General features: G+C 40.2%; 1 protein-coding gene across 1 annotated transcript; it reads left to right on the top strand.

Annotated features, from left to right (window-relative positions):
• The first annotated feature begins 41,646 nt into the window (after positions 1-41,646).
• LOC147639641 (peroxidase 25-like) lies at positions 41,647-44,175 on the top strand. The gene is made up of 5 exons (XM_086822289.1): positions 41,647-41,767; positions 41,865-42,134; positions 42,234-42,413; positions 42,976-43,138; positions 43,549-44,175. Exons 2-5 carry the CDS (start codon positions 41,892-41,894, stop codon positions 44,019-44,021), a joined length of 1,059 nt encoding a protein of 352 aa, XP_086678415.1. The 5' UTR covers positions 41,647-41,767; positions 41,865-41,891; the 3' UTR covers positions 44,022-44,175.
• Positions 44,176-65,562: the final 21,387 nt, after the last annotated feature.

Consider the following 65,562-nt stretch of genomic DNA (forward strand, 5'->3'; position numbering starts at 1 on the left):
AACTTGAAGTTTTGTGGAAAAAGATATCCTTTTAACACATTCAAATCACGGGATTTTGGTCTATCTTCTGCTTGATTGAATTCTGGAAGCCATGAGCATGTTATGCTATATTTTGCTTGTGAGATGTTAGGAAGTTAAGGCAGGTTTTCAGGTGATAAAAATACATCTCGAAATAAAGGTTTTGAGGGCACTGGATGTAATGGATGTAACTGGCCACATGAATATTGGGAAAATTGGAAAGCTTTGCTATGCACACATGTGAATGGTTCAAAGGATTTCATGCAATTCTGTGCAATCATCTGGATGATTTCAAGGATGTATTGAGGCAAGTTGACACATGTATTTGTCATTGGAAATAATGATGTTCAATACTCCTTGGGAAAATTTGTGCGTGAAATTCCTTGTTGGATTTGACATTCACTCTCACAGCTAGAAGTTTCGTACTTTCCTGGCTGTACCGCACACATCACGACAGCGATAAATTACGGGCGCATGTATGGTCGCACATGTATTTGAATAGTATCGGGCACGTGTATTTTGACATTTAAATTCGCGTGTATATTGGCATCTACCAGTGCGTGTATAAGCGCATGTATATACACGCATTAATACACACATCAATACACGCACCAATACATGCTTTATTAAGAAAAACTAAATTCCTTTACAAAATTAAAAACTATTTTCTTTAAACCATCTCATAGTATATTACAGTATATATCATTACACAATCCCACTACATGCATTTACAACAATGAAATATATTCAAAAATAAATCCTGAGATGATAATTAAAAGACAACACATACAATAGAAATGTCATCAATTTAGAATGATACAGTGATGGATTGGTTAGGATTCGATCTCATCTTCAATAAGATCCATCCTTGCCAAACGATCAACATCAATATCCATTTCATTAATTTGTAAGGCTACGATTAAATTTATTCCACTATCGATATTCTGACATGATCATCCTCATCAACATCACCATCATCCTCAATATGGTAGGGTCATTCTCATGATCATGAGAAATGGCACGCTCATCCTCATTATCATGATCATCTCTTATTTCTTGATCATCGATCACAACATCTTCATTGGCATGTTCGACATCATCTTCATTGCGGCTTGTTACATCCTCCATATGCTCCATATCAGTGAATGTATTATACATCACTTTGGAACATGGTGCAATAGGGATGATGTACCACCATTTAATGTCATGCACCATTGGTAGATAGATAACCTACTCAAATACACATACTGCAGTAATTAATTAGCATATCAAAAGTCAAGGGGTACGCGAGCTTAGATATATATGTACATGAAACACATTAGTAAAAAAATGCGTACCTGCTCACATTGTTATGGCAATACGAGCCTATCTTTCTTTGTTTGCCAAAACTTTGTAGAGTCAATAGTTACATAGCCACTTGCATGGCGTTTTATCGTTGCATTAGGCCCTTTTTCCACCACGTTCATTTGCCATTTGACATCCAAAACATACACAAAGAAGCGACAAAAGTCAAGCCTAAATATGTCTTGGATTGTGCCACAATAATCATCCATTTTTCCATTAGCTCCCTCAAAGCTACTAATGACACCACAATCTTGTGTATTCCTCTTTTCATCAATTCTTTGTGTTCGAAAATGCTTGCCTTCACACCATATAGCATTGAACATAGTGCACTGGACCAAAATAGAAGCAATATTTGTGTAAGCAATGTGAATAAATATTAAAAGCAAATCACTTACAACTAATGCAAAACATTAGTTCTATGTACCTTTAACATGCATCCTCGTGCATACTCCCATTCTTCCGCCGTGATATGCAGCCCCTCGTCACTCTCTGCTCTCTCCATTTCCTCATGCAACCAATCAACATGGATATCATTCGGAAGTGTTGCTAGATGCTTAGGGTACGCCTAACGAGAGCCATGTTGTCTCCGAAAGAGAGCTCTTTTTGCTTGCCTTTTTTTCTTTGCATCCTCATATCTTGTAACCCATCTGCTCATCACATCACTATTAAGGATGCAAGTGAAATTGAGATCATCAATCAATGTTCTGTCAATTACTTTACTCTGTCCTTTTTCTTGAGGCACAATAGAGGTCATCCTCAAGTCCTCTTCATTACTCCATAGTCGTGGGCAAAGAGCTGTCCACCTGACCAAGAAATTCTGAAATATATACAAGAGACTCTTGTATCAACCAACCCTCGGCCATGCTTCCTTCAGGCCTTGCACTTTGCCTCACAAAGTCTTTTAAGGTCTTCATGAAGCGCTCTAGGAAGAACATCCAACGTGCATGCACAGTGCCACATAAAGCGATTTCATCTCCCCACTATGAGATGTAGTTGACTTGTGAGAATGGTTCGCGGAAAAGTCTCCTCTACCAAACAAACCACCTCCACTGCCATAACACGCGCATCATCCAACGTGGCTAGATCAATTGCTTTGGAACTAACATATCTGAAAAATAAATAAATAGTATGTTATACCTCATGCACGTTCATTTTGCAAGGTATAATGAAGGGTGATCTGACATGGGTTTTACATACCTCACAAGCTCGCCCATCTTATAAATACATTTTTTCAAACTCTTATTTGCACAATGGTCGATGCTAGTAGGTAGTATGAACTGCGCACATAAGAGCACATGTATGTATGGTTTATGGCATTACACACAAAATTTAATTTCAACGTACAAGACTTGGAAAACACTTACTTGGAACATCTTGTGCCAATCGTGGGACTTCAGCCCATATAGTTGCTCAGCGCCTCTTTTTTTAGTGGTTGTAAAGGCTCCCTTCAATGATCTCATGCATCCAGTGGGGGTACGCAAAGGGGTGATGGCCTGCTTTACCTGCTTCTCCTCTTTCTTTGATATAATACATGGTGCAGGCGGAAGACGAACGTGCCCACCCTCCTCGCGTGGCCAAGCTTGACGCATACGTCCTGCGACTCGCAAGTCCTCCCGTACGCTAACATTGTCTCGCATACGTCCTACGACCCGCAAGTCCTCCCGTATGCTAACATTGTCTCGTTTACCAATAACATGTTCCCAAATACCAGATCCCACATTCTTGAAGATGTGCATGGGATCAAGAAGATGGTTGATCTTAAGATGGGTCCAATATGGTAGCGGGAAAAAAATGGAGTACCTACACAAGGGATTGCTCTATGTGACCTTTAATCCAATTAGAGACTACACAAAATAAGATTGAAAAACATTACTATACCTGTTCATGCCATCCGGAGGAAGAATATTTGTAGACTCCCAAATACGCTTCCAATCTTTTGCACGAAGTGTTTGTGGAGGAATGTTACTCTTACTAGCAACATATTTAGGATGATCTGAGGGGAGAAATCGATGATGATTATCGAATATGGTCTTACACAAACCATCAGCATACTCATGTACTAATGAAGGGCCACAAACAGGACATGCATGTTTATCGAATATGGTCTTACACAAACCGTCAGCATACTCATGTACTAATAACGAAGGGCCACAAACAGGACATGCATGTTTACCCGATGTTTTCAAACCTGTTAAAATATAAATAAAAGTTAGAATAATAAAGTCAATATTTATAATTAATATAGCCAATAGTATTAGAGTAGGGAAGTAATTAGAATTCTTACCAGAACAATCGCTGTATCCTGGAAAGTCATGCATTGTCCACATCAACACTGCTTTTAAGTCGAAGTGTCGAGAGGAGGGAGGCCTACTAATGTCCACCACCGCAACACCTCTCCATAGTTCCTCCAACTCATCAATCAACGGTTCGAGATAAACATCCATATGCTTGACTTTATGTTTCCCTAGAATTAGAAGGGATAACATAAGATGTCCCTTCTTGATTGCCATTGATGGTGGAAGGTTGTAATTCACCAACACAACTGGCCACACGCTATATGCGGTGCTTTTGAAACCAAATGGATTCACTCCATCCATACCTAGGCCAAGTCTCAAGTTTCTAGGCTCTGTTTTAAAGCTGGACCACTCATCTTCAATATGCTTCCAAGTAGGAGTGTCTGCGGGAATTCTCCACATGCCATCATCTGATCGATGTGAGGAATGCCATGACATGAGCTCTGCTATGGATTTGCACTTGAACATGTGTTTGATGCGAGGAATTATAGGAAAGTGTCGCAAGACTTTACAAGGTACATCAAAACTCTTCACATCTGTTCTATACCTTACTTCACCACAAGTGGGACAATGTCGAGCCTCCTTATGCGTCCCACGAAAGAGAATGCAATCATTAACGCATGCATATATGCGATCATAATCCAATCCTCCAAGAGATGTCACATAGCGCCTCGCTATGTCTCTTGAGGTGGGTAGTCTATTTCCCTTTGGAAGCATGTTTGATAATAGCCTGCATCCAATATCATCAATTAGTCCTAAATCCTAAACCTTAAACCACTAATTCAAATTTGCAAGTTAGAATTCTTACTTCAATAATGCGTCAAGACTTGCATTGCTCCATCCATAAACTGTTTGTATATTGAGTAGTTCAAGTGAAGCACGTAAAATAGAGAATGTACACCCTTCAAAAACCGGTGTCGATGAAGCCTTGTAAAGATGCTCTTGTTCCATATCATCGTCGTCCATACCTTTGGGATCATCCTTAAAAAGATTCTGCACCATATCATCAAACACTTCCTCTTCCACAACTTCGTGGGGTGCAGGGCTATTGTCATCCCTTTCCCACTCATCTCTGACAATAGATCCCGAAGCTCCAGTAGCATCTCGTCGACGCTTTGCGTGCTCTCGCCGCACGTAGGGCACCATGTTAGGGTGTGGTACTGCATCCTGCTTCAATTAAAGTTTATATATTACAACTCCATTAATTTAATTTGGATACCATGAGTCATTTGAATACTATCAATTTACATCTACTCACCTCTAAACCTATTTGATTCCATTCTCCATATATGGAGATGTGATTCAAGGTAATTCGACGTGCTCGTACAATGCATCCTTGACATCGATCACACATATACTTGATCCTTTGTCCCAACCACACATCGCGATTACGATGACGCATTCTCTCATCCTCACCAGAACTGCTTGAGGAGGTTGATGACATCTTATGCACAAACCAGAAAACACAAAATCATAATCAGTTTTTAATGAAAGTATAAAAATCGCGTGTATTAACGTGGCTATATCCTAAAAATTGCGTGTATTAACGAGGCTACATCCTAAAAATTGCATGTATTAACGCGGCTACATCCTGAAAATCACGTGTATCCACACGGCTAGATCCTAAAAATCGTGTGTTGTATAAACGGGGTTGATTTATCATAAACGCAAAAATACACGCATTTCTACATGCGACGGCCTGTTCAAACTAAAAATAACCCGCCTTCCCCAAATAAACATTTTCAAAAAATAGATCTGCTCTCCTTCGTTGTCGCCTCTTCCAACAGAGCACTAAACCTAAGTGCAAGGAGCAGACAAGGAGCACACACGGGTGAAGGAAATCGACCAAAAAGAAGACTCACTTTTTCAGAGGTGAGTCAGTTTGTCCTTTGCCCTGTCTCTTTCCTCAGATTTGTTTATGCTATTGTCTCTTTCCTTTATGGGTTTGTCTCCGTCCTTCTCCTTCTCTGGTTGCCATCTGGTGAACGATTCTGACAAGGGCGACATTCTGGGCCTTTTATAAGGACAATTTGTCGGAGGTCGGTCGCTTTCAAAAAAAAAATTTACAGGTCGCGTGTAGAAATGCGTGTATGTTTGCGTGTATCCTGTCTGCACAGACAGTTCACGTGCATATACACACGTTTTTGGACGGGTGTATACACGCGTTTTTGGACGGGTGTATACACGCGTTTCTGGACAGGTGTATACACGAGACTGTGTTTTCCCATCTGCAGGCTGATAGGTGGCTTAGATGATGATATTTGTGTGAATCAAGAGACATCCCATGATGTACATGAAGATGGTGATAGTCATGCATGCAATAATGTGTGTGCAACCTTTGAAGATAACCACACAAGATGGATGTTGTGGTGATAGTGATGTAGTTTTTGAAGAGTTGTAGGAGGATAACTCTATAGTTCTGAGTGTTGTTGAAGATGTGAATTCTCTAGATAGTGATGTCAATTTGATGGTGGAAAATCATATGTGCGCCTAGCTTGCATTTGTGCTTTGATGCAATCATGTATTTACTTTTATTTTTGCAGATTCTTTATAGATATTCCAAGTTCTTCATCCGATCCATTTGCGTACAGCAATTGGCTGATGGAGATCTAAATCATTTTGGGTGCCATCCTGGTCTAGTTGAGCTTACAGAGTACATGTATGCCCATCCCCCTCCTTCCATGCCTGGTGTCTATACCCCTACCGCAAGTATCCAAGGTACTCCACTGCCGTCTATGCCTACGAGTCCGACGAGACGGCATGCAGCTTCTCCTCTTCCACACCCACCACTGAGGAGACATACCTCGTCCCAGACACACTCACGCACACCCTCCCAAGCACCGTCACGTCAGGGCTCACAGCCACCATCATGTACTCCCTCAGAGCCACTGTCACGTCAGGGCTCACAGCCACCATCACGTAGACAATCCCCCAGTCGTGACTCCACCCTCCGCGCAGAGAGTAGGAAGAGTGGGAGTGGAGGATGCGGCGGGTGCTTTGGTGGGGGAGGTAGTAGGGCACGCGGTGAGAAAGGAGATAGAGGGAGAAGAGTTAGAGGAGAAAGTTCGAAAGAGGAGGAGATGAGAGAGGTGGAGGGAGTGATCTGCTATGATGTGACGGATAGGGGCGAGATAGTGATGGATGCGAGGGGGAAAGAGGTAATGGAGTACATGCGTGGGGTAGTATCAAACTTGTATAGAAATTGTTTTATTAAATTTAAAGATCAAAATAGCCGATTAGTTGGGGAGGTGATAGAGGCTATACATAGTCGGTACCCCAATCCCCCACATGCTACATTCTTGGATGTATGGGAAAGGACGCGAATAAGGGAGATCTTAAGTAATAAAAGATCTCACCTTAAAAAACTCGCGTACGATGATGGGCTAAATGTAGCTGCGGGTGGCTATCCTACCGAGAAACCTGTCCTACGCACAAACGCGAGTGGAAGGAGACAAAGAAACGAGCAGAGGGTGGCGTGAAGAGCAAGCAGCATGTGGAGGCACGACAGATCCAGATGGAGACCATTGGATCTTCGCATTTCGGATCTGGCGGCCTCGAGTCATGGGAGGCAGAGTTCGTAAAGTAAGTATCTTGCCACTTTATTTGATTGTTTACTTAATTCATTGATTCTATGATTGTTTAACACTAGTTCTGTAATTGGACACTAAAGTGTCCCGAGGACACTAAAGTGTCCTGAAAGTTAGCATTTTTCTTGAATTTTTATGGGCAATCTATTAAGAGTTTTGAAATGCTTAATATCCACAGATGTTCCTCAAGACCCAAAAAAAAATTGAGATTTTTTAAATTGCACTTTTCTTAGCTTTTGCAAGGTAATATTTTAATTTTCTTAGACACATGCTGATAAAACGCATGATTTTTGCTGTTTTCAAAATAGTAGTAATTTGTACATAACTTTTAGAAGGGACATAGTTTGATCATGAAATTTGGCTTGATGGAAAGCCCATGATGTAAACTAAATCTTGGAATCATCAAACGATAATTATTGGATAAATTTTTGACTCGCTAATATTAAAATGATGTTTTTTATACAGGTGGAGCATGAATTTTTCTCCTTCCATATGCAAGTTAATAATGTAAAACTTGAGGTGCACCCATGTTATATAGGGTAAATACTACTTTGTTTTGAATTTTCCAAAACTTTAGAGCCACTTTTTGGGCCTCTTCTCATACATGGCCTTTTGCGCAACCTGTTTTTAATACGTAAAATGTCTAATTATGAGCCTAATTTTGATTTTCATCAAAGGGGAAAGCTGTGTAAGTGCATTATTTGTTGTAACTATAGGTGTAGACTACTTGTGCAAGCATAGTTATGATTAGTTTTTGAAAAAAGATGATCAAATTTTGTATTTTTATTTTTTACAGTTTTTTTAGAACTAGGCGATAAGAACCTACTTAAGTGGAGGCTAAGTTAGTGTCATACACATCAAATTATGGCTTATTTATCTCATCTCAAGCATGAAAACCAATAATCAACATTCTCATTGATAGGGCTACAATTTTTTTAGTGCCGTGATTGAGTTTTGATAATACGCGTTACTTTTGCTGATTTTATACAACTTTTTTGGAAAAAATTCTAGGAAAGGAAAATGATTTTTTTGGTGAACTTCTACCTCCTTGGACTGATGTATGCTATCAAAATATCTTGGGAAAAATGCTATTGATATCATTGGATTTTTTTTTTGAGAGAATGATGCTTGCATATTTGGAAAAATCCTGAAAAATCTTGAAAAATGTTCATTTTCAAGACATATGCTACTTTGTTGCTTATGTACTTCCAAATAAAAAGGCATTTTATATGTTTAGCATTTTTTACATAAGCATAGGGTTATGTTCTACATGCCCAATGAAGCATTTTGGTTTTTAAAGCCTACATTAGGAGTTTGATTTTTTTTCGCAACCCCCAAAAAAGGACACTCAAGTGTCCTGTTTTGGTACCAAACTAGTGTTAAATCTTACAAATTGTGTTGATTATGATACAGCGGGTTACGGGGAGGAAGCCCATAGCCCACGATACTGGGTATGCTCTTTGATATAGCAGACGTGACACGTGGGCCATCTTCAGAGCCAAGGGACGTATTATGGATGCGCAGTTTGAGATGGCCAACATGAGACCATATGGTCGACAGGTACTTGAAAACTCTAAACGAATGATTTTGGTTCATTGAATTACATATATATATACTTATATACTATATATTACTTGAACAGGCACAAGCTGCTGCTGATGATCCATCCGCCGCCACTGTAGAGGGTGGACGTGAGCACTACTCATCAGACATTCCGACCGATGTGAGCTCATCTGAGCATGGAGGGAGCACCGAGTCATCATCTGGGTCTTAGTAGTACTCAGACTTATAGTATCACATTCCATATTGAGGATGTGGTTGTATATATATTTTTAACTGAAGCCATGGGCTACTTCGACATATGGACTCCCTTGTATATATGTGTGAAATTTTGATAACAATATTGAATCGTGAATCGATAGTATTGCATTCATGTCTGTCTCTTGAATTGTGTATTGACAATGTATGCATTCATGTTGTTCTTGTCTTAATCTTCCTCGTCGATATCTTCCTCGTGGATGGTCCAATGCACCCAAAAAAAAATCCAAAGAGTGTTATTGGGTGCTGGAATGCTGGAACAGCATTCAGGTACCAAATAGCACTCTTTGGATTTTTTTTTCGCTCTCTGTTCACGTGTATAAATGCGTCAGATCTGTAAAAAATTGCATGTATATACGTGGATAATCTGTAAAACACGCGTGTATAAACGTGTCAAATCTCAAAAATACGCATGTATAAGTGCTTCTACAGTGATGACAAAACGCATGTATAGACGCTTCTATCAGCGCGTCTAAGCACAGGTGAACTGACAGAATGCGTGTATACACCCGTGTATCAGCGCGTCTGAATAGTCCTATACACGCGCTTTTACACGCATGTCTCTGGCCACGATTATACACGCGCTGATACACGGGCCTGCTACTTTCTTTCACAAGTCATTTTTAGCGACTAGGAGCACGGGTATGAGCCCGATCCCTTGTAGTGAGCTCTCAAAAGAGATCTACAAAAATTAAGTGAAAACCAACATAAGGATACTAGAATACTATGTACAAGTGGTCCATATAATGAACATTCTAAGTAGGTGAGCTGGCAAGATGAAAGGGTGAAATCTTCTTCTTCTTATTGCTCTCAAAAGAGGTCTATAAAAGATACATGAAAACCAACATAAGTGCTAGAGTACTATGCACAAGCGGTCCATAATGTGAACATGCTAAGTAGATGAGCTATTCTTGTTTTGGGAGAAATAGTCTTCACCCAAAGACCTCTTCTATGATTAACATAGACACCAAATCCCAAAAGTTGGGAACATTCTCTCTTATAGTAATAGAGGTCTTGAATAGCTTATATTCTTTGCCAAGCTCATTCAAACAGACGCTCACCAAGTCATCGTCTTCCACTTAAACATTAACAAATTCAAGGGATTTAACAATACTCTTGATCTTCAACGCATGCTTATTGATAGACATGTTATTCTTCTCCACTATATTATGCAGCTCCTATTTTAGCTGCTTGCCTTTGTGTCTATCTTGATTATCTTCACCAAGTTTTGTCATGTATTTATTGGAGTGTTGGAATCCTGTATATGCCCTATCATAGTGTCTATCACACTAACTGAAAGCCAAAGCATGACTTTCATTACACCTTGGATAAAATCTTTAAATTCCTTTATCTATGTTGCAGTAACATTCTCTTCGGGCAATTCTAGAGGCTCCTATTTGTCTCCTTAAACATCGTCCCAAAATACTATTTCCATCAGAAAATTGGTCATTTTGAACTTCCATGCATCAAAGTTATCCTTGTCAAGCTGACAATTTGGTTGATGTTGTTGGACATATTTGCTTGCAATTACTAGAATTACGAAAACATCAACACCGCCACTCTTGCAAGAAGAAAGCATCAAATTGTAATGACAAAAAACCACAACAATACTAAGTGTCAAAGGCAATCCCAAAGCCCGAGAGCCCGAGCAAGAGCCAAGAGAGCTGAAGCCAGAGCTAGCAGTCAAGAAGCAAAGAAACCAAGATCCAAGTGACAAGCCAAATGAGCAGGTAAAAAATCCCTCACTAAAATAACCAAGCCAACATTGTAAAGGCTACCAAATGAGTAGGCCAAAAATTATTTGTTACGTGCATCTACCCAACCACCTGAGAGTAGTCAGTTGAACCCTACTCTTATAAGAGACCTCTAGACCTCAAAGATAGGTCAAGTCTCTATCAAGGGGGGAACCTCACTCTTAGATACCTCTAGGCCTCAAAGATAGGTAAAGTCACAATCAAGGGGGGAGTGTGGGTTGGAGAATATGTTGTAACGTCGTATGTATCAGGTACTGACACCTCACCTATTGGGCCTGCTTTTGCTATCAGCATGTTCTCTAAATCCGTTGTTGGAACAGTGAATTTGGTTCTGGTGGAAGTATATAGGCTGCACCTATTCCTCCTACACCAGAACAACTTAGATGGAATGCGAAAGATGCACAGGCGTATGCACTATTTGCTCTCTCTTGCAATAGGTAAGTTATTCCTCATGTTCGATCATGTTCCTCTACTAAGAGTGCATGGGATGCCCTTGCCTCTCTATATTAGATGCACAATCAAGCTTGAGTTGCCTATCTTTGGAAAACTCTTAACTTGGACCATCTGATATAGAGGGTGAATCTATGGATGCATTTTTGACCATCTGATATAGAGGGTGAATCTATGGATGCATTTTTGACCTGTGTCAAGGATGTGCAAGAACAATTGATCAATATTGATGAGGTTATTCTAGATGGTTCGCTTGTCGCTATCATTCTCAATGGCCTGCTTGAACCATATCACCGACTTTCTACCATTGTCTGCCTACTTCCAAAGAGGAATGCATATTTCTATACCTTTTGATGAGTTGGTAGCTCTCGTGTTTACAGGAAGAGAAGTCTCGTTTCAATTGGAACAACGTGCTTGCTTCCGATCTGGTTGGTCATCCTTCTCCTGCTGAACCTAAGAATAAGGTACCAGCCCATTCATATTCTTTTCATTTTGAAGGGGAGAAATCTAAGAAGAAGAGATGCAACTGCTATCAGAAACTTGTTCATGTCATTAAGGACAGTTGGAAGCGGAAAAAAAGTGAGGAGAAAAAGAAATAACGAGGTCTTGCTACCACCACAACTGATAATGCAGAGAGAAAAAGAAATAACAAGGTCTTGCTACCACCACAACTGATAATGCAGAGAGAAAGCTGATTCCGCACATGATGGCTATGCTGAGGCTATGCTTTAATAGTAACATGCATAGATTTCCCTCCTTTTCTGTTATCAAATGTTGATTGGTACCTCAAGTCTGAATTAGGATTGTCAATTGCTCGTGCTATACCTTACATTGATCCTGATGACGATCAGTCCTCAACTACTTCACAGCAATTGCATTGAAAGGGGACACACGATGTGTATTTCTAATGCTGACGTATGTGGTCACTTATACATTTGACCCCTCTGTTGTGCTATGTCTTGGAGACATACCTATATGTTGTGCTATGTCTTGGAGACATACCTATATGTAGTGATGTTTACTTGTTGGGATGTATTACTTATGTTGAACCAGCTCCTTATTTAAATCGTCTCACCTTTGCATCTCATTAACATGGATGCTAATGGAGCTAGACTGTTACATTGTCTTCAGCTTGGTTACCTTGTCACAATGCATAACTACCTTAATATGTGTGGGATTACACATCTTCTTTATTTTTCCATACTGAGAGGTTACCTTATACTCTCATTTTTTGGATGGATGTATGCTCTATTGCCCCTAATTGACAGATTATTATATCGGCATTTTTGGCCGGGTTTGATAAATCAGCCCACTTCCATTGCTGCTTCCACCTTGTCATCTTGTCCATTAACATAAGTTACTTTTCAGATATATTGGCATTTAGTGGACCTTGACAGTTTACACATTACTATTGGTCACAATGCTCACATTCTCTATTTATCTGACTCAACTGAGCTTGTTTTGGCTTTGAATCAGTCCTTTGCTACTCTGCTAACATTCAAATAGATTCAGCAGCCTCAATTTACCATATTTCTCTACTTCCATGGATCATGAATTACTTGAAGAGCATGCAACCATTGTGATTTCTTGGTGATAGCAGTTGGACACATGCTGCCTCTAGACATGGATCTAGTTTGGCTGCTATAGCCCTTGTTGCTTCTGTCACATTACCTTAAGAGTAATTTTTTCCATTTGCTACTTTGGGAGATCATAATCAGGTTCTAGCCGTGCATGCGCTAAAATTTCAGCTTCTCTGCTGATGACCAACCAGATTCAACAATTAATTTGCTCCTGACGTTACAACATGCATGTAATGTTTCACACATTGGGCTTTTGCACTATTTGGGTATCTAGATTATACCAATGGAGGGGGGCCTCCTGATATATCAGCTTTTCATGTTGCCCCTCAATGCACTATGGAATGTCTTCTCCTTATGCAATATCCATCTTTTGTTCATCATGCAGCGTCAATTAAGCAAATTTCAGCATTTCTCTAGTACTTAGCATTGGCATGAACTAAAGCACTCGATCTTCTTTATGCGTTTCCACCTCATAATAATCACTGGGCATGATGATCAAACACTTAGGTGTCAAGCATGGTAACTATTTCCTACACTGGCAGCCACTTCAAGTTGCAAATCTGAGTACAAAAAACATTCACTTCATGTTGTAAATCTGAGTATAGTAGCATTCACAACTATTCAAGCATGTGTTGGCTCCGTCGTCTATTGGCAGCCCTTGTTATTAGATATTTGTCTTCTACTACCATTTTGAGATTTCCTTGATTTATGTGCCTACATAGGCCAATGTGTCAAATGGGTTTACCCAATTTCTTCTACACTCTATACATGTTCACATCAATCACTTCAGCAGGCAGCTGGGTTTATTAGCCTAGAAGTCCCTGGTGTAAACAGCCCTACACACAAGCACTTTTTACCTTGTGCTTGCAAGGGTTTTTTCCCCATGTAAACACACTCTTGTGTGTTAGCCACATCAGCCCTCGGGTTAGGGCTATTTGTACTTTTGTACTCTATTGACTACGTTCTAGCTATCACTATTGTCTATGTTGCTCTCTGAGTTTGTGTGCATGTTTTGTCTGAGTTTGCGCAAAACATCTTTTTTCGCATCCAATATCTCCATTTCCACCTAGTTGAAAGGCTAAGTTTTTCACGTGTGCTCCCCCCTCCCTATTGACTTGTCACATTTGACTGAAGTCATCATGGGGTTCCATAACTCCAAGGTAATAGAGCCAATCATGGAATTTTTCAATCATAGAGGTTTTGATAGGTTTTTTTCCCCTCCTTTTTGAGTCTCTCTAGGTTCAACACTTCTTATTTGAACCAAACTTTAATCCTCTAGGGGTTTGAAGGATGCTTCCTTAAGGATTTTCATGTTCACAAATAAAAATATTGGGGGAGGAGGGAGAGCTTGAGCTCTTACAAGCACACACACAAAATCACACAATAATGGATAAGACACACACAAAGATGAAAGGCTGAAATCTTCTTCTTCTTGTTTCTCTCAAAAGAGATCTACAAAAATTAAGTGAAAACCAACATAAGGATACTAGAGTACTATATACAACAGGTCTATATAATGAACATTCTAAGTAGGTGAGCTGGCAAGATGGAAGGGTGAAATCTTCTTCTTCTTATTGCTCTCAAAAGAGGTCTATAAAAGATACATGAAAACCAACATAAGTGCTAGAGTACTATGTACAAGCGGTCCATAATGTGAACATGCTAAGTAGATGAGCTATTCTTGTTTTGGGAGAAACAGTCTTCACCCAAAGACTTCTCTTCTATGATTAACATAGACACCGAATCCCAAAAGTTGGAAAAATTCTCTCTTATAGTAATAGAGTTCTTGAATAGCTTATATTCTTTGCCAAGCTCATTCAAACAGATGCTCACCAAGTCATCGTCTTCCACTTAAACATTAATAAATTCAAGGGATTTAACAATACTCTTGATCTTCAATGCATGCTTATTGATAGACATGTTATTCTTCTCCACTATATTATGCAGCTCCTATTTTAGCTGCAACTTCCTTGCCTTTGTGTCTATCTTGAATATCTTCACCAAGTTTTGTCATGTAACTATTGGAGTGTTGGCATCCTGTATATGCCCTATCATAGTGTCTATCACACTAACTGAAAGCCAATACATGATTTTCATTAAACCTTGTTTAAATCTTTAAATTCTTTTATCTATGTTGCAGTAACATTCTCTTCGGGCAATTCTAGAGGCTCCTATTTGTCTCCTTAAACATAGTCCCAAAATCCTATTTCCATTAGAAAATTGGTCATTTTGAACTTCCATGCATCGAAGTTATCCTTGTCAAGCTGACAATTTGGTTGATGTTGTTGGACATATTTGCTTGCAATTACTAGAATTATGAAAACATCAACACCGCCACTCCTACAAGAAAGCATCAAATTGTAATGCCAAAGAGCCACAACAATACTAAGTGTCAAAGGCAATCCCAAAGCCCGAGAGCCCGAGCGCAAGAGCCAAGAGAGCTGAAGCCAGAGCTAGCAGTCAAGAAGCAAAGAAACCAAGATCCAAGTGACAAGCCAAATAAGCAGGTAAAAAATCCCTCACTTACCAAGCCAACATTGTAAAGGCTACCAAATGAGTAGGCCAAAAATTATTTGTTATGTGCATCTACCCAACCACCTGGGAGTAGCCAGTTGAGCCCTACTCTTATAAGAGACCTCTAGACCTCAAAGATAGGTCAAGTCTCTATCAAGGGGGGGACCTCACTCTTAGATATGACCTCTAGGCCTCAAAGATAGGTCAAGTCACCATCAAGGGGGGGGCGAGGGGGGGAATATGTTGTAACGTCGTATGTATCTGGTACTGCCACCTCACATATTGGGCCTGCTTTTGCTATCAGCATGTCCTCTAAATCCGTTGTTGAAACAATGAATTTGGTTCTGGTGGAAGTATATAGGCTACACCTATTCCTCCTACATTAGAACAACTTAGATGGAATGCGAAAGATGCACAGGCGTATGCACTATTTGCTCTGTCTTGCAATAGGTAAGTTATTTCTCACGTCCGATCATGTTCCTCGACTAAGAGTGCATGGGATGCCCTTGCCTCTCTATATTAGATGCGCACTCAAGCTTGAGTTGCCTATATTTGGAAAACTCTTAACTTGGAGCATTTGATATAGAGGGTGAATCTATGGATGCATTTTTGACCTGTGTCAAGGATGTGCAAGAACAATTGATCAATATTGATGAGGTTATTCTGGATGGTTCGCTTGTCTCTATCATTCTCAATGGCCTTCTTGAACCATATCACCAATTTTCTACCATTGTCCGCCTACTTCCAAAGAGAGGAATGCATATTTCTATACCTTTTGATGAGTTGGTAGCTCTCGTGTTTACAGGAAGAGAAGTCTCGTTTCAATTGGAACAACGTGCTTGCTTCCGATCAGGATTTTTCTACCTCACTGTAGAGCGGTTCTCTCTACCGTGCAATATAGTGCTCATAGAGTACTACCGATCAACAAATGTGTTGAGAAACACAATGTCAATCTGAGGACTCGACCCGATTAGTGCATGAGGGCTTATTCCATGAGGGAGAGCTCACATACACAAACCACCACTTGACGATTCAACCATTCAATACCTCAATCAATCTCTCAATCCCTTAAATCCACTACACTAATCAAGAGAACAAGCAATGCATGGCAATCTCTTAATCCCATTCAAACATTGATTAAATCTTAGCTTTCCCTAATGCCTGCAAACCCATAAGCATGCATCTACTAACCCACAAGCTCAAGCAAGCATAGAATGTAGCATTCACAAACCCACAAGCAAGCATAGAATGTAGCATTCACAAACCCACAAGCTCATAGAGAGAGTCTCATTGCCAATGAAGTGGGCAAGAGCTTGCATCAATGGAGACTACACACACACACACTCTACAAGCATGTAGCATCCACAAGAGAAAGAAAGAAGCATTCAACTAATCATAGATTAATCTACTTCAATGATGCTAAAATAGATTAAGAGAAAGAAGTGGAGCTAGCAATACTCATTGGAGCTTGATGCTCATTAGAGTACAATAGAGAGAGAGTTAGAGAGTTGCCATAGCTTGAGAGCTCAAGAGCTTCACTCAATAGCTTATGAGAATGGCCAAAAACGTCCACTTTCTTTAGCTAACATCTCTTTTGTAGAGATGTCACTAACCCTAACCCTAGGCCTCTTTCACACATGGGCGGACAACCCCATAAGGGAGCCTTGCTTAATACACTTAGAACTCTCATTTAGAACCCACATTGGCCTAAAACAATTTACATTGCACTTCGGCACAAAAATATAGAAAAAACATGTGCGTCTTTATGTTCCCATGGCTATAATCCCGCTCTCTTGCATTAATTGCTTCCGACCTCCTTCCATAATCCGTGTTCCCGTGAGTGTTCGCGCGAAACATTCCCCCCTTCCTAAATCGCGCACGTCCTGTAGAAGCAAAAGCTGCAAAAAACAATGGAAGACAAGTAAAGCCTTTTATTGAAAGAAAAAAAACCAGCAATGACAATCTCGCACGTGAGCATGCAAGTGAAAGGCCGATTAGTGCTAAAAGAAGTGAGTAAAGACTAGTCACAGTGAGACTAAGTGGTAGATAGTGCTATGCAAAGGCAAGTGTGCTTGTACACCACAGGTTATGACCGTAGTCTCAATGTCCTACAAGTATTTAAGTTATTCCTAAGTGGCAACCCTACTCCTAAATATGAGCAATGGTGATTGGACCTTTCTTTCTTTCTTTCTTTCTTTTTTCTCTTTTTTTGTGTATGTGTGTGTGTGTGTAAAATATGATAAAGAGGAAGGTTCCATCCCAATGAGACCCAAGGAATGGCCAAGAGACCTCCGCCCCCAAGAGAATCTAAAGGCCGAAGTATCTCAAGGGTGACAGACCCTTTTCTTTCTTTTTGACATAAGATAAGGAGTACCCCATGAAGATGAGGGCATCGGTCTCGAGGGCCCATAATGTACCCCAGAGTCTACCAGCATCTATCAAGGCGATAGATCCTTGAAGGTCTACCAGCATCTATCAAGGCGATAGATCCTTGAAGGTCTTCTTCTTAATCTTTTAGACGTCAGTGTTCACCCCATGGAGACCAAGGCATCGGCCCCAAGGTGCTAAGACAACCCAAGGTCCTACCAAGCATTCCACATGGCTGTAGACACGTCATGTCTCGATTCACTTGTATATATTTTTTAGGGCATGATTTTCGTAAATTTTTTAGTAATCGGAGCACCTAGCCCATACCTAAGAGGTAGCTACCACTAGAGATAACTAATATACTTCGAGAGTATAAGAACTTGGCATACTCCGTTGGTATATATCTTACACCGTCTTCAAATAGAAATACCTTCTACTAAGTCCTATAAGAATCTAGAAATCACTCACCACATGGTAACAACTAATTTAAAACTTGTGAGTGAACATGCAAACAATATATGCAAAAGTGAAAAGCACATATAAAGAACAAAAGATTATGATTTGAATACACCTGTTGTAGTGCTCGTTGATGTTGTGCAGATTGCTTCTCTTTGCGCTTTGTAGGCATTGCATGTCTCCCCCCTTCCTAATTTGTGTGCACGGTAGGTGGACTATTGGGGCGTGTTTGTATGCTCTTGTTTAGCTAAGATCTCTACAAAATGTCTTATTAACAAACCCACTGGGAGAAAAGTGCCCTGGCTTGTTGATCTTATTGTGGAGTTGATGAGCTTACCCTTGCACTGGTGGTGGATCCATGTCCACTTCTGCTGCTGGAAAAGATGGTATCAATCACTTTAGGATGCAAAGACAACCCTATACAATAGCCGGCCTTTGGAGAAGGTGGTAGAGGAAGAAGTGCTTTCTCGCTAAAATATGGCATTGGTTGTATGGGAAGGTTAAGCAGACAATTTCGATTTCGGAATTGCTCAATATAGGTACTCATAGTGATCCAAAACTGACATGTTGAGGTTGGGGGAAGGAGGGCTTGCAAGATAGGTGGTTGCAAGTTATTTATGCATGTATCCCTCCATTGTTGTGCTTGAACCTCCTCAGGTAATCTACGTTGATTTGGTCCTCGGTCTGGTACTCTCACATCAAGAATGTTATGGCATTGGGGTGTAATTCCCACAATTTGTTTCATTAAACCCGTGCCATATTGTCGAAAGTAAGAGCAGCATAGCCAACAAATGTGTGAAGCTTCTCCTAATACGAGTTGTGCACACTCTTGACAATGTGGAAAATGGGTGATGCTGTTGATAGAATAAAGTGATAAAGTGATGCCCACAGCAAATTTCACCTAAGGGAGCATAAAAGTATTTAGAATGAGTTTGAAAAGGAGGAGCACTATAACCCCCGCGATGTTCAGGTTGAGTACTATTAGGGTCAATGCATGGTGGACATGTATCTCACCAAGTATCCATCAGGAGGTATTTGGGCATAGAACAATGAAATTTAGAAACTTCAAACTTTATACACTCATATCCATCATTACAATCCCTATCAGAAACCATGTAGATAATATCATCTCAAAAAGAACACAATCCTATAAAGGCATAAGGAACCACATTAGTAAAAGTGAGACTATTCAAACACTGATCTACCAAAGAGCTTCAGTTGTAGTGTTAATGTCTTACGTTTGGTTTTGGTTATGTCCTTCTCTTAAGAGATGGGAAGGTTATCAATTGTGAGAAATTTGAGCAAGATAAGAGGATTTAGGTAGTGAAGTGCTAGAATCTATGCTCAAAGGAGACTCATGTAAAGTTGGATTTGTCTTAGGTACACAAGTTGATGGTGGAATTGTGTTACAAGGAGAAATTGGGACAACTGGTGATTTAATACATGTTTGGAGAAGGTCAACACAAGTAGATTTGTAGGTGCTATTACAACCACCTATCCTATCTTGAAGAGGTTGTGTTGATTTCCTTTGCACCCACTGATATGAAAAACCAAGAGTGGCTTTTGAAATCTTATTGATACATTCTTTTGCCTCTAGCAAACCATGGCATTTGGGAAGCTAAAGTGCTGTTGCACCCTCATAATAGTCTTGTGCTTTAAGAACATGCTTTGGGACCCAATGAGTAACAATCTGAGGTCTAGGCTTGGAAAAGATATGCTTTTTAGGAGGTTTAGCAACTAGGCTAGATGGTACAAGTTTGTACGCATCTTTGGGTAGACAAATTGACAATTCCTTCTTGCTTGGCCTTCTTTGAGTAGTGACTAGAGTAGTTGGAACATGCCAGCCATGGCCCTCATTTGAGGACTCATCGATTATCCACATCATTTGTCTTGGAGCTTGAAGAGCAGATGTTGAAAGTGGGTTGTGTAAGGTAGAACTACAACCCTTTTGACATGATAAAACTCGTGGAGTAGCAGATCCCAAGATGCAATCAGAATCAATTTGCAATTTGTATTGTCTAGTCTTCCAATCTAATAAACAATTGGTAGCACTTAACCACGATCGACCAAGAGTAGCCTCTACCACCACTACCTTGGACTTACTAGCCACATAAAAGGGAACTGACATCTGGTGATCCTGAATGGACATCATTATGACACATTTTCCCTCTATAGGGTTATCTTCACCTGAGAAGCTTCGTAAGTCAATAGGAATGTGCATAAGTGTTGGTTGTCCCAAGGCTACCCATGTGTCAAATGAGAGAACATTATAATCTACACTAGTCAATTAAGGCAGAGACACAGTAGGTAGTCTCATGAAGATGAAGACACACTTGAATATTAAAAGGATCGACATATTGTTCATCAGTAGGGCCAACTGTAAGGTCAACACAGAAGCCTTGCGATGCTCCTTGGCTTTTGCAACTCTAGCTTTAGCTTCTTCTTGAGCCTGACACGTTGAAGTAGGTCATGTGCTTCTTTCTGTGTGTGGGCAGCATGCATTTGTTGAAGCATGACTTCAGTTAATGGTTCATTGTATTTCTTGAGACGACTCCCATTAATAAAGTTAGTCACCTTCTAGTGTCTCTAAACGCACTGCACCACTTGGAGTAAGCTCATTAATCACAAACGGTCCTAGGCCACGTTTCTTGAGCATTCGCTTATGCTTCTTAAGTGTGTACAAGAGCACAAGGTTCCCTTTTTTGAATCGGCCAGTTGTTACATTTCGATCATACCATTGCTTTTGTCTCCTCTTCTCGGCATACATCCCCATAACTGCCAATAAGCGGGTCTCATCAAGATTTTCCAGTTCATCAATGCGTTGAGAAAACTCATGACCAGTCTAGTCCAATTGTTTAGCAACGCGTAGAGTAGGTTCTAGAAATTCAATGCGAAGAATTGCATCTAGCATTTTCTTTAGCTGACATCTCTTTTGTAGAGATGTCACTAACCCTAACCCTAGGCCTCTTTCACACATGGGTGGACAACCCCATAAGTGAGCGTTGCTTAATACACTTAGAACTCTCATTTAGAACCCACATTGGCCTAAAACGATTTACATTGCACTTCGGCACAAAAATATGGAAAAATCATGTGCGTCTTTATGTTCCCATGGCTACAATCCCGCTCTCTCGCATTAATTGCTTCCGGCCTCCTTCCATAATCCGTGTTCCCGTGAGTGTTCCCGTGGAACACTCTCACTATGGCAAAGGGAAATCTGGGGCTCCTTCTCCTGCTGAACCTAAGAATAAGCACCAGCCCATTCATATTCTTTTCATTTTGAAGGGGATAAATCTGAGAAGAAGAGATGCAACTGCTGTCAAAAACTTGTTCATGTCATTAAGGATAGTTGGAAGCGAAAAAAAAAGTAAGGAGAAAAAGAAATAACAAGGTCTTGCTACCACCACAACTTTTAGCAGCCTCAATTTACCATATTTCTCTACTTCCATGGATCATGAATTACTTTAAGAGCATGCAACCATTGTGATTTCTTGGTGATAGCAGTTAGACACATGCTGCCTCTAGACATGGATCTAGTTTGGCTGCTATAGCCCTTGTTTCTTCTGCTGCATTACCTCAAGAGTAATTTTTTCCATTTGCTACTTTGGGAGCTCATAATCAGGTTCTAGCTGTGGATGCGTTAAAAATTTAGCTTCTCTGCTCTCCTGACGTTACAACATGCATGTAATGTTTCACACATTGGGCTTTTGCACTATTTGGGTATCCAGTTTATACCAATGGAGGGGGGCCTCCTGATATATTAGCTTTTCATGTTGCCCCTTATCAATGCACTATCGGATGTCTTCTCCTTATGCAATATCCATCTTTTGTTCATCATGCAGTGTCAGTTAAGCAAATTTCAGCATTTCTCTAGTACTTAGCATTGACAAGAATTAAAGCACTCTTTTTTTTAATGCATTTCCACCTCATAATCACTGGGCATGATGATCAAACACTTAGGTGTCAAGAATGGTAACTATTTCCTACACTGGTAGCCACTTTAAGCTGCAAATCTGAGTACAACAACATTCACTTCAGGTTGTAAATCTGAGTATAGTAGCATTCACAACTATTCAAGCATGTGTTGGCTCCGTCGTCTATTGGCAGCCCTTGTTATTAGATATTTGTCTTCTACTGCCATTTTAAGATTGCCTTGATTTATGTGCCTACATAGGCCAATGTGGCAAATGGGTTTACCCAATTTCTTCTACACTCTATACATATTCACATCAATCACTTCAGCAGGCTGGGTTTATTAGCCTAGAAGTCCCTGGTGTAAACAGCCCTACACACACAAGCACTTTTTACCTTGTGCTTGCAAGGGTTTTTTCCCCATGTAAACACACTCTTGTGTGTTAGCCACATCAGCCCTAGGGCTAGGGTTATTTGTACTCTTGTACTCCATTCATTCCATAGCTATTGACTACATTCTAGCTATCACTATTGTCTATGTTGCTCTCTGAGTTTGTGTGCATGTTTTGTCTGAGTCTGCGCAAAGCATCTTTTTTCACATCCAATATCTCCATTTTCACCTAGTTGAAACACTACAAGACACTACTACCATACGCGCGTTCAATACACGCGCGTGTATGGTCGCGCATGTATATGAGTAGTATTGGAGTAGTATTGGGCACATGTATATTGGCATCTAAATTTGTGTGTATTAAAGTTTCAAAAACGTGTCTACCAGCCCGTGTATATTGGCATCTAAATTTGCGTGTATACTGGTTTCAGAATTACATGTATCAGCGTGTGTATATACACGCAAATATACACGCATTATTACACACGAGATTTTTATTAAGAAAAACTCCATTCCTTTACAAAATTAAAAACTATTTTCTTGTTACCATCTCATAGTACATTATAGTTGCAACCGGAATCTTATTCTAGGAATTGATTGTGGAAAGATAGAGAATTAATTCAATCATAAAAACCATTGCTTGTTAGCTTCAACTAAATCAAAGCAATTGAAAAATTAAATACTTAAACAAAAATACTTAGCTCCAAAAAGACCATATTGGGTGCAATCTTCCCCCCTCTTGTGCGTGGCCTCTCCCCACACAAGAGTATTTCTTTATTAGCTTTCCTTTTCACCAAAATTAGGCCATAGCCCCCAAAATACAAGATGTGCTTTTTAGAGAGCACGGCACTCTTCTTTAACAAAAATAGAGTGTCAAATTGGGACTAGGGTAAAGCCATAAGCTTTAATAAATTCCACAAAAATAAATGTATCTTTCCTAATGTTCAAAATGGAAAAATCATTTAATAAGATTACAAGCTACTATGCTTGCCAAAAATGAAATGTGATGATCCAAGACATTTCTTCCAAAGTAAACTCTTCAATTCCCATAGTCTTCATCACCTGAAAATATAAGCCCAATTAATTATTAAATTAATCCCACAAATATCAAACAGGCACAAATCATCACCAACTCATGACTACCAGGCGTAAGAATCACCCTGCCATACAAACCTAACTGAAATAATCACAGGTGGCCTCAAACATACGTCATATACCGCACGTATTAATATTTATAGTGGTGTCACCCACGATATTAACCTAGCTGGCATGACGCAAGAGTAATCTAGGCGTCCCCAAATTACTCAAGAGGGGATAAATAATATTTTTCTAGAGGACTTAAAATATATTCTCATGACATCCCTCTTGCTTGAGTTTGCAATTGTCCTCAATTGCGGATTTGCTAGGTTTGAAAAGAATGAAGAATTTCAGGGTAAACTCGGAAAAATTTATCAGGCATCCATTTAGCATCTTCTTGTGGATGATTCTTAAAAGTCAAAAGATACTTAAAGTATTGATTACCTGTCCTTGTTGTTGTTATCTCTTGGTCAATGATTGCATCAGGAACTAATACTTCTTCCTCTCCTTCAATAAGAGGTGGTTCCTCATATGTTGGGTGAGTAGGAAGTGTTCCTCGAAAAGGTTTCAAGAGATGGATATGAAAAGAATTATGGATATTCCAATTAGATGGAAGCTCTAGTCTATAGGCCACATCATTAATCTTTTGAAGGATTTTAAATGGCCCATAATATCTAGGCACTAGCTTCGTTGCAGGGAATTTTTCCACACTCTTTAATCGACGCTTTTCAATTCTCAAGAGTACATAATCACCTTCTTGAAATGAAAAATTTTTGCGCTTCCTATTTGCTTGAGATGTATACTTCTCTTGAGCTCTTTGAATACAATCACGCACTTCAGATAGAATGCGATCAAAGTCTCTAACATATTGGTCGGCTGCTTCAATCTTATGAGAGAGTCTAGTAGCCGGAATAGGCAATGCTCTTCCATAGATGATCTCAAATGGTGCTCGACCATTAGCAGTATGAGGAGTATTATTATAAGCAAATTGGAGTAGGTGTATGTACTTATCCCATGCACTAGGTTGCTAGGAAACATAGGCTCTAAGCATATCTAAGATAGTGCTATTTGTAACTTCGGTTTGTCCATTCGATTCCGGATGGAAAGCCGTAGAAAAATCTAACTTAGTGCCCAAGTTTGAGAAAAGAGCAACCCAAAAGTGACTACAAAATTTAGAATCTCTATCAGAAACTATCACTTTGGGTAGACCATGATGAACAAAAATTTGCTTAACAAATATGTTCGCGGCTTGCTGAGAAGTTAGTGTCTTTTTGCATGGAATGAAATAGGCTTGCTTACTAAATCTGTCCACTATTGTCCAAATCATATCATGGTGACTGGAAGTAGTAGGGAAGCCAGTAATGAAATCCATAGACACTTGTTCCCATGGTCTATCAGGAATAGGTAGAGGCATAAGCAATCCTAAAGCTTTGCCTTTGTAGCTTTTGATTGTTTGACAAATGTTACATTCAGCTACAAACTTAGCTACATCATTCTTCAAATGGGGCCAATAGAATTCTCGAGAAACTACTTGAAGTGTTGCGGAAACTCCTCTATGTCCCACAAATGGTGGTTGGTGCATCTCTTCCAAGACAAGCTGTCTGTAAGGTTGAGTAACACACAATCTCTTCTCAAAGAAAAGATAGCCATCATTATGAGAATAACTTCCTTGAGGTGTCCAATTGTTTTCATGCAATTTAATCCATATTTGAGAAAAATCTGGATCAACTTCATAAGTTTCTTTCATGAGGACAAATGGTTCACTTTCAATTATAGAAATGTTGTTGATATTTGGTCTTCAACTCAAAGCATCGGCAACAACATTTTCTTTTCCAGGTTGATATTGAATCATAGGTTGGAAACTTTGAATGAAAGCTGCCCATTTGATATGTCTATCTGAAATAAGAGGTTGCGTAAGCAAATGCCTAATGCTCTGTTGGTCTGTCTTGATAAGAAATTCAGAGCCCATTAGGTAATGCTTCCAGATTTTCAAGGCATGCACTACTGCTGCTAATTCCTTATCATAAGTGCTATAATTTTGCTCTGCAGGCTTAAGCTTTCTACTTTGATATGCAATAGGATGGTTGTCTTGCATAAGAACAGCTCCAAATCCTTTGCCACTAGCATCAGTCTCACTACTATAAAGAATGGTCTTTGAAAATCAGGTAGTGTAAGAACTGGTGCTTGTGTTAAAGCATTCTTGAGTGTTGCAAAAGATTTATCTTGCTTATCAGTCCAATTGAAATTTGTAGCTTTCTTAAGGAGTTCAGTCAAAGGATTGGCAATATAAGCGAAATTCTTGACGAACTTCCTATAATAACTACATAAGCCAAGAAAAGATCTAAGATCATGTATGTTTCTAGGCGTAGGCCAAGAAGCAATACATTCAATTTTCTTAGGATCTACACGAATTCCTTCGGCCGACACTATATGTCCTAAGTATTCAATCTCCTTTTGAAAGAAAGAACTCTTTTCAGGATTGACATACAATTCATTTTCTCTCAAAAGATTGAACACTTGTTCCAAGTGTTGTTCATGCTCTTGTCGATCCTTGCTAAAAACAAGAATGTCATCAAAGAACACTATAACAAAACTTTGAAACTTAAGGAATATACGATTCATCATACGGCTGAAAGTAGCTGGAGCATTGGTCAAACCAAATGGCATAACCAAAAACTCATAATGACCAGTTTGGGTTCTAAAAGCTGTCTTGAAAATGTCAGATTGAGTCATACGGACTTGATGATACCCAGACTTTAGGTCAATCTTGCTAAAGACCTTTGATCCTCTAAGCTTATCAAGAAGATCATCTACCCTAGGAATAGGATATCTGTTCTTGATAATAATCTTATTCAATGCACGATAGTCTACACACATTCGGTAAGTTCCGTTCTTCTTCTTAACAAGAAGTACTGGAGCTCCAAAAGGTGAACTACTAGGTCGAATAAGGCCTCTCTCTAGCAAGTCTTCTATTTGGCTTTGGATTTCTCTTTGCTCTACATTGTTGACTCTATAGGGAGCTTTACAAGGCGGGGAATTTCCAGGCAATAAATCAATGCTATGATCCTCAGGCCTAGACTTAGGTAATCCTGGAGGCAGATCTTCCATGAAACAGTCACTAAATTTGGAGATAAAAGAATCAAACTTTGGTCTTTTGGATGTGTCCAACTTAGCATCAAGCTGGTTAACCCATACCATATAAGTCTTGTCTCTTTTTCTTAGAGCTCTCTTTGCTTGAGTGTGACTCAACAAAGGACTCATTTCTCCTTTGACTTGACACTGGAGGATAATATTTTCATTGTCCTTCCTTAGAGAAATACTATGAGTGTCATAGTCTATAATAGGATTGTATTTGTGTCTCCAAGGCATACCCAAAATTATATCTACCCCTTGTAAAGGTGCAACTAAGAAATCCCTCTTTTCTGTTAAAGGTTTGATGCATAAATCCAAATCTTTCACTACTTGCATGCAATTGTACTTTGTTCCAGTAAATGCTGCTTTGACTTTATAGTGCGTAGGTAAAGAATGAAGATTTAATGCTCTAAGTACCTTTTCAGAAATGAAATCATGTGTACTACCATCATCATGCAAAATAAGAACTTCATGTCCATTTATCGTTCCTTTTATTTTAAGCAAAGAATGAACATGAGGTTTACCTTCTTGTTCTGAGTAATCTGGATCGGAATTACCCTCTTGCTCGAATGATTCTTCTTCATTGTCGTCTTCTTCAATCATGTTGACTCGAGCTGCTGTGCTGCTGGTGTTGAATTCTTGGTACGCTCCGGACAATTCGGTGCGATGTGACCTTCTTTGTGGCACTTGAAACATTTGATAGGAGATGTCTTCGGTTTGCCACCATTGACTTTCTTATTGGTATTCATGTTGCCTTTAGCTTCGTCCTTGCCTTTGTCATAACCTGGTTTATACATCTTCTTTGAAGCATAAAAAGATTTAGTAAATGGTTTAGAAGAAGTACCCTCATGTGCTTTAGGCTCTTTAGGAAAACCATTTTTACGTTCTGAATTAGTTGCCAAGGATATTGTAGAAGATAGTGAATGAGGTCGAAACATATTCACATCGGCCCTAATGGTAGATCTAAGGCCCGATATGAACTTCCTTTTTTGATCCTTCTCACTAACTCTATCCACAACCTGCACCTGTAAAATAAAGTATTCCAGAACTTTTCTACATACTGTGACATAGTTTCCTTTTCCAATTGATGCAAAGTGTCCCATTGGTGCCTAACTTTGGACTTGAATTGTGAGGGTAAAAAGTGCTTTTTAACCAGCCGTTGAAATCTTTTTCAAGAATCTGGCTTGTCACGACCTTGCTTAACTACACTCCACCATAAAGCTGCACTGTCTACCATATGATTGACTGCACATTTAATCTTATCTTTCTCTGAAAATTTTTCTCCAGAAAAATAGTCATCTAGTTGACTAAGCCAAGCTAAAATGACTCTAGCATCCTTCTTTCCATCATAATTTTGAAATGTGAAAGCTTTCCGACTAATCTTGGATTCTTTTTGTGACCTTTGTGCTTGGAATGTAGCATTTACAGCCCTTTGAATAGTGTCATCTTCGTCATCAAAAGATAGCGAAGAGTCACGCTTGCGTCTACGATTTGAGAGCTGTCTCTCCAATTCAATACGCTTCTCTCTTTCTTCTACAATTTGATGTTGTAAAGAAAGGAGTTGCTCTTGAATTGATGGCGAGATAGGCAAATTGGCCATAGTGCTTGTGCAAATGATGTAGATAAATAAAATTTTACTTTATTTGATGTAAATAAATAAAGCAAAAATAAATGAGTACTTATCTTATTTTTCTCCCGCAATTCGATCTTGGTTGAAGCTGAACAAGACGTCCTGTAAACCTTGCCCAAACTCTGTAATATTTTTCTGAAATTTTCAGAATTTTTCAGAAGCGATTTCGGAATTTTCTAGCCTTTTCTAGGCAATTTCCAAGCTTTTTAAAACCTGTAAATGACTTTTCTGCAGCCAGAAATTTTCAGAATTGTAAAACCTTTGAATTTCTCCTCAAATTTGGAAATTGGGAAAAGTAGAGGTTGAAAAAGGAGATGTGACTTGCATAGGGATTGGGAAAAGTAAGAGTAGATTAGAGAGAGATTAGATTATGGGTTTAAGCTTGATTAGCTTATGAAGTTTTTTTTTTTAATTTCTTCTTCTCCACGCGTTTTGCGCCGGCAGGCTGCCGCCGGGCGCCTCTTGTTCCAAAAGTTTATGGAGAGTTTTGAGATGGCTTTTGCATGGATTTTTCTGCTCCTTCCATTATAGTTTTACTCATGCTTGAAGCTTTTTGATTTCTGAGAGTTACCCGTGAGGTTTTTGGCTATGAGGATTTCATCCATACGGTCAAATTCTGATTTCACAGAGTATTTGGAAAAACCGCTTTTTGATAAAGAGGGATGGTTTTGCAAGGTGGTGAGTGGGTTTGAGAGTAGATCTAGTTTTGAATCTTTGACCTTTGGGTAAAGACCTGCAAAACACCCTTCTGTCCCCACTGGATAAATTCCTGCACTTTCTTGATTTTTGAGAAGTTGAAGCCCTTTCCTACCTTCTCCACAAATCTCCTAGCCCAAGCTCTGATACCACTGCAACCGGAATCTTATTCTAGGAATTGATTGTGGAAAGATAGAGAATTAATTCAATCATAAAAACCATTGCTTGTTAGCTTCAACTAAATCAAAGCAATTGAAAAATTAAACACTTAAACAAAAATACTTAGCTCCAAAAAGACCATATTGGGTGCAATCTTCCCCCCTCTTGTGCGTGGCCTCTCCCCACACAAGAGTATTTCTTTATTAGCTTTCCTTTTCACCAAAATTAGGCCATAGCCCCCAAAATACAAGATGTGCTTTTTAGAGAGCACGGCACTCTTCTTTAACAAAAATAGAGTGTCAAATTGGGACTAGGGTAAAGCCATAAGCTTTAATAAATTCCACAAAAATAAATGTATCTTTCCTAATGTTCAAAATGGAAAAATCATTTAATAAGATTACAAGCTACTATGCTTGCCAAAAATGAAATGTGATGATCCAAGACATTTCTTCCAAAGTAAACTCTTCAATTCCCATAGTCTTCATCACCTGAAAATATAAGCCCAATTAATTATTAAATTAATCCCACAAATATCAAACAGGCACAAATCATCACCAACTCATGACTACCAGGCGTAAGTACCCCAGGAATCACCCTGCCATACAAACCTAACTGAAATAATCACAGGTGGCCTCAAACATACGTCATATACCGCACGTATTAATATTTATAGTGGTGTCACCCACGATATTAACCTAGCCGGCATGACGCAAGAGTAATCTAGGCGTCCCCAAATTACTCAAGAGGGGATAAATAATATTTTTCTAGAGGACTTAAAATATATTCTCATGACAATAGTATATATCATTACACAATCCCACTACATGCATTTACAACAATGAAATATATTCAAAAATAAATCATGAGATGATAATTAAAAGACAACATATAAAATAGAAATGTCATCAATTTAGAATGATACAGTGATGAATTGGTTAGGGTTCAATCTCATCTTTAATAAGATCCATACTTGCCAAACGATCAACATCAATATCCATTTGATCAATTTGTAAGGCTACGATTAAATTTATTCCACTATCGATATTATGTCCATTGATAATGGTATCGATGTCCTGATCATCCTCATTAACATCGCCATCATCCTCAATGGTAGGGTAACTCTCATGATCATGAGAAATGGCACGCTCATCCTCATTATCATGATCATCTCTTATTTCTTGATCATCTATCACAACATCTTCATTGGCATGTTCGACATCATCTTCATTGCGGCTTGTTACATCCTCCATATACTCCATATCAGTGAATGTATTATACATCCCTTTGGAACGTGGTGCAATAGGGATGACGTACCACCATTTAATGTCATGCACCATTGGCAGATAGATAACCTACTCAAATACACATACTACAGTAATTAATTAGCATATCAAAAGTGAAGGGATAAGCGAGCTTAGATATATATGTACATGAAACACATTAGTAAAAAAATGCATACCTGCTCACATTGTTGTGGCAATATGAGCCTATCTTTCTTTGTTTGCCAAAACTTTGTAGAGTCAATAGTTACATAGCCACTTGCATGGCGTTTTATCGTTGCATTAGGCCCTTTTTCCACCACGTTCATTTGCCATTTGACATCCAAAACATACACAAAGAAGCGACGAAAGTGAAGCCTAAATATGTCTTGGATTGTGCCACAATAATCATCCATTTTTCCATTAGCTCCCTCAAAGCTATTAATGACACCGCAATCTTGTGTATTTCTCTTTTCATCAATTCTTTGTGTTCGAAAATACTTGCCTTCACACCATATAGCATTGAACATAGTGCAAGTGGACCAAAATAGAAGAAATATTTGTGTAAGCAATGTGGATAAATATTAAAAGCAAATCACTTACAACTAATGGAAAACATTAGTTCTATGTACCTTTAACATGCATCCTCGTGCATACTCCCATTCTTCCGCCATGATATGCAGCCCCTCGCCGCTCTCTGCTCTCTCCATTTCCTCATGCAACCAGTCATCAACATAGATATCATTCAGAAGTGTTGCTAGATGCTTAGGGTATGCCTTATGAGAGCCAGGTTGCCTCCGAAAGAGAGCTCTTTCGGCTTGTCTTTTTGTCTTTGCATCCTCATATCTTGTAACCCATGTGCTCATCACATCACTATTAAGGATGCAAGTGAAATTGAGATCATCAATCAATGTTCTGTCAATTACTTTACTCTGTCCTTTTCCTTGAGGCACAATAGAGGTCATCCTCAAGTCCTCTTCATTGCTCCATAGTCGTGGTGGCAAAGAGCTGTCCACCTGACCAAGAAATTCTAAAATATATACAAGAGACTCTTGTATCAACCAACCCTCGGCCATGCTTCCTTCGAGCCTTGCACTTTGCCTCACAAATTCTTTTAAGGTCTTCATGAAGCGCTCTAGGAAGAACATCCAACGTGCATGCAAAGTGCCACATAAAGCAATTTCGTCCACAATGAGATGTAGTTGACTTATGAGAATGGTTCACGAAAAAGTCTCCTCTACCAAACAAACCACCTCCACTGCCATAACACGTGCATCATCCAACGTGGCTGGATCAATTGCTTTGGAACTAACATATCTAAAAAATAAATGAATAGTACGTTATATCTCATGCGTGTTCATTTTGCAAGGTATAATGAAAGGTGATCTGACATACCTCACAAGCTCGCCTATCTTATAAATACATTTTTTCAAACTCTTATTTGCACAATGGTCGATGCTAGTAGGTAGTATGAACTGCGCACATAAGAGCACATGTATGTATGGTTTATGGCATTACAAAATTTAATTTCAACGTACAAGACTTGGAAAACACTTACCTGGAGCATCTTGTGCCAATCGTGGGACTTCAACCCATATAGTTGCTCAACGCCTCTTTTCTTAGTGGCTGTAAAGGCTCCCTTCAATGATCTCATGCATCCAGTGGGAGTACGCAAACTAGTGATGGCATGCTTTACCTGCTTCTCCTCTTTCTTTGATATAATCCATGGTGCAGGCAGAAGACGAACGTGCCCACCCTGGCCAAGCTTGACCACCACTAATTCAAATTTGCAAGTTAGAATGCTTACTTCAATAATGCGTCAAGACTTGCATTGCTCCATCCATAAACTGTTTGTATATTGAGTAGTTCAAGTGAAGCACGTAAAATAGAGAATGTGCACCCTTCAAAAACCGGTGTCGATGAAGCCTTGTAAAGATGCTCTTGTTCCATATCATCGTCGTCCATACCTTTGGGATCATCCCTAAAAAGATACGACACCATATCATCAAACACTTCCTCTTCCACAACTTCGTGGGGTGTAGGACTATTGTCATCCCTTTCCCACTCATCTCTGACAATAGATCCCGAAGCTCGAGCATCATCTCGTCGACGCTTTGCATGCTCTCGCCGTGCGTAGGGCACCATGTTTTAGGGTGTGGTACTGCATCCTGCTTCAATTAGAGTATATATATTACAACTCCATTAATTTAATTTGGATACCATGAGTCATTTGAATACTGTCAATTTACATCTACTCACCTCTAAACCTGTTTGATTCCATTCTCCATACATGGAGATGTGATTCAAGGTAATTCGACGCGCTCGTACAATGCATCCTTGACATCGATTACACATACACTTGATCCTTTGTCCCAACCACACATCGCGATTACGATGATGCATTGTCTCATCCTCACCAGAACTGCTTGAGGAGGTTGATGACATCCTATGTACAAAAGAGCAAACACAAAATCGTAATCAGTTTTTAATGAAAGTATAAAAATATCTATAGATCGTGTGTAACAACGCGTCTATATCCTTAAAATTGCGTGTATCAACGCATCTACATCCTGAAAATCGTGTGTATAAACGCAGCTACTTCCTAAAAATCGCGTGTATAAATGCGGCTACATCCTAAAAACCGCATGTATAAACGCGGCTACATCCTAAAAACCGTGTGTATAAATGCAGCTGATTTATTATAAATGCAAAAATACACGTACTGTTACACACAATGTCCTGTCTATACCTAAAATAACCCACCTTCTCCAAATAAACATTTTCAAACTAAGATTTTCTCTCTTTCGTCCTTGCCTCTTCCAACAGAGCACTAAACCTAAGTGCAAGGAGCAGACAAGGAGCACACACGGGTGAAGGAAACCAGCCAAAAAGAAGACTCACTTTTTCAGAGGTGAGTCAGTTTGTCTTTTGTCCTGTCTCTTTCCTTCCATTTGTTTATGTTGTTATCTCTTTCCTTTATGTGTTTGTCTCCGTCCTTCTCCTTCTCTGGTAGTACTTTTGTGAACGATTATGACAGTGGGCTTCTTTTATATGGACGATTTGTCAGAGGTCGATCATTTTCAAAAAAAAATTTATGCAAGTCGCGTGTCGAAATGCGTGTATCCTATTTGCACAGACGTTCACACGCATATACACACATTTTTGGATGGGTGTATACACGCGACTGTGTTTCACCCATGCTTGCGATCCAGGTTCTTGAGAGAGATGATCCCATCTGCATGGCTTGCCTTCACAAAATCATGTGTGCTAGCTTGCATTTGTGCTTTGATGCAATCATGTATATACTTTTTTTTTGCAGATTCTTTATGGATCCAGGTTCTTCATCCGCTCCATTTGCGTACGACACTTGGATACGGCACTTGGATGATGGAGATGCTAAATCATTTTGGGCGCCATCCTGGTCCAGTTGAGCTTACAGAGTACATGTATGCCCATCCCCCTCCTAGATTGCCTGGTATCTATACCCCGCCCCCGAGTATCCATGTCATTCCACTACCGTCTATGCCTGCGAGTCAGACGAGACGGCATGCAGCTTCTCCTCTTCCACGCCCACCGAGGAGACATACCCCGTCCCCTGACACACTCATGCACACCCTCCCAGGCACCGTCACGTCAGGGCTCACAAACCACCATCACGTACTCCCTCACAGCCAAAGTCACGTAGAAAATCCCCCAGTCGTGACTCCACCCTCCGCAGTACAGAGGAGAGCAAACGCCACAGTAGGAAGAGTGGGAGTGGAGGATGCGGCGGGTGCTTTGGTGGGGGAGGTAGTAGGCACGCGGTGAGAGAGGAGATAGAGGGAGAAGAGTTAGAGGAGACAGTGAGGATGAGGAGGAGGTGAGGGAGGTGGAGGGAGTGATCTGCTATGATGTGACGGATAGGGGCGAGATAGTGATGGATGCGAGGGGGAAAGAGGTAATGGAGTACATGCGTGGGGTAGTATCAAACTTGTATAGAAATTGTTTTATTAGATTTAAAGATCAAAATAGCTGATTAGTTGGGGAGGTGATAGATGCTGTACATAGTCGGTACCCCAGTCCCCCACATGTGACATTCTTGGATGTATGGGGAAGGACACGAATAAGGGAGATCTTAAGTAATAAAAGATCTCAGCTTAAGAAACTCGCGTACGATGATGGGCTAAATGTAGCTACGGGTGGCTATCCTGCCGAGAAACCTGCCACCACTGCGCACAAACGTGAGTGGAAGGAGGCAAAGAAACGAGCAGAGGGTGGCGTGAAGAGCAGGCAGCATGTGGAGGCACGATGGATCCAGATGGAGACCATTGGATCTTCGCATTTCGGATCTCGCGGCGTCGAGTCATGGGAGGCAGAGTTCGTATCTTGCCACTTTATTTGATTGTTTCCTTAATTCATTGATTCTATGATTGTTTTAATCTTACAAATTGTATTGATTATGATACAGCGACGGGTTACGGGGAGGAATCCCACAGCGCCCATGATACTAGGTATGCTTGTCGGCATAGCAGACGTGACACGTGGGCCCTCTTTAGAGCCGAGGGCCGTATTACAGACGCGCAGTTTGAGATGGCCATGAGACCATACGGTCGATAGGTACTTGAAAACTCTAAACGAATGATTTTGGTTTATTAAATTACATATATATATACTTATATACTATATATTACTTGAACAGGCACAAGCTGCTACTGCTGCACCTGTTGATGATCCACACGTCGCCACTGCAGAGGGTGGACGTGAGCACTACTCATCGGACATTCCGACCGATGTGAGCTCATCTGATCATGGAGGGAGCAGCCAGTCATCATCTAGGTCTAAGTAGTACTCAGACTTATAGTATCACATTCCATATTGAGGATGTGATTGTATATATATTTTTGTAACTGAAGCCATGGGCTACTTCGACATATGGACTCCCTTGTATATATGTGTACACATAAAATTTTGATAGTAATATTGAATCGTGAATTGACAGTATTGCATTCATGTCTGTCTTGAATCGTGTATTGACAATGTATGCATTCATGTTGTTCTTGTATAAAATCTTCCTTGTAGATGGTGCAATGCACCCAAAAAAAAATCCAGAGAGTGTTATTGGGTGCTAAAATGCTGGAACAGCATTCAGGTACCAAAAATAGCACTCTCTGGATTTTTTTTTGCTCTCTATTTGCGTGTATAGACGCGTCAACTCTGTAAAAAGTCACGTGTATATACGCGGATACTCTGTGAAATGCGCGCAGCTAAACTAACAAAACGCGTGTATACACCCTCGTATCAGCGCATTTAAGCGTAGCTAAACTGACAAAACGCGTGTATACTCCCTCGTATCAGCGCGTCTAACTGCTTCTATACACGCGCTTTTACATGCATGTCTTTGGCCACGGTGATACACGCGTTGATACACGGGCCTGTTACTTTTTTTCCACAAGTCATTTTTAGCGACTAGGAGCGCAGGTATGAGCCCGATCCCTTGTAGTGAAAGGTAGTGAAAGGCTAAGTTTTTCGAGTGTACTCCCCCCTCCCTATTGACGTGTCACATTTGACTGAAGTCATCATGGGGTTCCATAACTCCAAGGTAATAGAGCCAATCATGGCATTTTTCAATCACAGAGGTTCTGATAGGTTTTTTTTCCCTCCTTTTTGAGTCTCTCTAGGTTCAACACTTCTTATTTGAACCACACTTTAATCCTCTAAGGGTTTGAAGGATGCTTCCTTAAGGATTTTTCAAGTTCACACAAAGATGAAAGGCTGAAATCTTCTTCTTCTTATTTCTCTCAAAAGAGATCTAGAAAAATTAAGTGAAAACCAACATAAGGATACTAGAGTACTATGTACAAGTGGTCCATATAATGAACATTCTAAGTAGGTGAGCTGGCAAGATGGAAGGGTGAAATCTTCTTCTTCTTATTGCTCTCAAAAGAGGTCTATAAAAGATACATGAAAACCAATATAAGTGCTAGGGTACTATGTACAAGCGGTCCATAATGTGAACATGCTAAGTAGATGAGCTATTCTTATTTTAGGAGAAACAGTCTTCACCCAAAGACTTCTTTTCTATGATTAACGTAGACACCAAATCCCAAAAGTTGGGAGCATTCTCTCTTATAGTAATAGAGGTCTTGAATAGCTTATATTCTTTGCCAAGCTCATTCAAACAGACGCTCACCAAGTCATCGTCCTTCCACTTAAACATTAATAAATTCAAGGGATTTAACAATACTCTTGATCTTCAATGCATGCTTATTGATAGACATGTTATTCTTCTCCACTATATTATGCAGCTCCTATTTCAGCTGCAACTTCCTTGCCTTTGTGTCTATCTTGAATATCTTCACCAAGTTTTGTCATGTATTTATTGGAGTGTTGGCATCCTGTATATGCCCTATCATAGTGTCTATCACACTAACTGAAAGCCAATACATGACTTTCATTACACCTTGGTTTAAATCTTTAAATTTCTTTATCTATGTTGCAGTAACATTCTCTTCGGGCCATTCTAGAGGCTCCTATTTGTCTCCTTAAACATAGTCCCAAAATCCTATTTCCATCAGAAAATTACTCATTTTGAACTTCCATGCATCAAAGTTATCCTTGTCAAGCTGACAATTTGGTTGATGATGTTGTTAGACATATTTGCTTGCAACTACTAGAAATCTATAAACATACAATATCTGTATGCAACATGTAACACATATTTTTTGTTAGACATATTTGCTTGCAACTACTAGAAATCTATAAACATACAATTTCTGTATGCAATATGTAACACAACAGTACTGGTTATAGCGGTACCTCTATATAATTTGTATGTCACAACATGTCACCAATGTATATATATATATACTCTAGTCCACAACACAGAGTACATGTACATACACCCACAATTAGTAAATATATATGCAATTACTATTTGCACACCTGTTGCACTGCAAAAAACCAGAGTTCGGACAAAAAAAGTTCCAAATTAAAACTTTCCAAAAGTGTCCAAAAATATTTACAAGGGCGAACCAAGGTCAAGAACCAAGGTCAAAATGTGTCTAAAATGTGAATTTGGCCACCAAATTTCAATACAAAGTACTACACACCATACATGAACCTTTGCACCTATGAAGATAACTCCTCAATCGTGGCAGAGACATGTAGCGCCCAGAGTTGCAGAGGGAGTGTCGTACCAAAACAATAAGGAAGAATATGATGATGCTCTTACCCATGTACCACTTCCTTTAACTTCATAGGCTTCCTTTGCTTACCACTCAGCTCCTTAGCCTGAGGAGAGAGCTTGAGCTCTTGCAAGCACACACACACTCACATAACGATGGATAAGACACACACCAAGATGAAAGGTTGAAATCTTCTTCTTGTTCTTGCTCTCAAAAGAGGTCTACAAAAGATAAGTGAAAACCAACATAAGTACTAAAGTACTATGTTGGTTGTCCTATATACAAGTGGTCCATAATGTGAGCTCTGGCAAGATAAGTATGCCATAACTTAGTTGAACGAGGTAGGTGTAGTCCAAATGTAGAATCACTAAACAAAGATTCGTTGTGTCAGCAAACAAAAACGTGGTGTAAAGGTCTCATAATTACACCATTAATTTTTGGGAAAAATCAGTGCAATTATTGAGCAATGTGTGTGATGCTTCTAATAGCTCAATTCAGCACAAGGTATCCAATTCTATAATTAGTTTTATGGAAATTGAGGCTTTTTGAAGGAGCTATAAGCAATTAAAGCTCACTAATTACCCTCTATTGGTGTTGATGCATAATCAGCATTAATCTCCACTAGCCCTAAAATGTGCTTTGAAGTTATGGTTAGCTCAATCTCATTACCGAGAATCCAAATGTATGCTTAGTTTTGAATTTCAGGCAAGATTGAAGGAGATATTAGCAATTAAACCTCTCTAATATCATTCTTTTTCGTAACCAAATTTATGTTGCAAGTTTGCATTGAACCAAAAATTGGACATACATAGTCAAAATTGACACTTCCACAAAGTGCATACGATGAAAAAATAATAGAGCCGAAACGATGCCCAAAACACACATGAATCATGTTGAAATATGTAAAATTTCAGGTAACGTAGTTAACATAGTCAAATGTAGTCATGCCTTGTACATTTTATATAGTCTTATAGAGCATGAGAAACCCAACTAACAAGGTGAATTGCTTGTAACAACCTTGTAACTAACAATAGGAATCCTTGGGTCACTTACTCATGAGAGGCCTAATTAGAAAAGACTTATGAAGAATTAAAGCTAATTTCTCATGAGAGGCCTAATTAGAAAAGACTTATGAAGAATTAAAGCTAATTTCTCATCTTTTTAACACACAATTCTCCATATATGCAATAGAGCTAGTGTTTTCTCTACCCTTGTAACTCTTTCTCCACACAATTCTCCATGCATGCAATAAAGCTAATTTCTCATCTTTTGAACACACAATTCTCCATATATGCAATAGAGCTAGTGTTTTCTCTACCCTTGTAACTCTTTCTCCACACAATTCTCCATGTATGCAATAAAGCTAGTGTTTTCTCTACCCTTGTATTTATGTTATGAATTAGGATTAGTGAGTGAGTGAGTGAGGACCAAGGATATTGTAACCCACGAGATACATAGATGTTGAAGTGTGATAACATACACGACAAGTTACCTCTCTACAAGAGTTGGCTCATGAGATTTTCTTAATTTGGCTCTTGGGGGGTGCATTTGAAATATGTAAATGTATCAATGGAGTTTACCAAAGATAGTAGTTTAATTCAAAATGTTGATATAAATTTGTAGAAATATACCTACATTAGAGAGCTTATTACTGTACTTTGAAAAAAAATATGTTTATATAGAAAAACGATCATTTTAAATACTCTACTCACAGATATGGTATTTTCAAAATACCACCACTTCAATGCACACGATATATAAATTTTCTATAGAGTGGATCCCCTTAAATTTGGCTAAACTAGCTAAGCACCATGATATATGTTCGAGTGATGAGGAAAAAAAATCTCTTAACATCCAAGGACTAGACTATTTGAGGAGAGGTCTTTTAAAGGTCTTTTCTATAGAGTGAATCCCCTTAGATTTCGTTGAACTAGCTAAGCCCTATGATATAGGTTAGAGCAACTAGGATAAAGAATCTTTTAACATCCAAGAACTAAACTATCTGAGGAGAGGTCTTTTAAAGGTTGGTGATTCATGCAATCCTATGGGTATGAGTATGGAGGCACAATGTGATGTTGATATAATGTGTGATATAATTGACACATGGTGTGATATAATGCCTTAAAGTAGTTCTAGTCTCATAATTGGACCCTTCAAGGCCTAGAGCTTTTTTAGGGTTGAGACTAGCTGGCTCATTGTAATGGTGATGCATGATGCGATCTTTGTGAAAATTCCTACACTTGTTAGACACTACTACTTTGAGTGGAACAATGCTATAGCTTTCAGTTTGCAAGTTCTCTCTCACTAAGAGCCAGGATAAGAGAGGAAAGATCAATCGGCAAAGGATGTGAGAGCAATGATGCTTGTGGGAACTAGCTATATAACAGGTGGAGCAAGGATGTTTTCGGGATCATATTCAAATTATTAAAAAAAGAGAATGGCTGCAACTTTCTAAACCATATTAGGAGCTCCACTTGTTTACATGGGGCTAGGTTTCATGCTTACATTATTAGAAGAAAGTTGCTATATCAATATGTTGGCTATGCCTGTGATTTTGTTTTTTAATTTAGATGTGTGAGTGATAGTTTAATCTAAAGTTCATGAGGGCAGTTCAGTTTTACCTAGTTGAAGACTCCTAAGTACAAATTGTTTGAACTTTATAGTGTCTTGCATTTTATATTAAGGTATTTAGAGAGAAAGAATCACGATAAAGTACAACGCCCACCAATCTCACTGGCCATATTACATCGGACAAAGAGCTTCATAAAAAATAATACCAATATATTTATGCCATCAACATTGGATTCTTAACATGTCTCTTTTGCATCAAAATGGTTTTCTTATTCTTTAATTTTTAAGCTTTTGATGGCATCACATCATCAGGCTGTGGATATGGTAGCACAATTGTGTATTTGAGTTCATAAAGTACATACACTTTGGCAAGTTGATGTACCTTTTAAGTTGAGGTACAACCCCCACTTATATTGCAAACCATTATGGGATGTAGGCTTTCTTAAAGTTGTGGGTGGTCGTCTCTTTCCATTCTTTCATAACACAAGGATAGCACTAGAAATTGAGTGAATTAGGAATATAGACACGCTATTCCTCTTGAAGGATGTAGTGCACCAATTAGAAGAGATAATCATGGTCATCATTCTTTGCACTCAAACCACAAATTAAGTGGTAAAAGAAGTTAAAAAACAACTTTGCCTTTTTTAAGTACAAAATTTTTGATGAATGGATTTTCTTTTGAGGGTCAACCACACCCACTATGAAGCTCATTATCTACTTCTTTCAAAAATATTTTAGCTGTTAGTCTAACCTAAGCAAGTTCATTGCCTATCCTTTTTAAAACAAATTGCAAATACCCATTTGCAAAAGGGTGTCATACCACTATGTAGTGTTTTTATTGTAAACAACAACGACAACAACGATACTTACACAAAAGGGTGTCATGCCACTATGTAGTGTTTTTATTATAAACACAAACAATAATACCAGACGTCAAAGCATAATTTGAAATTTTCGAAAATACAAAATAGACCTCCATGACTTCTTATTGTGAGCAAAAATTATGTGTACACAAACGATAAATAATAATCACACCAAACCTACAAATTTTAAAAAACAAAAATTGCAAAAATTTCCTCCATTGCTAATTCCCTTGACCACAAAACGCTTTGACTGACCCACTCCTCACAACGTTGTCCCTGTATGGCAGTACCAAGTAGACTAAATGGACCAAAAACAAAAAGATGGGGTGGTTTAACATTTAGTTTCACCAAATCACCATCTGCTTACATTGTTTTACAGAAGGAAGGGTAGGATTGACACTTGTCAAAGGCCACTAAGAATACTAGTGCACTTTATATATTGATTCTGAGTTTCAAGTTCAGCTTTCCGACCCACAACCTTTTCAGCAGCAAATTCGGTTGAAATAGGGTTTTTGTGGGGCCGTTTCCTTTCCTTGTGCTTTCTTCTCTCATTCGGACGTTTGATGGGTTTTTTTTATTTTTATATTTATTTATTTTTTGGGTGGGTGAGTGGGAGAGAGTGAGTGAGTGAGTGAGGGGGAGGGGTGACAAACTGTGTATGTATGTTAGTTGTTTCACTAGCTAACAGAGCCACAGCGCACACTCACCTTTTCATAGTTCCTTTGAAAGCTGGTAGGCGACCACACTTCCGCTGTTTTATATATTAACGTGCAGCATACTCTTGTAAGTTGATCCTGATCAGCTTTTGTGTGTATGTGTGTGTGTGAAGGAGAGTGGAAGGTGCAGGAAGCTCAATATGGCTGCTGCTTTTAAGCTTGCTCTTTTAATAACTATTGCTCTGACCAATTTGGCCGCGATCTCTCTCTTAAGCCCCAGCTTCATGAGCGCAGTGCTTGCGCAGACCCACATTGGGTTCTACGACAGCTCTTGCCCGAATGCAGAGTCCATAGTGAAGTCGACAGTTCGGATGCACACGCAATCGGACATCAGCATACCTGCAGGCCTGCTGCGCCTGCATTTCCACGACTGTTTTGTCCGGGTGAGCTTAGTTAGTTATACAAACGTCTTAAGCAGGCCCAGTACTACTTATAAATCTGTTGATAAGTACGTGCTGATCAGAGGTTGAATTATTGCGCAGGGGTGTGACGGATCCGTGCTCATAAGAGGACCCAACGCGGAGAGGTTGGCGCCAGCCAATCAAGGGCTCCGAGGGTTCGAGGTCATCGACGATGCCAAGGCCAAGATTGAGGCGGTGTGCCCTGGAGTTGTCTCCTGCGCCGACATACTCGCCCTCGCTGCCAAAGACGCCGTGGAGCTGGTATGATCGATCAAAATGCATGCAATTGTTTAGATCGCACAAGCATATGATTTATCCTCAGGCAATAATTATGATTATACGTATGCATGCATACACATACTATAACCCATTATATAAATCCTTCAACATTGAAAACAAGAAATAGCACGTGAGGTTCAACGGATTGGAAATGCAACCTGAAAACAATGTATAGATGTTGACCTTTGAATACACTCTATAACTGATCGTTTTTGTGTGTGTGTGTGCGCGCGCGCGCACGTGTGTGCGCGTGTGAGAGAGAGAGAGAGAGAGAGAGGAGGTCGGAGGGAGGGAGGCTGTATGTGGGTGCGTGGGTCTATGTGATGTGTATGAGTGTCTGAGAGAGAGAGAGAGCGCGCATGTGTGAGAGAGAGAGAGAGAGAGAGAGAGAGAGAGATTACAATGATCAAAGAGCAGAAATCTTTGTGATGTGTATGAGTGTCTGAGAGAGAGAGAGAGAGAGATTACAATGATCAAAGAGCAGAAATCTTTGTGATGTCTTTATCGATCATGTGATTGAACTTCTCCTATAATTAATTATCAGAGCAAGGGGCCTAGTTGGCGTGTTCCTCTTGGACGACTAGATGGGAGAGTGTCTTCTGCTTCAGATGCATCGAACATGCCTTCGCCCACAGACGCCACCGTCATCCTCAAGCAGAAGTTTGCTGAAAAAGGGCTCTCAGTAGAAGACCTTGTGTTACTCAGTGGTAAGCTATTACGAGTTCAATTCTCATGTTGATATATAGTATCTAGAGTAACCTTCTAAATTAGCACACTCCGTCCGAGTATAATATACGTACTGTGGATAATTATCAACTGTGGGTCTAGTTACGTGTCGATATATTCAATGTTTATCACAAGCTCTTTAATTGAGTTTGTGCGATTATATCATAATCCTTATGGATCTAGTCGTGTGCGATTATATCATAATCCTTATGGATCTAATCGTGTGTCACTTAAGCTTATGACAAGCTTTTCATAAGTGAGTATGAGTGTAATAAATTCTCGTTAGATTGATGCAGCTGTATATTTCTCAACCACTCTATCTGCTTATACTTCATGTTAGATTAACGTTTAATTAACCTTTATAATGTTTTTTTTTTGGGGGTGTGTGTAGGTGCCCACACGATTGGACAAACCGATTGCAGATTCTTCAGCTATAGGCTTTACGACTACACAGAATCAGGCCAGTCCGACCCCTCCATCAACAGTGATTTTGTGGGGGAGCTGCAAGACCTATGTCCGGCCAATGGAGATGGGTCGACCAAGGTGGCGTTGGATAGAGGAAGCCAGACCACCTTTGACACTAGCTTCTTCAAGAATGTGAACAAAGGCTATGGCGTGCTAGAGTCTGATCAGAGGTTCATGTCCGACGACACCACAGCCGATTATGTGAGAAGATACGGAGGGATTAATAAGAGCGGGGGGCTTGGAGGGCTCATTGGTGGCCTCATTGGTGGCCTTCTCGGTGGGGGATCATCGTTTGATTCGGCCTTTGCTAGCTCCATGGTTAAGATGAGCAACATCGAAGTGAAAGTAGGTGGTGATGATGATGGAGAAATACGAAAAGTATGCTCAACCTTTAATTGAAGGATTAGCCCCCCCCCTCTACCATCAGTTATAGTTGGAGCTGCAGACTGCAGACAGATGTAACTGATATTCATAGACAAGGATTTGAACATGAAATGCACAATCATGTCATTATATTTATAAATAAAAGCGATAATGTGAACCCTCCCACGTACACGATTTGTGCATATTTTTCGCATTGGCGAAGTTGTATTGGTTGGTTGGTTGGTAGCTAGCCAAGGTTACACGTTACTTGAGTCGAAGGTTATGCTTACTTAGATTGGTCGATCATTACATGTTTATCAGAGTTTAAACGAGATTGATCAATGGTTACAAGCTTAGCTTCTTAAGAGTGATCAGTAACATTTGCATGTTATCATTTTATGTGTTGACTCTACAATATCAGTTTAAACGAAAGTGAACAATGGTTACAAGCTTCTTAAGCGTGATCAGTAATGTTTGCATGTTATAAATTTATGTGTTGACTCTACAATACCAATCTTTTCTACCACACTTTAAAACTTATTATTCCTAAGTTTTTTTAAGAACTAACCATACAAATGTAGGATAGAGAGGATTAGAAAGATGTATCCATTTTTATTAGCATTCTCTTTAATAGAACATAATTTGAAATAAATCATTTCCATATAAAATGAAACCCTTGGTTACATAAGTCTTTGCTCATGAGCCAAAGGAACTTAAGGCGCCAAGACATAACTCATAAGACGAAATCTTATCCATGGTTGCACAACTCCCAATAGGAAGGAATCTTATCCGTAGCTGCACAACTCCCGACCTTGATGATCAGAGCAACCAATGGAAGTTTGCATCACACAAATTTATTGAACAAAGAGATTGTTCGTGAAAACATTTTATCTACTCTTTCCCATCCTTACTTTGTTCCTTTGAAAAGAATCACATGTTGCCAAGCTATATTCTTACCACCAATTGTTTGGCCCAATAATGTGAAATTCTTGATGGATTAGAGAATCACTTGAGCCTTTAGATTATGAGTTATTGGCACATAAACTAATGTATATTCATCATTAATAAGTTTCAACTCCAAGTTGTTAGTTTTTATTCCCAAGTACATTTAGAGGTACTATGGACAACCATGCCCCATTATACACACTTAAGGTGTTGATGAGTGTTGAGTATTGTGAGTGAAATTTTGTAGCTCTCCTTTGGCAGTCTATGAACATGTGATCGATTGCACATCATTCACATAAGGTGTAAATAATTATAGGTGTTAAAATGACATTCCAAGTTGGACAGTTTGCCACCTTGTGTGGTCCACGATAATAGAAGCATTGCAATGTTTGCCTAGCTTCTTCCTGAGCACTTCTTTTTTTGTTTGGGTCTTGTTTCTATTTGGGATGGGATGTCACTTGTGGAGACAATGGATGGGGGTTGTGTAGCCGTGTGGGGTGGCTTTCGGTTGAGTTTTTAATTTCCCTTTATCCTGCAAAGGGTTAGAGGCTAGGGTTTTCTTTGGCCACTATTGAACTCATTGCGATGTAGGGAGTTCAGAAAGAGGGGTTGTGGGCATGAATAGTTATGATAACCATATTTGTCGGTTTCCCTCTCATAGAATTTTTGGGCAATGAGGAGACGTTTAGGCACCCACCTGTAAGTAGTTGTAGGTTGAGGATAAGGTGGTGGGGCTAACTCCTTTGTGGAGGTCTTTGTCAGATGTTCTTTCTGTTTTTGTGGGTTTGTGGTTGCCTTATCAGAGGCTCCCGTGAGAGTCGGCCCATATGATGAGGAATAGGAGCTTTGGGGTTTACCAAAATTTTGGATTTTTCTAAGGTTCAAGGAGAGAGATTGGATCTCAAGGGATCCATAGAGTTGTCACACCCTCATCATAACCCTAGGCAATGAGGATTTTCTTGGTGGGTGGGTTGGGAGCAACGGGAATGAGCGGGTTCCTGCTAGTAGTTAGTGGTGTTAGTAGAGGAAGTTCTCTTAATGGGCTTGGTTGCCAAGGTTTGAGTTACTGAACCTTGGTGGGGATGAGGTTTTTGTTGTAGATGGGGTATATTGGCAAAGTAGAGGCCTCTTTTGGGTGGCACAGTTTTATATTGGTCAGGACAACACAGGGTGATTATGGTTGGTGATGGAAAGTGGTAACCTTGTGGAGGGGATGAGGCATTTGGAGTGGGTGGGGTATATTGGCAAAGTAGAGGCCTCTTTTTGGGTGGCATAGTTTTATATTGATTGGGAATCAGGGTGATTGTGGCTGGTGATGGAAAGTGGTCACCTTGTGGAGGGGAATTGGGTGGCTCATGCTCTTCATCTATCATGAAGACTGTAACTTGCCCTAAGGCCAGTTGTTGTGTTGTTGTTCTTATGTCCCAATGGATTTGACATTGGTTGTGTCCCATCCAGGCATAGCATAGAACTTGCCTTCCAAGGGGTTATTCCCAATATGAAACAGAATTGTAATAACACCTAAACATTGGACCAAATGCAAAACAATAGTGAGAGTGGCTTGGGTGTTCAATAATAATGGCCTCCCAAGAGTGCCATGTGTCATAGGACATTAAGTTATGATTAGCACCTGTATCAACAAGTGCGAGTTTTTTTGTGAAACCCGTCGATCTGGTCCTTCCTAGCCACAAATGCGTAGATTTTACTTCCCTCTCTTCTTCTTCCAAGTCAGCTACTTGGGCCATGTTTACTATGATTTGTTTGCCCCTAAGTTTTCCTTGTTGTTCCTTGGCTTCGCGTTGTGTTGTTTCTTTCATCTCTTCATGTTGATGTTTTTTTTGTTTCTTGAGGTGAATGGTTGTTAAGGTATTTTGGGTTAGTAGGCCGTAGTAGCACTTTAATTTGCCACCATTGAAATAACCTACCATTTCGACACTGTCAAGGGTTTCAATGCGCATTGTGCCTTGTGGGGTTATTTTAGTTACTAGGAAAGGTCCTAGTCCTCTGTATTTGAGTTTCATTTTGTGATATTGTGCTATAGAGGAGGACCATACCCCCCTTCCTCATTTTCTTGTCTTTAAGTTGATCATCGAAGTTTTTCTACCAACATGCCATACACAAGTGTGAGACGTGTTTCATCAAGCTTTTCAAGCTCACAGAGCCGGGTGCTTGGGATATTCCCAGTGAGTTTTCATGTACAGCCACTCTCAAACTTGGCATCAAGAACTCCATAGGCATGACCACATCAGTGCCATAGGTTAAGCTGAAGGGTGTCATGGCCACTTTATATGCTATGCCATATTAAGCCCAGAGTGCTACCGGCAACTTTTGTTCCTAGTTTTTACAACTTGCCTCTAGAGTTTTGGTCAAAATAGCGCATATGGTCTTATTTGTTCTCTTGGCTTAGCCATAGAGAGGATGGGAGATGGTGTACATGAAGATGAAGCGCGAGTAATAACCAACATTCCCCATGAATCATTGGACTCCTTTGAAATTGATAGGGGGTGGAAGCTCGAGAAGAATGAGTTGCACCTTGCTCTCATCTATGGAGAATCCATGTTCTACGACAATATATCCCAATATTACTCCATGATGGACCCAAAATTAGCATTTGAGAGGGTTGAGAGATCCTGTAAAGCTGCAATTTCTCTAGCACTTTCCTTAGACACCCCAAATGTGCTTTCCAAGAGCAGAGCTGACACAAAGGTCATCCATGAAGACTTCAAGGAATTTCCATAGATATTCCTTATAGGCTATGCACATTAGACAATGGAACGTTCCTAGGGGCATTGATAAGGCCAAATGGAAAGAGTAATTATGCATAGGTGCCCTGTTCTATGCCAAATGCTATTTTATGTTGATCTTTTGGGTCGATCAACACTTCATTATTGTAACCAAAAAAATCCATCAAGGAAACTATAGGCTTCCTTTCCTGCCACTCATTCGAGCACACGTTCTATGAAGGGCAATGGATAGTGGTCTCATATCACGGTGGCATTGACCTTTTTGAGGTCTACACACACTCTTTTTGGGTACTATCACTATGGGTGAAACCGAATCTATGTGCTCTATTTCTCATAAATGAATCTGGCATCTATGAGTTGTTTGGTTTCTTCCTGAACCATTTTGGAGTATTTGGGATTCATATGGTAGGCTCTCTGCTTTACAATCCTTGCTCCCTCGACTATGGGAATGATGTGTTTGACCACTTCAGGGGGCACACCCTTCGTATATCTATATACTTCCATGCGAAGTAGTCTTTGAATTCTATGAGAAGAAAGATAAGATCTTTTTCTTCTTATATAGAGAGGTCTTCCCCCATGTTCATGGGCTTAGGATCTTCCCTCGGACTTGCCATGTTAATTTCCTTGACCTTGGTTGGACCATCATAGGATGTTCATGGCTTCCCATCATGGGTTCTTTGGGCCTTGTCATATTGCAAGAAATGGTCTCCAGCCTTGCAGGCCTGAAAGAGTTGGGGGACTTGTTTAGTCTCTTCAACCTTAGCGCTTTCTTCCTCCATTAGCCTTTTGGCTTCTTTTTTATCTAGCGCCAAATTTCTGTTTTGTGCTTTGCGTGTCGAGAAGCAAGGCTTTTGTGGTGGTTCAGGCTAGGGATTAGCTCTTCCTTCTAGTGTTGTGGTTACCATGTTACCTGGAATGAGAAACTCATTGAGCTTCTTTTCCTAGACTTGGGAGAAGTAAAAATGTGGACAGCTTTGATGTACCTTAGTCAATGTTCTTCCAACTCTATTAAGAAGACATATGCTTATTTTCCTCGGAAGCCATTGGATTTATATGTTTTGCAGGGCTGGCTTCCCTCCAACTTTATTTCCTCTCTGTTGCACACAGGTTCCTAGCTTGTAGCATTGGGCATGCATGCAACGCTCAGCATATAGAAGGATGTGATTTCTTACCCATCAACCATGGCATATCTTGTACCCTTGCGTTTTGGAAGTTTGTCTAGGGTGGCAAGGATATGCATCGAGTTCTTAGAGCCTTCCAGCTCTCGGAGGGGTGAAAATTCCACACTATCCCATTCTTCATCTAGCCTTTTATGTCATGTTTGACAAAAATGGACTACAGTGAATCTAGCTGTCAATAGCGAGTCCTCCATAAAGGGCCTTCCAATCATAGGATGAATCTTCCAAGTGCGAAGGTTAGCCTTTAACATTTGGTATTTCTTTCAAATGTAGATATGATCCGTGTCCCATTCATGTATCATTTTGAAGGGAAGTCCCAAGATGCAATCATAAGAGATCAGCTATTGGCCAAAGTTCATCAACACAAAGGTGTGTCAAAAATTGGTTCTGAGAATCTTTATATTCAATTTCTTCAAAAGTCCTATGGGTTTTACGGTGGCTCCATCAGGAAGTTTGACGAGTAAAGCAATGCCGTCCATGGAAGGTTACCCCCACTTCTCCCATGATCATTGCTTTTTAGTAACAATGCTCACTCCTATCCCGCCATCTAGGATGGCGGTGACTTGAAGGTTATCAAAAGTTAAGGACAATGCTGCGTTAAGTTCATCTATTTCAAAGTATTTCCCTAACTTGTTTACTTGGGCCGTGGGAGTGCCGGTGATTCCATTTGGTTCTATGAACCACCCCCCTCAGTCTTGTCAGATCTCCCTAGCTCCACCGATTCTTCCATCCTTGCTCTGAGTCATCATTTAGGGGACAACATCCTTACATGTCCTAGGTTTTCCTAATTTTGTGAGGTAGATACTTATGCGGCTGCATGAGCGGTAGCTCTTCTTCTACTTTGCATTATGGTGACCGCATTTAGAGGCACTGTGTGAATGAAGCCATCTCATACACTCTGCAAGTTAATGCTGGTGCTAGGTTTAACTTCATTTCCCTTCCTAGGTGTACTCATCCTCAATGGAAAATCCTTGTATATATGATCTATTTCACATCCTATGCATATCCTATACATAAGGGAGTCAAGGCGGATTTACCCACAGGAGTACTAGCCATCCATTTCTTGATAGGCTTCACTAATGGCAACTCCGTCATTTGGGTCCCATAGAAAAACCCTCAAAAGTTGGCCCAATCCACAAAAATCAAGCAAGTACATGCCCAATCCACGCAGCTAGTTTGGAGGCCAATGAGGAAGCAAGTACATGCCCAATCCAATGCCCAATCCACGCAGCTAGTTTGGAGGCCAATGAGGAAGCAAGTCCTCTCTTCATCAACCAATTCCCATGGGTTTGCCCACAGGAGTACTAGCCATCCTATGCATAAGGGAGTCAAGGCGGATTTACCCACACGAGTAGTAGCCATCCATTTCTTGATAGCTTCACTAATGGCAACTCCGTCATTTGGGTCCCATAGAAAAACCCTCAAAAGTTGGCCCAATCCACAAAAATAAAGCAAGTACATGCCCAATCTCCACGCAGCTGGTTTGGAGGCCCAATCCTTATGGATCTAGTCGTGTACGATTATATCATAATCCTTATGGATCTAGTCGTGTGTCACTTAAGCTTATGAAAAGCTTTTCATAAGTGAGTATGAGTGTAATAAATTCTCATTAGATTGATGCAGCTGTATATTTCTCAACCACTCTATCTGCTTATACTTCATGTTAGATTAACGTAATTAACCTCTAGAATGTTTTTTTTTTGGGGTGTGTGTAGGTGCCCACACCATTGGACAAACCACTTGCAGATTCTTCAGCTATAGGCTTTACGACTACACAGAATCAGGCCTGTCCGACCCCTCCATCAACAGTGATTTTGTGGGGGAGCTGCAAGACCTATGTCCGCGGCCAATGGAGATGGGTCGACCAAGGTGGCGTTGGATAGAGGAAGCCAGAACACCTTTGACACTAGCTTCTTCAAGAATGTGAACAAAGGCTATGGCGTGCTAGAGTTTGATCAGAGGTTCATGTCCGACGACACCACAACCGATTATGTGAGAAGATACGGTGGGATTAATAAGAGTGGGGGGCTTGGAGGGCTCATTGGTGGCCTCATTGGTGACCTTCTCAGTGGGGGATCATTGTTAATTTACCAAGGGCTACAACTTTCCTCTCTTGTGTAGGCATTGTGAATGCATAATCGATATAATGGTACTTAAGCAATCGATCGAAGATTCTCATGAATGCATGAAGTGTGCAAAAGTGAATATTCTTTAGTGGAAAATCAATGATGGGGCTCCAATTTAAATTCCTGTTTAGTTCTCCTAGCATATCAGGAGACATGACACCTTCCACCCATCTTGCATTTGGTTGTTCCTCATCTTCATCAGTTGACTCGGTTCGATATACTGCATCTTCATGTTGCTTCTTCCCTTTCTTGGGACCTTTCAAGGCATCCTTCCCAACAGAACCAAACTTCTGCATACCTTTTCCATTTGTCTTTTTCTGCCTAGGAATATCAATATGAGCATTGCAGTATGGACAAGGCCATCTTGATGTCACGTCTTGAGCACAACCCATCATGCATTTAATTATCTTTAAATCTCCCCCAAGATGCCAATCCACCTTGAACTTTCCTATGTTTTCTAAATCCAAAAGTTGACCATCAATTTGCTTTTTGATTACGTCTGCTATCTAGGGAGTCCTTTCAAACATCCATGTCAATACCTCATGTGTCTCCTTCGGTACCTCGAATACACCAAGCCACCAGACCTCTTTCTCAAATTGCACACTAAAACTTGGTTTGGTAGTCTTTTCTCATGCACATATCATGGCCTCATTCATGAATGTAATGCTCATACGTTCTAGCTTCCAACCTTTCACAATTTTGCACTCATCTAACTTGAGCACAAATGAAAGTGTGCTCCCCAAAACTGTAAATAAACGGTAATTTACAATATTCAAAACAAAATAATCGTCTTCATTTTCTACTAAAAAACATGAATAGTAGCAATTGCAAGTTCTCACCTTCTGGTGAAAGACCATAGCTTGTTGTAGTCTCTCAATATGAACAAAGATGTTCTTGTGAACATCATAGTGAAATTATGTACTTGTTGTCTTGATTTTCTTTCTGCTCGACCTTATATCTAATGTTAGTGTGCCCTCAACATGATAAAACTGTCCTATAGCTCGATCCACATCATCATTATTGATACACTTGACATTGTGAATCACTTGAGTATAGGAAATAAAGTGCCAGTGATTCCTTGTCTTAGAAATGCATCTTTTACAACCTGATGGATTGCTTGGTACCCATTCATGCTGATTCCAACCGCATCACAAGCATGTTGAATTAATGAAGAATCGATGGAGGTGGTAATCTCGCTCACCACATTGCTAACAATTGCTTGGCATATTTTAGGACGATGAGGGTCAGTAATATAATTGAGAGAATATCCTTGGTATTCATAATGGCTTTGACCAAATCCTTCCATCCCTCTAAGTTAGAACTGCACACCTCTTGTAGAAAATTCCTGGCAGAACACACATCATGACTATTTTGTTTAAATCACTGAGTGCATAATTGAAAGTTTATGTTACTTTGTTGTACAAATCCTTTTCTTCCGTGCTCCACCTTTAAATGCAAGAGTTCTATACCAACCAATGTCTTTCTGTGTTCACGAGCACCATTTAGCGTTGCTTTGAGTCATTTGATAAGTTCCTCTAGCCTTTGAATCTTTTCATCTGTCTCCCCACATTCTCTGCGAGGATCTCTTTCATTTTATCTGATGATGTTTTAAATCCTTCTTGACATTGTAAAAGGGTAAATTGTGATGCTTGCAATTAAGATTGGAGAATATGGGTTTGCCAAGCTCCACTTGTAGTCAATCTTCTGCAGTATCCTAACAAGCCAAGCTCTCCTTCACCAACAAATTGCATAAAAGATGATAAATCACGAAAAGGAGGGTTTGCTCTTAATGGAGGGTCAATTGGATAGAGACGCACATCAAACCAAAGATCTACATTTTTCTCCTTACCTATCCTACGAGCTTGGACAGATTGTGCATCAGTAGGATGGATTTTTTTTAGAGCTGCCATACTCTTCAAGAATACGAATGTGTAAATCAACCTTCCGTTTTCTAGCTTCACAAGGAGCTACACACACAACTCGCAAAGGCTCCATAGCTAAGCAGAGGAAGAAGCTAAAGCAGAGAGATCCTCAAAGGGAGGGAGAGAGAGAGAGAGAGAGAGAGAGAGAGAGAGTGAGTGAGAGAGACTGTTAAAGCTTTGTTGTTGGAGGTTTAACACAAATCCGTTTTTCTAAGTAGAAAATGATATTTTTGAGATACAAATATACTAACATAGAGTTTTTCATCAATAAATTACATTTATGAGAAATTTTAAAAAAAAATTAGGGTCCCCACGATTTCGAATGTAGTGGTTCCTTTTACAATTAGTTATGTTTATGGGGTTGTGGGGACCTGATAATTAGTTATGGATGTATTGGCTCGTGACAAGCTTCTGACGTGACCCTTGAATTACAAGCTTTTTGGAGGAAAATTTTCTTTTCATCATACATATTTGTTGGGTGGTGTTTTTTCCACGTCAAAATGTTAAAAAAATTTAAAAATTTTTACTTTTTGGGATGACCCACCTAAATAGGAGAATGTTTTGCTAATGTGGAAGGGAGATATGGTGGGAGTTAGTGAGAGGAGATTTTAAACTGACAAGAAAGATTCAATTTGTAGAGAGTAAAGATAAAAAATTCAAAAAGTAAGAGAAAGTATGAGGAAAGTCAAAAAGTAAGAGAGAGAGTATGAGAATATTCCCTTTAAAAAGTGAAACTAGGAGGGTATGGCTGATGTGGCAAGGCAAAAAATAAGGGTCATCATAGCCTTTATCTCCCTTAAGCCCAGCTTTTTAAGCTCTAATCCCTTAAAATTAAGAATCCTTATTAGGAGGCACTTTTTGGGTCCAAAAAATTCCTAATGCTGCCCACAAAATCAATGCCTCATTTTTTAAATGGTTGAGGACACAACAGGATTAAGGGGTATTCTGTCCTTATGGTGTGAAATCGCTACCCATTGGCATTCATCGAATCGTTTGACGTACTCTGTGGCATCTCCAAACATAGTCGGCCACCACCACAGCCCAGCCAGTAGGACTTTTCAAGCAGGTGCGAAATGTCCTCCTACGATTCCAGAGTGGGCTTGCTTTAAAATAGAAACATATTCATCCTCCCGGACACATCACCTCATGATTCCTTCTTTTCCCTGCCTATAGAGTTATCCTGGGGACGATCAACTGATAAGCTTTTTTGATGAGGTGTCTTGCTATGTCCTTGTTAATTGGTGCTTTGTTCGATAGGCCATTAACTAAGAAATGTGCAACTTCTCCTCCCCATTCAGGAACTAAACATAGCTGGCAGGTCATCATCGACACCCACCGCGGGTGGCTCTCCATTAGAAATGTGGGACATATGGTCAGCCAATACATGTTGTGAGCCTTTTGAGCCTTTTTGTACTATTACTGTAAAGTCAAATTCTAGCAAAATTTCAAGCCATCTATTAATTTTTCCCACTAGTACAGGGTTTATTTACCAAGTAAATATAGACCATGGCTAGCCCTTGTCTTTCCGTGGTGGTATAGTTCCGCTATGCATCATTAAATTGGTGGAGTAGCAAAACTTACAGGGAAATCCCTATTGTATTCTCCGGGGGATGAGATAGTACACAACCAATTGCAAAGGCATACGTGTCTATGTGGACATGGAATATGATCTCCCAATTAGGGAATCTCAGGATAAGAGCGCTTGGCAGTGCCTTTTTTAGGCAGTCATACCCTTGTTGGCACTCATCTGTTCATTCAAAAATTACTAGGAGTCCATAGAGAGGATGGGTAATGTCGGCATACATGAAGATGAAGTGCCAGTAATAACCAACATTCCCCATGAATCATTAGACTCCTTTGAAATTGATAGGGGGTGGCAGCTCGAGAATGAGTTGCACCTTGCTCTCATTTGTGGAGATTCCATGTTCTATGACAATATATCCCAATATTACTCCATGCTGGACCCAAAATTAGCATTTGAGAGGGTTGAGAGAGATCCTGTAAAGCTACAATTTCTCTACTACTTTCCTTAGACACCCCAAATGTGCTTTCCAAGTGGAGCTGACACAAAGGTCATCCATAAAGACTTCAAGGAATTTCCATAGGTATTCCTAGGCTATGCACATTAGGTGTTGGAAGGTTCCTAGGGGCATTGGTAAGGCCAAATGGCATGACTTAATATGCCTATGTGCCCGGTTCTATGGAAAATGCTATTTTATGTTGATCTTTTGGGTCGATAACACTTCATTATTGTAACCGAAAAATCTGTCAAGGAAACTATAGGCTTCCTTTGTGCCACTCGTTCAAGCACATGTTCTATGAAGGGCAATGGATAGTGGTCTCATATCACAGTGGCATTGACCTTTTTAAGGTCTACGCACACTCTCACTTTACCATTCCTTTTGGGTACTATCACTATAGGTGAAACCCAATCTATGTGCTCTATTTCATAAATGAATTTGGCATCTATGAGTCGTTTGGTTTCTTCCCGAACCATTTTGGAGTATTCGAGATTCATAGGGTAGGCTCTCTGCTTTACAATCCTTGCTCCCTTGGGAATGGTGTGTTTGACCACTTCAGGGGGCACACCCTTCATATCTATATACTTCCATGCAAAGTAGTCTTGGAATTCTTTGAGAAGAAAGATAAGATCTTTTTCTTCTTCTGTAGAGAGGTCTTCCCCCATGTTCATGGGCTTAGGATCTTCCCTCAGGCCTGCCATGTTAATTTCCTTGACCTTGGTTGTACCATCATAGGATGTTCATGGCTTCCCATCGTGGGTTCTTTGGGCCTTATCATATTGCAAGAAATGGGGTCTCCAGCCTTGCAGGCCTGAAAGAGTTGGGGGACTTGTTTAGTCTCTTCAACCTTAGCCCTTTCTTCCTCCATTAGCCTTTTGGCTTCTTTTTCATCCAGCACCAATTTTTTGTTTTGTGCTTTGCGTGCAGAGAAGCAAGGCTTTTGTGGTTCGGGCTAGGGATTAGCTCTTCCTCCTAGTTTTGTGGTTACCATGTTACCTAGAATGAGAAACTCATTGAGCTCCTTTTCCCAGACTTAGCAGAAGTAAAAAGGTGTGTGGACAGCTTTGATGTACCTCAGCCAATGTTCTTGCAACTCTATCAAGAAGACATATGCTTAGTTTCCTCGGAAGCCATTGGATTTATGTGTCTTGTAGGGCTAGTTTCCCTCCAACTTTATTTCCTCTCTGTTGCACACAGGTTCCTAGCTTGTAGCATTAGGCATGCATGCAACCCTAAGCATATAGAAGGATGTGATTTCTTGCCCATCAACCGTGGCAAATCTTGTACCCATGCATTTAGGAAGTATGTCTAGGGTGGCAAGGATATGCATCCAGTTCTCAGAGCCTTCCAGCTCTCAGAGGGGTGAAAATTCCACACTATCCCATTCTTCATCTAGAGTTTTATGGCTTGTTTGACAAAAATGGACTACGGTGAATCCAGTTGTCATTAGCGAGTCCTCCGTGAAGGGCTTTCCAATCATAGGATGGATCTTCCAAGTGCGAAGGTTAGCCTTTAACATTTGGTATTTCTTTCAAATGTGGATATGATCCGTGTCCCATTCATGTATCATTTTGAAGGGAAGTCCCAAGATGCAATCATAAGAGATCAGCTATTGGCCAAAGTTCATCAACACAAAGGTGTGTCAAAAGTTGGTTCTGAGAATCTTTATATTGAAATTCTTCAAAAGCCCTATGAGTTTTATGGTGGTTCCTTCAGGAAGTTTCACGAGTAAAGCAGTGCCATCCATGGAAGGTTCCCCCCACTTCTCCCAGCATTGCTTAGTAACAATGCTCACTCCTATCCCGCCATCTAGGATGGCGGTGACTTGAAGGTTATCAAAAGTTAAGGACAATGGTGCATTAAGTTTGTCTCTTTCAAAGTATTTCCCTAACTTGTTTACTTGGGCCGTGGGAGCGCCCGGTGATTCCATTTGGTTCTATGAATCCATCCTCATCAGTCTTGTAAGATCTCCCTAGTTCCACTGGTTCTTCCATCCTTGCTCCGGGTCATCCTTCCATCCAATCTTCCAAATCTTTCTATAAACTCACGTTTCCTCAAAGTAAGGTACCAATAGGAATTTGGATTTGTGAAGAAAGGAAGGAGGAAAGGCCTCCGATGTCTCTTGGGATGGATGCAAGTTCCTGAGTTGGATTATCCCTCTTCATAATTAGGCTTTTATGGGTATAGAGTACAGGAATACGAGCTTCTGTGTCCGCTCTTTTTCAATGATCATTGCTCAGTTTTTTGAGATACTACCTCATGCAGGGTATCAATGGCTTTTGGTTCTATTTTTCAAGGGACTCTCTCAGGAAGGGCTTGGTTGTCGGGGCCTATGTCAAGCTTTTGGGTTTCCTCTATTGATTGAAAGTTCATCATAGGGGAACCTTCAGCCATAGGTACCGCTCGAGGTTCCTCCTCTAATTGAGCTTGACATTCCTTAACCAAGTCTTGGGCAGCCTTTAGCCTTTCCTCTCTTCAATGGGGATCGGGTATTCAGCAACCTTTCAGGGTAGCCAATTGGGGTCAATTTTCCCTTTCTCTTGAGGGACTAAGGGTATCATCTTCTCCTCATCAGATGAGGAGGATGACACACATGAGTGGTTGTCCCCTCATCGAACCCACTCTTTTTGACCACACAGCTATCCCCTTTGCTGATCTTTGTGGCCTTTTCCTTCCTCAAACACCTAGTTGTGCATGCTTGTTTAGGGACCTATTTAGGGGACAAAATCCTTGCATGTCCTAGGTTTTCCTAATTTTGCGAGGTAGATACTTATGCGGCTGCATATGCGGTAGCTAAACTCTGCAAGTTAATGCTAGTGCTAGATTTAACTTCATTTCCCTTCCTAGGTGTACTCATCCTCAATGGACAATCCTTGTATATATGATCTATTTCACATCATGTGCATAAGGGAGTCAAGGCGGATTTACCCACAGGAGTACTAGCCATCCATTTCTTGATAGGCTTCACTAATGGCAACTCCCTCATTTAGGTTCCATTGAAAAACCCTCAAAAGTTGGCCTAGTCCACAAAAATCAAGCAAGTACATGCCTAATCCATGCAACTGGTTTGGGGGCCAATGAGGAAGCAAGTCCTCTCTTCATCAACCAATTCCCACGGACTTGCCCACACACAAAACATGGGCACTCATAAGCTCAATTTGCCCAGTCCTTTTAACGAAAAGAGCCTCGTCCACAATGCTCCAACCCGCCCCTCCACTCCTCACCAAACCAAGTGGCAAGGCCACAAATGCTAGAGCTTATACAGCCACTCAATGAAAACCTCAAGGGTAAGCTCAAAAATCTAGCCAGTTGGGCTAATCAGTACAAAACCCTCTTTTGGGGTGCTGACCACATAAACTGCCTTGAAGTCCTCACCCAAGAGAACCCAAAAAGAAAAACTCAATTGTCTCTAGGTGATTAGGACAACAGGCACACCTTTCTCCCTCTCCCATGCACAACACCTACAATTCTCACTAGGCTCTTTCATTTACGCACATACCACAACAAGCTTCATCATCAATAGCCATCCAAGTACATCGGGGACCATGGTGGGTGCAAGCGTGGTTAATGGTACAACCCATCCCTAGATCTTCACCCCCGCTTCAACTAAATAATTGTACTTCATGCCGCCTCATTGACCTTACATTCAACTTCTTCATATGCTACCTTAGCTTTGGAAGCCAAAGGTTGACTACAACATGCATATTGCAATCATGATCCATAGTAGCTTCTACTTCCATAATCAAAGTTGCTACACCTATGGATCGTTGCTACTATCAACTACCACTTTCATCAAAACATGATCCCAATCACATGAGCAACAATGACAGAAGAAGACAAACCACTACAATAGAAAGAGAGAACAGTGAACACCAACCAACAACACCCAAGGGAGCCAAGATGCCCATTAAGGTGTCTTGATGAAGATGCTATCGTTACATGTAAATTGCCATCATAATATAGCATCTTGGAGTGCAAGCAGTTTTCCATATAAGTTATATGCTTGTCCCTCCAGAACCCCCACCTTACCACTTCCTTTACTAACACCGTTGTTTCACTAACCCCTCATCAACACCACCACCTACTACTAGTTGGATACTAGTCATTAAGTATTATGTGTTGGTCTACTCATTCAAGTACTATGATTCCTCCCATGAGAATGTTAACACCGCGAAGGGAACCCAAAAAAAAGAAGGAAAACAACAAAAACAAAATAATGGGTACTACTGGGCAAATACAAAAAAGCAGATCCCATTCGACTAGATGGATACTTAATCGCTAGTACTCCACTAACTTCATTCCATCTTACTAACCCCCCCACCCCCTCTCATTTTTGGAGAGACAAGAGGACCAACCAAGTGCAATTGGATACTAATGAAATCAAGTAGCAATTATGGACTACATCTTAATGAGCTTGAATACACGTAAAGGGACAAGATGCAACGATGATTTTCATTAAAAACTAGACTTGTTATATAGCCTTTGGATACAAGACGATAACATCATTGCTTAGGTGGTAAATATTTCCTCTAAATCCAATTCCCAAAGGTGCTCCTAGATTTACTCTACCTTTTACATGAATATCTCTACTTGATCCTCTCAATTATCCCATGTGGCTAATCTTGCCTACATCATCACTTACATGAAGCTAGGAATCTACCCTTTGACTTTGGCATTCATCCTTTTATTACTCCTTACATTTACGCTCACAATAACCTTTGAGATCGAACTCAACCACCAAGAGGATGTTCATGTGTGCATGTGATGGAGCATATCCAAAAGATGTGAGCCAAAGAAGCTAGGTTGCATAATTATTGAGAAAATGAATCATAGTATGTATTGTCATTGGAGAGATTAGTGAGTGATTGGCAGTTGTTCAGAGTGATTATGAAATCGAGGAGTTGGAATGCCATGATGAAATTAGGCCTTCATTGGCAATTTAAAATTGAAAGATGGAATAACCACTCACTTTTTCAAGCATATGCGAAAGGTCTTTATGCATGGGTCACAATGATTCACTATGTCTAATGCAAGCACCTTGTAATTCACTACGTCTAATGCAAGCACCTTGTAATTCACTATGTCTAATGGGCAAGCACCTTGTAATTCACTATGTCTAATGCAAGCACCATGTAATTCACTATGTCAAATGCAAGCACCATGTAATTCACTATGTCTAATGCAAGCACCTTGTAATGTAGTGAAAGTACTTTATGCATGGGTCGCAACAATTCACTGTGTTGTCTAATGCAAACACCTTTTAATGTAGTGCCCTGAATAACCACTTATACCATTTTTTAACACATTTGTTAATGAGAACGTTTTCTAGAAAGGAGCAGTTTGATCAATTATAAGGCCAATTATATTATCTTTATGTGATTTGTCAACTGCACAATATTCGTGTGGGAGGAATTCTCACTAGGATTAGTATGTAGGATAATATTAGAAAATGGTGTAATAATTTTTCTGAGTAATTTTTTCAACACTTTGGACGAGGTCTGGCTAGTCCCAAGGGGGTTTGTGGGCTTGTCACATAGAGGGTCAATAATGGTGTAGTTTTGGCCAAGTTTTCTTTTTGGAATCCAAATAGATGATGTTCCCTCATATCATTAGGGAAAATTTGGACTCAAATTATGCCCTTTAAGGATTTTTATGCATTCTCTCTCTACAAAAATGGGCACATGGTGAAATTTTTACAAATCAACTCAGAAGTGAGCAAAGTTTAGACATTTGGAATCTACTCTTGTCCAGACCTTTCCAATGATATATAGCATGATGGGAAATTTTGCACATTCAAGAAGTCCCCAAATTTGGTGATGATGTGGCACATTACATTTGGAATCTACTCTTGTCAAGACCTTTCCAATATATATAGCATGATGGAAAATTTTACACATTCAAGAAGTCCCCAAATTTGGTGATGATATGGCACATTACATGCCACATCATCACCAAATTTGGGGACTTCTTGAATATGCAAAATTTCTCATCATGCTATATATCATTGGAAAGGTCTCAAAGAGTAGATTTCAAATATCCAAACTCTACTCACTTCTGAGTTGATTTGCAAAAATTTCACCATGCGCCCATTTTTGTAGAGAGAGAATGTGTAGAAATACTTGAAGGGCCCAATTTGAGTCCAAAATTTTCCTAATGTAACCTTGAGCTAAAAGCAACACCTTTGGGACCCACACTTTGACGTGTGTTTATCTTCTTCGGTTGGTGAGTTACAACTGGAGTCTCTTTTCTTGAAGCACATTTTGTTTTGGGCTTAGATTTCTTGGGTTTTGAGTGTATTATTTTTTATGTTTGGTAGCTTTGGGCACTCAAACCAAGTCATTGGGGGGACAATTTTAAGCTTTAAGAAGACATCTAGGTAGCTTTTAAGCCTCGAGTTTCCTTAGAACTTTTTATTTATGTTGAGGCCCCAGTGATGATTTGTTCATGTGAATTCTTCGACTATAACTTGGCAAGTCCAAGACATTCTCAAGAGCCTTCATGGTAGGGTGGTTAGGGACAAGGGTGCAGGAAATGTGTTCCATGTCATAGCGAAAAGAGTCTCTTCAGGAGGCAAGTTCATAATTTTATCCTCTGATAGGAGAATATTGACTTGTTTATCGAAAACTTTCAATGAAGAAATTCTAGAGTCCTAGTCCATTGTGCATCTATAATGGCCCATCTAATTTCTCCCTAACAAGAGCTCTTCCGATAAAGCACCAAGAGGCATTACAAAGAATTATGGCCTTGATCACTTGCCATGATTATCCCTAGATCCATGTTTCTTCTTGCCAATGCTTCTTAACTAATGCTGCATGATGAACAAAAGATGGATATTACATAAGGAGAAGACATCCGATAGTGCATTGATAAGGGGCAACATGAAAAGCTAATATATCAGGAGGCCCCCCTCCATTGGTATAAACTGGATACCCAAATAGTGTAAAAGTCCAATGTCTGAAACATTACATGCATGCTGTAATGTCACGAGCAAATTAATTGTTGAATCTGGTTGGTCAGCAGAGAAGCTGAAATTTTAACGCATCCATGGCTAGAACCTGATTATGAGCTCCCAAAGCAGCAAATGGAAAAAATTACTCTTGAGGTAATGCGGCAGAAGCAACAAGGGCTATAGCAGCCAAACTAGATCCATGTCTAGAGGCAGCACGTCTATAACTGCTATCACCAAGAAATCACAATGGTTGCATGCTCTTCAAGTAATTCATGATCCATGGAAGTAGAGAAATATGGTAAATTGAGGCTGCTGAATCTATTTGAATGTCATTAGAGTAGCAAAGGACTGATCCAAAGCCAAAACAAGCTCAGTTCAGTCAGCAATAAACAGAGAATGTGAGCACTGTGAACAATAGTAATGTGTAAACTGTCAAGGTCCACTAAATGCCAAAACAAGCTCAGTTCAGTTCAGTCAGCAATAAACAGAGAATGTGAGCACTGTGAACAATAGTAATGTGTAAACTATCAAGGTCCACTAAATGCCAATATATCTGAAAAATAACTTATGTTAATGGACAAGATGACAAGGTGGAAGCAGCAATGGAAGTGGGCTGATTTATTAAACCTGGCCAAAAATGCCGATATAACAATCTGTCAATTAGGGGCAGTAGAGCATACATCCATCCAAACAATGAGAGTATAAGGTAACCTCTCAGTATGGAAAAATGCCGATATAACAATCTGTCAATTAGGGGCAGTAGAGCATACATCCATCCAAACAATGAGAGTATAAGGTAACCTCTCAGTATGGAAAAATAAAGAAGATGTGTAATCCGACACATATTAAGGTAGTTATGCATTGTGACAAGGTAACCAAGCTAAAGACAATGTAACAATCTAACTCCATTAGCATCCATGTCAATGAGATGCAAAGGTGAGGCGATTTAAACAAGGAGCTGGTTCAGCATAAGTAATACATCCCAACAAGTAATTATCACTACATATAGGTATGTCTCCAAGACATAGCACAACTGAGGACTCAAATGTATAAGTGACCACATACGTCAGCATTAGAAATACACAACGTGTGTCCCCTTTCAATGCAATTGCTATAAAGTAGTTGAGGACTGATCATCATCAGGATCAATGTAAGGTATAGGCTCACGAGCAATTGACAATCCTAATTCAGACTTGAGGTACCAATCAACATTTGATAACGGAAAAGGAGACAAATCTATGCATGTTACTATTAAAGCATAGTCTCAGCATAGCCATCATGTGCGGAATTAGCTTTCTCTGCATTATCAGTTGTGGTGGTAGCAAGACCTTGTTATTTCTTTTTCTCCTCACTTTTTTTTCGCTTCCAACTGTCCTCAATGACATGAACAAGTTTACGACAATAGTTGCATCTCTTCTTCTCAGATTTCTCCGCTTCAAAATGAAAAGATTATGAATGGGCTGGTGCCTTATTCTTAGGTTCAGCAGGAGAAGGAGCCCCAGGTTTCCCTTTGCCATAGTGATGAGCGGTAGAAAAAGCCTGATCGGAAGCAAGCACATTGTTCCAATTGAAACGAGACTTCTCTTCCTGTAAACATGAGAGCTACCAACTCATCAAAAGGTATAGAAATATGCATTCCTCTTTGGAAGTAGGCGGACAATGGTAGAAAATCGCTGATATGATTCAAGTAGGCCATTGAGAATGATAGAGACAAGCGAACCATCCAGAATAACCTCATCAATATTGATCAGTTGCACATCCTTTTTGACACAGGTCAAAAATGCATCCATAGATTCACCCTCTATATCAGATGCTCCAAGTTAAGAGTTTTCCAAAGATAGGCAACTCAAGCTTGATTGCACATCTAATATACAGAGGCAAGGGCATCCCATGCACTCTTAGTAGAGGAACATGATCGGACGTGAGGAATAACTTACCTATTGCAAGAGAGAGCAAATAGTGCATATGCCTGTGCATCTTTCGCATCCCATCTAAGTTGTTCTGGTGTAGGAGGAATAGGTGCAGCCTATATACTTCCACTAGAACCAAATTCATTGTTCCAACAAACGGATTTAGAGGACATGCTGATAGCAAAAGCAGGCCCAATAGGTGAGGTATTAGTACCAGATACATACGACGTTACAACATATTCTCCAACCACACCTCCCCCCCCTGATGGTGACTTGACCTATCTTTGAGGCCTAGAGGTCATATCTAAGAGTGAGGTCCCCCCCTTGATAGAGACTTGACCTATCTTTGAGGTCTAGAGGTCTCTTATAAGAGTAGGGTTCAACTGGCTACTCTTAGGTGGTTGGGTAGATGCACATAACAAATAATTTATGGTCTACTCATTTGGTGGCCTTTACAATGTTGGCTTGGGTAGTGAGGGATTTTTTACGTGCTCATTTGGCTTGTCACTTGGATCTTGGTTTCTTTGCTTCTTGACTGCTAGCTCTTCTGGCTTCAGCTCTCTTGGCTCTTGCTCGGGCTCTCGGGCGGGATTGCCTTTGACACTTAGTATTGTTGTGGCTCTTTGGCATTACAATTTGATGCTTTCTTGTAGGAGTGGCGGTGTTGATGTTTTCATATTTCTTCTTGGCATTGGTTGGAGCCTTTGCTCATGCAATGCAATTTTGATGTATGCGTCTTGATGGACATGCAAGGGCGGTCTTACCTCGCACTTGTGGTGGCATGGGAAGTGTCTGAAATCCCTTAATGCAACACACAAATGCAATGGATTTTTGCACGGGAAGGTCTTACCAGAGTGGGGGAATGGACCCACAGCCAATGTCTAGTCCCGATTTTACATATTTTATGTGAACAACACATACATGCTACCATTTTTTGGCGCTGATTCATGCAAACGAGAAGGATTGGTTACATTGCGCATGAACGCGGCCTTTTGCGGCGGCTCAATGTCTATTAGGTTCTCTTTAGCTTCATCCACAGAGTATTGGATCTCCACCCGATCCACAGAGTATTGGGGATCTCCACCCGCCGTTGACTAAACGGTCTCCACTAGGTAGTAGGTGTAGAACTGGTCTGCGTCGTGTAAGCTAGCGTTGGTTGATCTGTGGATTTGTGGGGGCGCCTTCAGTTGCTTAGTGTCTTGCCTTCTCTTATTTCTCTGCTTCTTCACCGCGGCTGCCTCACACACATGGCTTGCGCCTGCTAAGGCCGCACTGTTTCATGAGACGACGCTTTTATAACCCGACCAGTGGCTTTTGGGTGGCAGCACGAACTGATGGCCTCTAGGAATGGTCTTGGTGCGCAGTAGGGGAGAAGCTGCTTTTGTAGGATAGGGACATAGTAGCCGACCTATGCTAATCTCAATAGCTTATTAGATGCAGCCTTTTTTGTGAGGGCCAGGGGTACTCAAAACGACAGTCTCATGGCTGGATGATCTCCAGAGCTTGGGTGCCAAAATGGTGCAGCGTTGGCTGCAAGTGGTAAGGGGCAATCCGAGGGCAGCTCCTTAGTGATTGGGGCTATCCGCGTGCTCTCCTAGACTCCAATAGGGAGCTCAGCAATCCAAGCTTCTTGCTGCCACAAATTTGCACAAGCATTCAACCTGCTTCTCTCTCTATTATGAATGTAGTGATGGTCCTACTCTAGCTGATGCACCTACCACCACGAACCTAGCTCACCTAACGTGCTCTGCTCACTTCAGCAGACAGCTGGGTTTATTAGCC

Source organism: Cibotium barometz, chromosome 3, assembly GCF_041138505.1.
Source record: "Cibotium barometz isolate CiBa-2024 chromosome 3, ASM4113850v1, whole genome shotgun sequence".
In the NCBI taxonomy this organism is placed as follows: domain Eukaryota; kingdom Viridiplantae; phylum Streptophyta; class Polypodiopsida; order Cyatheales; family Cibotiaceae; genus Cibotium; species Cibotium barometz.

Bases quoted from the DNA above. Each gene is read 5' to 3' on its own strand.
- LOC147639641 (XM_086822289.1), top strand. From the start codon at position 41,892: ATGGCTGCTGCTTTTAAGCTTGCTCTTTTAATAACTATTGCTCTGACC. The intron at 42,135-42,233 runs GTGAGCTTAGTT...ATTATTGCGCAG, and splicing joins TCCACGACTGTTTTGTCCGG to GGGTGTGACGGATCCGTGCT. The intron at 43,139-43,548 runs GTAAGCTATTAC...GGGTGTGTGTAG, and splicing joins AGACCTTGTGTTACTCAGTG to GTGCCCACACGATTGGACAA.